Raw genomic sequence first — 56,527 nt, 5'->3', positions numbered from 1 at the left:
TTATTAATATTACGAATAAACGGAATGATTTGATCAAGGAAGTGATTTTCAAAGAATAATTATGTGTCGTCTTAATTCAGATTCAGATTCATTTAAAACTAATTTAAACATAATTTTCTGTAGTTTCCGTAACTTAATACAGATGTACTTGTAATCAGCAGTGGCGGCGCTACGAGGGGAGCAGGGGTGCATTACCCCAATATTTATCTTGCCCCCCCCCCCGTTTGTCCCCCCCTCCACTTTTGAGGCAAAAAAACCCAAAATTAAGTAAGTTTCTATTTTTTCGCCAATTTTGACCCAAAATGATCAATTTTGCCCCCCACTGAAATTCACTTTTTCCCCATGCCCCCGATAGAAATTCATGGTGCCGCCACTGGTAATCAGATTACATGATAAGCTAGCATATAGGATGGTAAATTAATTTATAAACAAAAATGTAATTTCGGACCCACAGGAACGAATTATAAAGAAAGGGGTCAACATAGCTCCCGGAGATTTGGAGAAAGTTTTAGATCAACATCCTGCAGTCAACAATGTTATGGTAATTATGCTTTGCTTTTACGAATATTGCATAGATTGGTATTATCATGTTTATTTAATATTGAGGGTTTTGGCTCTAGTTCAGAAGGTTCCGGGTTAGAACCCCGGCTTTGCCATCGTAGTGTGCACATAGACAAGGCCCTTTACCATCATTTTCTCTACCATGTCTACACCCAATTATTTAAATGATTAAATCGTCATACTAGCGTTTTGAATGTGAAACAGATTTCTTGTGTGGTAAGCGTTGCGAACCCCGGCTGAGACTGTTAATTTTTGAAATATCATTCTCAAATTATCGGCCTGGCTTGTGCATCTTGTATGTATGATCTCATTGTTTTTTTCACAGGTGAAATTTAAAGCTGTTAATGTGTGTCCTTAAGGACCAAACGTGTTAAACAAGAAAAAAACAAACAAACAAACAAACAAACAAACAAACAGACAGACAGACAGACAGACAGACAGACAGACAAACAAACATGAAATATAAAAAAAAACACCCAAATGATCTTTCGTGACGCGTCTCATGCTAAGTCTTACGATTTCCTTCTTTTTTTTGTATTATTTCATTAGGTTTAAAAATGCTATCATCAGTAGATAGGCCTAACAAAATATAATCAACCTTTCTCAATTTCTAAAATGACAATACTGAAAATCTTTCTAGAGTAGAAAGATACAATGCATCGGGATGAGATTCTAAATGCCAACTTCAGTATAGATATAGCGAAAAATCCTAAAACGCGCACGGTTACTCAGGGCGAATTAAATTTTTATTTTTTATTTATATTTATTTTTTTGCTTGCTATCTTATGAAGATACCAATTATTGTCAGTTTCGTCATTTTAACATTTCTTTATAGCTTTGCAGTCGGCCTAATGCCGATTTTTCTCTAAGCTCGCAGCCCTGGTCAATGCAGTTGTGCCATTTCGTGCCGTACTGAATCATCATCTACGACGCGTGTTAGGCAATATTATTCTTTTTTTTTTGTTTCTTTTTTTGAATATTATTATTTTTCATGTATTTTGCTTGCAATCTTCTGAAGATTTTGGTCAGCTTCGTCATTTTAACATTTCTTTATAGCTTTGCATTCAGCCTAATGCCGATTATTCTCTAAGCTCGCAGCCCCGGTCAATGCAGTTTTGCCGTTTCGCGCCGTACTGAATCATCATAGCGCAGCCTCGGTCAATTAGAGAATAAACGATAAGGAATTTTTGTTTTTACTTACCTCTATTGTCAAACTTTCTTACCTTTTTGTATTTTATTTAAAAAAAATAAAATCTTGAGTAGATAGCGGAAAAAACAAACAAACAAACAAACAAAACACATCAAAAACAAACTTTCCTAACAGATATTTTCTAAATTTGTGAAATATTTTCTGATGTTTTATTAGGCCCGCAATGCTATCTTCAGAAGATAGCCGTTTGCGGGCGAGTTCCGAGAAAATGATGCAGATCGTAAATGATGCATGCCGTAAGTGGGCTCGCGCGTGTTCACAGAAGATGATGCATGTCGCCACGGGTGATTTGCAAATCGCACCGTAAATGCTATCTTGGGTAGATAAAAAACAAACAGACAGACAGACAGACAAACAAACATGAAATATAAAAAAAAATACCAAATGATCTTTCTGACTCGTCTCATGCTAAGTCTTACGATTTCCTTCTTTTTTGTATTATTTCATTAGGTTTAAAAATGCTATCATCAGTAGATAGGCCTAACAAAATATATTCAACCTTTCTCAATTTCTAAAATGACAATACTGAAAAACTTTCTAGAGTAGAAAGATACAATGAATCGGGATGAGATTCTAAATGCCAACTATCAGTATAGATATAGCTAAAAATCCTAAAACGCGCACGGTTACTCTGGGCGAATTAAAAATCGGCATTCGCCCTATATGCCGCGCTATTTCTAAAAAACAGGGGGGAAGAGGTAAAAATAGAGAAACAGGCAGATGCGGAAAGTGATGAGTCTGTAATATCGCTTTAAACTTTCTAATCGGGACTGATGTATTAGAAAGAAAAAATTCGCCGCTACATGATGAAGTAAAAATGTAGAGAAAATAATGTAAAACATTACTTCTAGAGTAGAAAGATGCAATGACTCGGGATGAGATTCTAAATACTATCTTCAGTAGATATAGCGAAAAAAATCCTAAAACGCGCACGGTTACTCTGCGCGAATTAAATTTTTATTTTGTATTTTTATTTATTTTTTCGCTTGCTATCTTCTGAAGATAGCAATTATTGTCAGTTTCGTCATTTTAACATTTCTTTATAGCTTTGCAGTCGGCCTAATGCCGTTTTTTCTCTAAGCTCGCAGCCCTGGTCAATGCATTTTTGCCATTTCGTGCCGTACTGAATCATCATCTACAACGCGTGTTAGGCAATATTTTTTTTTCTTTTTTTTTTGAATATTATTATTTTTCATGTTTTTTGCTTGCAATCTTCTGAAGATAGCAATTTTGGTCAGCTTCGTCATTTTAACATTTCTTTATAGCTTTGCATTCGGCCTAATGCCGATTATTCTCTAAGCTCGCAGCCCCGGTCAATGCAGTTTTGCCGTTTCGCGCCGTACTGAATCATCATAGCGTAGCCTCGGTCAATTAGAGAATAAACGATAAGGAATTTTTGTTTTTACTTTCCTCTATTGTCAAACTTTATTATCTTTTTGTATTTTATTTAAAAAAATAAAATCTTGAGTATTTAGCGGAAAAAACAAACAAACAAACAAACAAAACACATCAAAACAAACTTTCCTAACAGATATTTTCTAAATTTGTGAAATATTTTCTGATGTTTTATTAGGCCCGCAATGCTATCTTCAGAAGATAGCCGTTTGCGGGCGAGTTCCGAGAAAATGATGCAGATCGTAAATGATGCATGCCGTAAGTGGGCTCGCGCGTGTTCACAGAAGATGATGCATGTCGCCACGGGTGATTTGCAAATCGCACCGTAAATGCTATCTTGGGTAGATAAAAAACAAACAAACAGACAGACAGACAAACAAACATGAAATATTAAAAAAAAATAACAAATGATCTTTCTGACTCGTCTCATGCTAAGTCTTACGATTTCCTTCTTTTTTGTATTATTTCATTAGGTTTAAAAATGCTATCATCAGTAGATAGGCCTAACAAAATATATTCAACCTTTCTCAATTTCTAAAATGACAATACTGACAAACTTTCTAGAGTAGAAAGATACAATGAATCGGGATGAGATTCTAAATGCCAACTATCAGTATAGATATAGCTAAAAATCCTAAAACGCGCACGGTTACTCTGGGCGAATTAAAAAATCGGCATTCGCCCTATATGCCGCGCTATTTCTAAAAAACAGGGGGAAAAAGAGGTAAAAATAGAGAAACAGGCAGATGCGGAAAGTGATGAGTCTGTAATATCGCTTTAAACTTTCTAATTGGGACTGATGTATTAGAAAGAAAAAAATTCGCCGCTACATGATGAAGTAAAAATTTAGAGAAAATAATGTAAAACAGTACTTCTAGAGTAGAAAGATGCAATGACTAGGGATGAGATTCTAAATACTATCTTCAGTAGATATAGCGAAAAAAATCCTAAAACGCGCACGGTTACTCTGCGCGAAATAAATTTTTATTTTTTATTTTTATTTATTTTTTTGCTTGCTATCTTCTGAAGATAGCAATTATTGTCAGTTTCGTCATTTTAACATTTCTTTATAGCTTTGCAGTCGGCCTAATGCCGATTTTTCTCTAAGCTCGCAGCCCTGGTCAATGCAGTTTTGCCATTTCGTGCCGTACTGAATCATCATCTACAACGCGTGTTAGGCAATATCTTTTTTTTTTTTTTTTTTCTATTTTGAATATTATTATTTTTCATGTTTTTTGCTTGCTATCTTCTGAAGATAGCAATTTTGGTCAGCTTCGTCATTTTAACATTTCTTTATAGCTTTGCATTCGGCCTAATACCGATTATTCTACCTTTTGTATTTTATTTAAAAATAAAATCTTGAGTAGATAGCGAAAAAAACAAACAAACAAACAAACAAAACACATCAAAAACAAACTTTCCTAACGGATGTTTTCTAAATTTGTGAAATATTTTCTGATGTTTTATTAGGCCTGCAATGCTATCTTCAGAAGATAGCCGTTTGCGGGCGAGTTCGAGAAAATGATGCAGATCGTAAATGATGCATGCCGTAAGTGCGCTCGCGTGTGTTCACAGAAGATGATGCATGTCGCCACGGGTGATTTGCAAATCGCACCGTAAATGCTATCTTGGGTAGATAAAAAACAAACAGACAGACAGACAGACAAACAAACAAAAAAAAAAAAAAAAAATACCAAATGATCTTTCTGACTCGTCTCATGCTAAGTCTTACGATTTCCTTCTTTTTTGTATTATTTCATTAGGTTTAAAAAATGCTATCATCAGTAGATAGGCCTAACAAAATATATTCAACCTTTCTCAATTTCTAAAATGACAATACTGAAAAACTTTCTAGAGTAGAAAGATACAATGAATCGGGATGAGATTCTAAATGCCAACTATCAGTATAGATATAGCTAAAAATCCTAAAACGCGCACGGTTACTCTGGGCGAATTAAAAATCGGCATTCGCCCTATATGCCGCGCTATTTCTAAAAAACAGGGGGGGGGGAAGAGGTAAAAATAGAGAAACAGGCAGATGCGGAAAGTGATGAGTCTGTAATATCGCTTTAAACTTTCTAATCGGGACTGATGTATTAGAAAGAAAAAAATTCGCCGCTACATGATGAAGTAAAAATGTAGAGAAAATAATGTAAAACGTAGAAAAATGAGTAGAAAGATGCAATGACTAGGGATGAGATTCTAAATACTATCTTCAGTAGATATAGCGAAAAAAAAATCCTAAAACGCGCACGGTTACTCTGCGCGAATTAAATTTTTATTTTTTATTTTTATTTATTTTTTCGCTTGCTATCTTCTGAAGATAGCAATTATTATCAGTTTCGTCATTTTAACATTTCTTTATAGCTTTGCAGTCGGCCTAATGCCGTTTTTTCTCTAAGCTCGCAGCCCTGGTCAATGCATTTTTGCCATTTCGTGCCGTACTGAATCATCATCTACAACGCGTGTTAGGCAATATTTTTTTTTTCTTTTTTGAATATTATTATTTGTCCTGTTTTTTGCTTGCAATCTTCTGAAGATAGCAATCTTCGTAAGCCTCGCCATCTAAACGTGTCTTTATAGCTTTGCATTCGGCCTAATGCCGATTATTCTCTAAGCTCGCAGCCCCGGTCAATGCAGTTTTGCCGTTTCGCGCCGTACTGAATCATCATAGCGCAGCCTCGGTCAATTAGAGAATAAACGATAAGGAATTTTTGTTTTTACTTTCCTCTATTGTCAAACTTTCTTACCTTTTTGTATTTTATTTAAAAAAATAAAATCTTGAGTAGATAGCGGAAAAAACAAACAAACAAACAAACAAAACCATTCAAAAAAACTTTCCTAACAGACGTATTTTCTAAATTTGTGAAATATTTTCTGATGTTTTATTAGGCCCGCAATGCTATCTTCAGAAGATAGCCGTTTGCGGGCGAGTTCGAGAAAATGATGCAGATCGTAAATGATGCATGCCGTAAGTGGGCTCGCGCGTGTTCACAGAAGATGATGCATGTCGCCACGGGTGATTTGCAAATCGCACCGTAAATGCTATCTTGGGTAGATAATAAACAAACAAACAGACAGACAGACAAACAAACATGAAATATTAAAAAAAATAACAAATGATCTTTCTGACTCGTCTCATGCTAAGTCTTACGATTTCCTTCTTTTTTTGTATTATTTCATTAGGTTTAAAAAATGCTATCATCAGTAGATAGGCCTAACAAAATATATTCAACCTTTCTCAATTTCTAAAATGACAATACTGACAAACTTTCTAGAGTAGAAAGATACAATGAATCGGGATGAGATTCTAAATGCCAACTATCAGTATAGATATAGCTAAAAATCCTAAAACGCGCACGGTTACTCTGGGCGAATTAAAAATCGGCATTCGCCCTATATGCCGCGCTATTTCTAAAAACAGGGGAAAAAGAGGTAAAAATAGAGAAACAGGCAGATGCGGAAAGTGATGAGTCTGTAATATCGCTTTAAACTTTCTAATTGGGACTGATGTATTAGAAAGAAAAAATTCGCCGCTACATGATGAAGTAAAATTTAGAAAATAATGTAAAACAGTACTTCTAGAGTAGAAAGATGCAATGACTAGGGATGAGATTCTAAATACTATCTTCAGTAGATATAGCGAAAAAAATCCTAAAACGCGCACGGTTACTCTGCGCGAAATAAATTTTATTTTTTATTTTTATTTATTTTTTTGCTTGCTATCTTCTGAAGATAGCAATTATTGTCAGTTTCGTCATTTTAACATTTCTTTATAGCTTTGCAGTCGGCCTAATGCCGATTTTTCTCTAAGCTCGCAGCCCTGGTCAATGCAGTTTTGCCATTTCGTGCCGTACTGAATCATCATCTACAACGCGTGTTAGGCAATATCTTTTTTTTTTTTTTTTTCTATTTTGAATATTATTATTTTTCATGTTTTTTGCTTGCAATCTTCTGAAGATAGCAATTTTGGTCAGCTTCGTCATTTTAACATTTCTTTATAGCTTTGCATTCGGCCTAATACCGATTATTCTACCTTTTTGTATTTTATTTAAAAATAAAATCTTGAGTAGATAGCGGAAAAAACAAACAAACAAACAAACAAAACACATCAAAAACAAACTTTCCTAACGGATGTTTTCTAAATTTGTGAAATATTTTCTGATGTTTTATTAGGCCTGCAATGCTATCTTCAGAAGATAGCCGTTTGCGGGCGAGTTCCGAGAAAATGATGCAGATCGTAAATGATGCATGCCGTAAGTGCGCTCGCGTGTGTTCACAGAAGATGATGCATGTCGCCACGGGTGATTTGCAAATCGCACCGTAAATGCTATCTTGGGTAGATAAAAACAAACAAACAGACAGACAGACAAACAAACATGAAATATAAAAAAAATTACAAATGATCTTTCTGACTCGTCTCATGCTAAATCTTACGATTTCCTTCTTTTTTTGTATTATTTCATTAGATTAAAAAAATGCTATCATCAGTAGATAGGCCTAACAAAATATATTCAACCTTTTTCAATTTCTAAAATGACAATACTGAAAAACTTTCTAGAGTAGAAAGATACAATGAATCGGGATGAGATTCTAAATGCCAACTATCAGTATAGATATAGCTAAAAATCCTAAAACTCGCACGGTTACTCTGGGCGAATTAAAAAAATCGGCATTCGCCTTATATGCCGCGCTATTTCTAAAAAACAGGGGGAAAAGAGGTAAAAATAGAGAAACAGGCAGATGCGGAAAGTGATGAGTCTGTAATATCGCTTTAAACTTTCTAATCGGGACTGATGTATTAGAAAGAAAACAATTCGCCGCTACATGATGAAGTAAAAATGTAGAGAAAATAATGTAAAACAGTACTTCTAGAGTAGAAAGATGCAATGACTAGGGATGAGATTCTAAATACTATCTTCAGTAGATATAGCGAAAAAAATCCTAAAACGCGCACGGTTACTCTGCGCGAATTAAACTTTAATTTTTTATTTTAATTTATTTTATTGCTTGCTATCTTCTGAAGATAGCCGTTTGGCGAGTTCCGAGAAAATGATGCAGATCGTAAATGATGCATGCCGTAAGTGGGCTCGCGCGTGTTCACAGAAGTTGATGCATGTCGCCACGGGTGATTTGCAAATCGCACCGTAAATGCTATCTTGGGTAGGTAAAAACAAAGAAACAGACAGACAGACAAACAAACATGAAATATAAAAAAATATACCAAATGATCTTTCTGACTCGTCTCATGCTAAGTCTTACGATTTCCTTCTTTTTGTATTATTTCATTAGGTTTAAAAATGCTATCATCAGTAGATAGGCCTAACAAAATATATTCAACCTTTCTCAATTTCTAAAATGACAATACTGAAAAACTTTCTAGAGTAGAAAGATACAATGAATCGGGATGAGATTCTAAATGCCAACTTCAGTATAGATATAGCAAAAAATCCTAAAACGCGCACGGTTACTCTGGGCGAATTAAAAATCGGCATTCGCCCTATATGCCGCGCTATTTCTAAAAAACAGGGGGAAAAAGAGGTAAAAATAGAGAAACAGGCAGATGCGGAAAGTGATGAGTCTGTAATATCGCTTTAAACTTTCTAATCGGGACTGATGTATTAGAAAGAAAAAATTCGCCACTACATGATGAAGTAAAATTTAGAGAAAATAATGTAAAACAGTATTTCTAGAGTAGAAAGATGCAATGACTAGGGATGAGATTCTAAATACTATCTTCAGAAGATATAGCGAAAAAAATCCTAAAACGCGCACGGTTACTCTGCGCGAATTAAATTTTTATTTTTTATTTTTATTAATTTTTTTGCTTGCTACCTTCTGAAGATAGCAATTATTGTCAGTTTGGTCATTTTAACATTTCTTTATAGCTTTGCAGTCGGCCTAATGCCGATTTTTCTCTAAGCTCGCAGCCCTGGTCAATGCAGTTTTGCCATTTCGTGCCGTACTGAATCATCATCTACGACGCGTGTTAGGCAATATTTTTCTTTTTTTTTTTTTTTTTTTTTGAATATTATTATTTTTCATGTTTTTTGCTTGCTATATTCTGAAGATAGCAATTTTGGTCAGCTTCGTCATTTTAACATTTCTTTATAGCTTTGCATTCGGCCTAATGCCGATTATTCTCTAAGCTCGCAGCCCCGGTCAATGCAGTTTTGCCGTTTCGCGCCGTACTGAATCATCATAGCGCAGCCTCGGTCAATTAGAGAATAAACGATAAGGAATTTTTGTTTTACTTTCCTCTATTGTCAAACTTTATTACCTTTTGTATTTTATTTAAAAAATAAAATCTTGAGTAGATAGCGGAAAAAACAAACAAACAAACAAACAAAACACATCAAAAAACAAACTTTCCTAACCGATGTTTTCTAAATTTGTGAAATATTTTCTGATGTTTTATTAGGCCTGCAATGCTATCTTCAGAAGATAGCCGTTTGCGGGCGAGTTCCGAGAAAATGATGCAGATCGTAAATGATGCATGCCGTAAGTGCGCTCGCGTGTGTTCACATAAGATGATGCATGTCGCCACGGGTGATTTGCAAATCGCACCGTAAATGCTATCTTGGGTAGATAAAAAACAAACAAACAGACAGACAGACAAACAAACATGAAATATAAAAAAAAATAACAAATGATCTTTCTGACTCGTCTCATGCTAAATCTTACGATTTCCTTCTTTTTTTGTATTATTTCATTAGATTAAAAAAATGCTATCATCAGTAGATAGGCCTAACAAAATATATTCAACCTTTTTCAATTTCTAAAATGACAATACTGAAAAACTTTCTAGAGTAGAAAGATACAATGAATCGGGATGAGATTCTAAATGCCAACTATCAGTATAGATATAGCTAAAAAGCCTAAAACTCGCACGGTTACTCTGGGCGAATTAAAAAATCGGCATTCGCCTTATATGCCGCGCTATTTCTAAAAACAGGGGAAAAGAGGTAAAAATAGAGAAACAGGCAGATGCGGAAAGTGATGAGTCTGTAATATCGCTTTAAACTTTCTAATCGGGACTGATGTATTAGAAAGAAAACAATTCGCCGCTACATGATGAAGTAAAAATTTAGAGAAAATAATGTAAAACAGTACTTCTAGAGTAGAAAGATGCAATGACTAGGGATGAGATTCTAAATACTATCTTCAGTAGATATAGCGAAAAAAATCCTAAAACGCGCACGGTTACTCTGCGCGAATTAAATTTTAATTTTTTATTTTAATTTATTTTTTTGCTTGCTATCTTCTGAAGATAGCCGTTTGCGGGCGAGTTCCGAGAAAATGATGCAGATCGTAAATGATGCATGCCGTAAGTGGGCTCGCGCGTGTTCACAGAAGTTGATGCATGTCGCCACGGGTGATTTGCAAATCGCACCGTAAATGCTATCTTGGGTAGGTAAAAAACAAAGAAACAGACAGACAGACAAACAAACATGAAATATAAAAAAAATATACCAAATGATCTTTCTGACTCGTCTCATGCTAAGTCTTACGATTTCCTTCTTTTTTGTATTATTTCATTAGGTTTAAAAAATGCTATCATCAGTAGATAGGCCTAACAAAATATATTCAACCTTTCTCAATTTCTAAAATGACAATACTGAAAAACTTTCTAGAGTAGAAAGATACAATGAATCGGGATGAGATTCTAAATGCCAACTTCAGTATAGATATAGCAAAAAATCCTAAAACGCGCACGGTTACTCTGGGCGAATTAAAAAATCGGCATTCGCCCTATATGCCGCGCTATTTCTAAAAAACAGGGGGAAAAAGAGGTAAAAATAGAGAAACAGGCAGATGCGGAAAGTGATGAGTCTGTAATATCGCTTTAAACTTTCTAATCGGGACTGATGTATTAGAAAGAAAAAATTCGCCACTACATGATGAAGTAAAAATTTAGAGAAAATAATGTAAAACAGTATTTCTAGAGTAGAAAGATGCAATGACTAGGGATGAGATTCTAAATACTATCTTCAGTAGATATAGCGAAAAAAATCCTAAAACGCGCACGGTTACTCTGCGCGAATTAAATTTTTATTTTTTATTTTTATTAATTTTTTTGCTTGCTACCTTCTGAAGATAGCAATTATTGTCAGTTTGGTCATTTTAACATTTCTTTATAGCTTTGCAGTCGGCCTAATGCCGATTTTTCTCTAAGCTCGCAGCCCTGGTCAATGCAGTTTTGCCATTTCGTGCCGTACTGAATCATCATCTACGACGCGTGTTAGGCAATATTTTTCTTTTTTTTTTGTTTCTTTTTTGAATATTATTATTTTTCATGTTTTTTGCTTGCTATCTTCTGAAGATAGCAATTTTGGTCAGCTTCGTCATTTTAACATTTCTTTATAGCTTTGCATTCGGCCTAATGCCGATTATTCTCTAAGCTCGCAGCCCCGGTCAATGCAGTTTTGCCGTTTCGCGCCGTACTGAATCATCATAGCGCAGCCTCGGTCAATTAGAGAATAAACGATAAGGAATTTTTGTTTTTACTTTCCTCTATTGTCAAACTTTCTTACCTTTTTGTATTTTATTTAAAAAAATAAAATCTTGAGTAGATAGCGGAAAAAACAAACAAACAAACAAACAAAACACATCAAAAACAAACTTTCCTAACAGATATTTTCTAAATTTGTGAAATATTTTCTGATGTTTTATTAGGCCCGCAATGCTATCTTCAGAAGATAGCCGTTTGCGGGCGAGTTCCGAGAAAATGATGCAGATCGTAAATGATGCATGCCGTAAGTGGGCTCGCGCGTGTTCACAGAAGATGATGCATGTCGCCACGGGTGATTTGCAAATCGCACCGTAAATGCTATCTTGGGTAGATAAAAAACAAACAAACAGACAGACAGACAAACAAACATGAAATATTAAAAAAAATAACAAATGATCTTTCTGACTCGTCTCATGCTAAGTCTTACGATTTCCTTCTTTTTTGTATTATTTCATTAGGTTTAAAAATGCTATCATCAGTAGATAGGCCTAACAAAATATATTCAACCTTTCTCAATTTCTAAAATGACAATACTGACAAACTTTCTAGAGTAGAAAGATACAATGAATCGGGATGAGATTCTAAATGCCAACTATCAGTATAGATATAGCTAAAAATCCTAAAACGCGCACGGTTACTCTGGGCGAATTAAAAAATCGGCATTCGCCCTATATGCCGCGCTATTTCTAAAAAACAGGTGGAAAAAGAGGTAAAAATAGAGAAACAGGCAGATGCGGAAAGTGATGAGTCTGTAATATCGCTTTAAACTTTCTAATTGGGACTGATGTATTAGAAAAAAAAAATTCGCCGCTACATGATGAAGTAAAAATTTAGAGAAAATAATGTAAAACAGTACTTCTAGAGTAGAAAGATGCAATGACTAGGGATGAGATTCTAAATACTATCTTCAGTAGATATAGCGAAAAAAATCCTAAAACGCGCACGGTTACTCTGCGCGAAATAAATTTTTATTTTTTATTTTTATTTATTTTTTTGCTTGCTATCTTCTGAAGATAGCAATTATTGTCAGTTTCGTCATTTTAACATTTCTTTATAGCTTTGCAGTCGGCCTAATGCCGATTTTTCTCTAAGCTCGCAGCCCTGGTCAATGCAGTTTTGCCATTTCGTGCCGTACTGAATCATCATCTACAACGCGTGTTAGGCAATATCTTTTTTTTTTTTTTTCTATTTTGAATATTATTATTTTTCATGTTTTTTGCTTGCAATCTTCTGAAGATAGCAATTTTGGTCAGCTTCGTCATTTTAACATTTCTTTATAGCTTTGCATTCGGCCTAATACCGATTATTCTACCTTTTTGTATTTTATTTAAAAAATAAAATCTTGAGTAGATAGCGGAAAAAACAAACAAACAAACAAACAAAACACATCAAAAACAAACTTTCCTAACGGATGTTTTCTAAATTTGTGAAATATTTTCTGATGTTTTATTAGGCCTGCAATGCTATCTTCAGAAGATAGCCGTTTGCGGGCGAGTTCCGAGAAAATGATGCAGATCGTAAATGATGCATGCCGTAAGTGCGCTCGCGTGTGTTCACAGAAGATGATGCATGTCGCCACGGGTGATTTGCAAATCGCACCGTAAATGCTATCTTGGGTAGATAAAAAACAAACAAACAGACAGACAGACAAACAAACATGAAATATAAAAAAAAATTACAAATGATCTTTCTGACTCGTCTCATGCTAAATCTTACGATTTCCTTCTTTTTTTGTATTATTTCATTAGATTAAAAAAATGCTATCATCAGTAGATAGGCCTAACAAAATATATTCAACCTTTTTCAATTTCTAAAATGACAATACTGAAAAACTTTCTAGAGTAGAAAGATACAATGAATCGGGATGAGATTCTAAATGCCAACTATCAGTATAGATATAGCTAAAAATCCTAAAACTCGCACGGTTACTCTGGGCGAATTAAAAAAATCGGCATTCGCCTTATATGCCGCGCTATTTCTAAAAACAGGGGAAAAGAGGTAAAAATAGAGAAACAGGCAGATGCGGAAAGTGATGAGTCTGTAATATCGCTTTAAACTTTCTAATCGGGACTGATGTATTAGAAAGAAAACAATTCGCCGCTACATGATGAAGTAAAAATGTAGAGAAAATAATGTAAAACAGTACTTCTAGAGTAGAAAGATGCAATGACTAGGGATGAGATTCTAAATACTATCTTCAGTAGATATAGCGAAAAAAATCCTAAAACGCGCACGGTTACTCTGCGCGAATTAAATTTTAATTTTTTATTTTAATTTATTTTTTTGCTTGCTATCTTCTGAAGATAGCCGTTTGCGGGCGAGTTCCGAGAAAATGATGCAGATCGTAAATGATGCATGCCGTAAGTGGGCTCGCGCGTGTTCACAGAAGTTGATGCATGTCGCCACGGGTGATTTGCAAATCGCACCGTAAATGCTATCTTGGGTAGGTAAAAAACAAAGAAACAGACAGACAGACAAACAAACATGAAATATAAAAAAATATACCAAATGATCTTTCTGACTCGTCTCATGCTAAGTCTTATGATTTCCTTCTTTTTTGTATTATTTCATTAGGTTTAAAAATGCTATCATCAGTAGATAGGCCTAACAAAATATATTCAACCTTTCTCAATTTCTAAAATGACAATACTGAAAAACTTTCTAGAGTAGAAAGATACAATGAATCGGGATGAGATTCTAAATGCCAACTTCAGTATAGATATAGCAAAAAAATCCTAAAACGCGCACGGTTACTCTGGGCGAATTAAAAATCGGCATTCGCCCTATATGCCGCGCTATTTCTAAAAAACAGGGGGGGGGGAAGAGGTAAAAATAGAGAAACAGGCAGATGCGGAAAGTGATGAGTCTGTAATATCGCTTTAAACTTTCTAATCGGGACTGATGTATTAGAAAAAAAAATTCGCCACTACATGATGAAGTAAAAATTTAGAGAAAATAATGTAAAACAGTATTTCTAGAGTAGAAAGATGCAATGACTAGGGATGAGATTCTAAATACTATCTTCAGTAGATATAGCGAAAAAATCCTAAAACGCGCACGGTTACTCTGCGCGAATTAAATTTTTATTTTTATTTTTATTAATTTTTTTGCTTGCTACCTTCTGAAGATAGCAATTATTGTCAGTTTGGTCATTTTAACATTTCTTTATAGCTTTGCAGTCGGCCTAATGCCGATTTTTCTCTAAGCTCGCAGCCCTGGTCAATGCAGTTTTGCCATTTCGTGCCGTACTGAATCATCATCTACGACGCGTGTTAGGCAATATTTTTCTTTTTTTTTTCTTTTCTGAATATTATTATTTTTCATGTTTTTTGCTTGCTATCTTCTGAAGATAGCAATTTTGGTCAACTTCGTCATTTTAACATTTCTTTATAGCTTTGCATTCGGCCTAATGCCGATTATTCTCTAAGCTCGCAGCCCCGGTCAATGCAGTTTTGCCGTTTCGCGCCGTACTGAATCATCATAGCGCAGCCTCGGTCAATTAGAGAATAAACGATAAGGAATTTTTGTTTTACTTTCCTCTATTGTCAAACTTTATTACCTTTTGTATTTTATTTAAAAAATAAAATCTTGAGTAGATAGCGGAAAAAAAACAAACAAACAAACAAAACACATCAAAACAAACTTTCCTAACGGATGTTTTCTAAATTTGTGAAATATTTTCTGATGTTTTATTAGGCCTGCAATGCTATCTTCAGAAGATAGCCGTTTGCGGGCGAGTTCCGAGAAAATGATGCAGATCGTAAATGATGCATGCCGTAAGTGCGCTCGCGTGTGTTCACATAAGATGATGCATGTCGCCACGGGTGATTTGCAAATCGCACCGTAAATGCTATCTTGGGTAGATAAAAAACAAACAAACAGACAGACAGACAAACAAACATGAAATATAAAAAAAAATAACAAATGATCTTTCTGACTCGTCTCATGCTAAATCTTACGATTTCCTTCTTTTTTTGTATTATTTCATTAGATTAAAAAATGCTATCATCAGTAGATAGGCCTAACAAAATATATTCAACCTTTTTCAATTTCTAAAATGACAATACTGAAAAACTTTCTAGAGTAGAAAGATACAATGAATCGGGATGAGATTCTAAATGCCAACTATCAGTATAGATATAGCTAAAAATCCTAAAACTCGCACGGTTACTCTGGGCGAATTAAAAAATCGGCATTCGCCTTATATGCCGCGCTATTTCTAAAAACAGGGGAAAAGAGGTAAAAATAGAGAAACAGGCAGATGCGGAAAGTGATGAGTCTGTAATATCGCTTTAAACTTTCTAATCGGGACTGATGTATTAGAAAGAAAACAATTCGCCGCTACATGATGAAGTAAAAATTTAGAGAAAATAATGTAAAACAGTACTTCTAGAGTAGAAAGATGCAATGACTAGGGATGAGATTCTAAATACTATCTTCAGTAGATATAGCGAAAAAAAATCCTAAAACGCGCACGGTTACTCTGCGCGAATTAAATTTTAATTTTTATTTTAATTTATTTTTTGCTTGCTATCTTCTGAAGATAGCCGTTTGCGGGCGAGTTCCGAGAAAATGATGCAGATCGTAAATGATGCATGCCGTAAGTGGGCTCGCGCGTGTTCACAGAAGTTGATGCATGTCGCCACGGGTGATTTGCAAATCGCACCGTAAATGCTATCTTGGGTAGGTAAAAAACAAAGAAACAGACAGACAGACAAACAAACATGAAATATAAAAAAATAAACCCAAATGATCTTTCTGACTCGTCTCATGCTAAGTCTTACGATTTCCTTCTTTTTTGTATTATTTCATTAGGTTTAAAAATGCTATCATCAGTAGATAGGCCTAACAAAATATATTCAACCTTTCTCAATTTCTAAAATGACAATACTGAAAAACTTTCTAGAGTAGAAAGATACAATGAATCGGGATGAGATTCTAAATGCCAACTTCAGTATAGATAGAGCAAAAAATCCTAAAACGCGCACGGTTACTCTGGGCGAATTAAAAATCGGCATTCGCCCTATATGCCGCGCTATTTCTAAAAAACAGGGGGAAAAAGAGGTAAAAATAGAGAAACAGGCAGATGCGGAAAGTGATGAGTCTGTAATATCGCTTTAAACTTTCTAATCGGGACTGATGTATTAGAAAGAAAAAATTCGCCACTACATGATGAAGTAAAAATTTAGAGAAAATAATGTAAAACAGTATTTCTAGAGTAGAAAGATGCAATGACTAGGGATGAGATTCTAAATACTATCTTCAGTAGATATAGCGAAAAAAATCCTAAAACGCGCACGGTTACTCTGCGCGAATTAAATTTTATTTTTATTTTATTAATTTTTTTTGCTTGCTACCTTCTGAAGATAGCAATTATTGTCAGTTTGGTCATTTTAACATTTCTTTATAGCTTTGCAGTCGGCCTAATGCCGATTTTTCTCTAAGCTCGCAGCCCTGGTCAATGCAGTTTTGCCATTCGTGCCGTACTGATTCATCTTTTTCGACGCGTGTTAGGCAATATTTTTCTTTTTTTTTGTTTCTTTTTTTGAATATTATTATTTTTCATGTTTTTTGCTTGCTATCTTCTGAAGATAGCAATTTTGGTCAGCTTCGTCATTTTAACATTTCTTTATAGCTTTGCATTCGGCCTAATGCCGATTATTCTCTAAGCTCGCAGCCCCGGTCAATGCAGTTTTGCCGTTTCGCGCCGTACTGAATCATCATAGCGCAGCCTCGGTCAATTAGAGAATAAACGATAAGGAATTTTTGTTTTTACTTTCCTCTATTGTCAAACTTTATTACCTTTTTGTATTTTATTTAAAAAAATAAAATCTTGAGTAGATAGCGGAAAAAACAAACAAACAAACAAACAAAACACATCAAAAACAAACTGTCCTAACGGATGTTTTCTAAATTTGTGAAATATTTTCTGATGTTTTATTAGGCCCGCAATGCTATCTTCAGAAGATAGCCGTTTGCGGGCGAGTTCCGAGAAAACGATGCAGATCGTAAATGATGCATGCCGTAAGTGGGCTCGCGCGTGTTCACAGAAGATGATGCATGTCGCCACGGGTGATTTGCAAATCGCACCGTAAATGCTATCTTGGGTAGGTAAAAAGCAAACAAATAGATAGACAGACAAACAAACATGAAATAAAAAAAAAAACCAAATGATCTTTCTGACTCGTCTCATGCTAAGTCTTACGATTTCCTTCTTTTTTTGTATTATTTCATTAGGTTTAAAAAATGCTATCATCAGTAGATAGGCCTAACAAAATATATTCAACCTTTCTCAATTTCTAAAATGACAATACTGAAAAACTTTCTAGAGTAGAAAGATACAATGAATCGGGATGAGATTCTAAATCCCAACTATCAGTATAGATATAGCGAAAAAAATCCTAAAACGCGCACGGTTACTCTGGGCGAATTAAAAAAATCGGCATTCGCCCTATATGCCGCGCTATTTCTAAAAAACAGGGGGAAAACGAGGTAAAAATAGAGAAACAGGCAGATGCGGAAAGTGATGAGTCTGTAATATCGCTTTAAACTTTCTAATCGGGACTGATGTATTTGAAAGAAAAAATTCGCCGCTACATGATGAAGTAAAAATTTAGAGAAAATAATGTAAAACAGTACTTCTAGAGTAGAAAGATGCAATGACTAGGGATGAGATTCTAAATACTATCTTCAGTAGATATAGCGAAAAAAATCCTAAAACGCGCACCGTTACTCTGCGCGAATTAAATTTTATTTTTATTTTTATTTATTTTTTTTGCTTGCTATCTTCTGAAGATAGCAATTATTGTCAGTTTCGTCATTTTAACATTTCTTTATAGCTTTGCAGTCGGCCTAATGCCGACTTTTCTCTAAGCTCGCAGCCCTGGTCAATGCAGTTTTGCCATTTCGCGCCGTACTGAATCATCATCTACAACGCGTGTTAGGCAATATTTTTTTTTTCTTTTTTTTTTCTCCTTTTTTGAATATTATTATTTTTCATGTTTTTTGCTTGCAATCTTCTGAAGATAGCAATTTTGGTCAGCTTCGTCATTTTAACATTTCTTTATAGCTTTGCATTCGGCCTAATGCCGATTATTAGAGAATAAACGATAAGGAATTTTTGTTTTTACTTTCCTCTATTGTCAAACTTTCTTACCTTTTTGTATTTTATTTAAAAAAATAAAATCTTGAGTAGATAGCGGAAAAAACAAACAAACAAACAAACAAAACACATCAAAACAAACTGTCCTAACGGATGTTTTCTAAATTTGTGAAATATTTTCTGATGTTTTATTAGGCCCGCAATGCTATCTTCAGAAGATAGCCGTTTGCGGGCGAGTTCCGAGAAAACGATGCAGATCGTAAATGATGCATGCCGTAAGTGGGCTCGCGCGTGTTCACAGAAGATGATGCATGTCGCCACGGGTGATTTGCAAATCGCACCGTAAATGCTATCTTGGGTAGGTAAAAAGCAAACAAATAGACAGACAGACAAACAAACATGAAATAAAAAAAAAATACCAAATGATCTTTCTGACTCGTCTCATGCTAAGTCTTACGATTTCCTTCTTTTTTTTTGTATTACCGTAGAAACCCGTCTATAAGGAATAGAAGCGACTGTGATGATAGCATATTTCACGCTAGCGCCCTCCACAATATAAAATCATTATGGAATTTGAGCAAATCATTTACCGACACAAGCAGGTATACAATGTATTATTTTGTCTTTATTTCGCATCTCACGAGCATAGCTCACTTGGCAAAGCATTAGACTTTGGTTCTTTAGATCGGAAGATGGTGAGTTCGAGCCTCATCACGGTCACACAAACTTTTATAAACAAAATATTGTTCAAACTTTTCATTTATATTTTCTTGCATTTTCTAAAGACTCCTTTCGTGATCATTTTTTTTTTCATATTTAGTTCAATTTATTCTATTGTTTTTCTTTTATTGTTTCTTTTCTTTGTCTTTTTTTTCTTGTTTAATTTTATTTTTCTTTATTTTTCTTTGATTCATATAATATTGGCAGGATAAGGAGAGGAGGAACTAAAGACCCATTCAGTGATTTGCTCATCCGGACGATCGTAAAAATCATCAAAATTCACCTTTGTCATTGTCATAGATGTGGTAACATAGCCTGCTAGTGGTTCAGCAGAAAACCATGTGACACATAATATACATTTGGCTACATTTTATTATACGATAAATACGAATTTATTAAACATGGTAACAAATATTCTCTAGCAGATCGGTTATACGATGGTACTGGTAGGCATAGGCCTATTATAAATTCGGGATATTAAATATCTTCCTGACGAGACAGATCTGCGCATGTGGTCAAAGACGATTCCTTACTAGCCACAGACCGTCCGCTGGAATTAGTTGAACATGAACCATTCGCTATGGCTGTTGGTCGGACCTCTCATCTCTCCACATCGATTGTGACCTATAATCCCCGACATTGCCCTTATGAACTCACATCCTCCTGTTTTATTCAATACGCTGGCGAAGTTACGTAATAATCGGATTAACTACCATAGCAATAGGTGAAAACAATTTTTGAATATACCGCGTTATACACTGATACGTTCAGGCGGTACCTCTTCATTGAACCATATCATGCTGCACCTGTAAGATCTTTGAAAAGACCAGTATTGTATTCAATCTATGATTGCAGACATACACAGTAGGGCCTACAGGTGATGAGTGTAACCTGCTTGTAGCGCAGCGCGATATGTTCAAAATTGTTTTCACCTATTGCTATGGTAATTAATCCGATTAATTACGCAACTTCACCAGCGTATAATGGCCGAATAAATTCTGACCATCACTTGGCTTGTTGGATTCGTCTATACTACAATTCGCTGTCGAAGTGACGTAATAATCGCAATAACTACCATCAAGCAGATTGCACTAATCACCCACGTATGTCACCAAACATAGATTGAATACCACTCTTTTCATAAATACTAATCTTACATGGCGAGTGATTAGCATTTCTTTGACAACTATGGTTTAATGCATAGGTGCCACGTGAACGATGAAGTGCAGGGCTATATATTCGAAATTGTATTCATCAATTGCTATGGTAGTTAATCCGATTAATTACGTCACATCGACAGCGAATAGCCTATAGTATGGGTTCAAGTGGAACAAAAAATAGTGTATGTCCATTGCTAGCTATGGTAATTAATCATGTTAGTGTTTACATCACTACTTCGGTGAAGACAAGAGAAGTGTGCCAACGCCTGTGATATAACAGGTGCAAGCGAAACAAAATTGAATGACCAGAATAGTTTCCTTTGTCAGATGAATTGATTGAAGTTTTTGAAGACACTCTATTCTTGATGGGACAATAGATTCAAATATGGAATAATTATTATTCCTCATCTATTTTTTTTTATTGAAAAAACTGCAACAGAACAATATTTATTTTGATTTCATTTCAAGTAGAAACAAAATCGTGCTTAAAGCAAAAACGCACCCTACCTACCATTCCTCAAGAATTGGGATGGCACAAAGGTGCAACATAGGTTTTTATTGCAAAGACGAGGACAGACAAGTAGTTACAACACATCTATCTAACCGTGGGTTTCGCTATTATTTAGAATAAATGCTTTTACTAGTTTCTATAAAACAACAAAATTACTAAAAAAAAAACTATAAAAAAAACAAAAAAAAAAACAAACAAACACACCTAAAATTAAAAGTAGAAAGGTAGATTTGAAGAAAGATAAAAAGAACATGTCAAAAAGTAAAAATTAAACGAGAATGAAAAAACGGAACCGGTGCCCGGACCATGCTCTCTTCAGCATGTCTTCAGTTCCAAAGTCTGACGCTCTATCAATTGAGCTATACGATCCTGATATACGAAACAGTCGTTATTATGTCAATACAATTGATTGGTGTTACAACATACTTAGATGGAATGCATAGCCACCCAGTGCCAGTATATATTTGTTCAAACTCCAAATACAACAAGCAACCAATTTTATTGAGGGCGTTTCTTAGGTATATCCTTGTAGACGGGGTTTTACGGTATTTCATTAGGTTTAAAAAATGCTATCATCAGTAGATAGGCCTAACAAAATATATTCAACCTTTCTCAATTTCTAAAATGACAATACTGAAAAACTTTCTAGAGTAGAAAGATACAATGAATCGGGATGAGATTCTAAATCCCAACTATCAGTATAGATATAGCGAAAAAATCCTAAAACGCGCACGGTTACTCTGGGCGAATTAAAAAAATCGGCATTCGCTCTATATGCCGCGCTATTTCTAAAAAAAAGGGGGAAAACGAAGAAAAAATAGAGAAACAGGCAGATGCGGAAAGTGATGAGTCTGTAATATCGCTTTAAACTTTCTAATCGGGACTGATGTATTTGAAAGAAAAAATTCGCCGCTACATGATGAAGTAAAAATTTAGAGAAAATAATGTAAAACAGTACTTCTCGAGTAGAAAGATGCAATGACTAGGGATGAGATTATAAATACTATCTTCAGTAGATATAGCGAAAAAAATACTAAAACGCGCACCGTTACTCTGCGCGAATTAAATTTTTATTTTTTATTTTTATTTATTTTTTTGCTTGCTATCTTCTGAAGATAGCAATTATTGTCAGTTTCGTCATTTTAACATTTCTTTATAGCTTTGCAGTCGGCCTAATGCCGATTTTTCTCTAAGCTCGCAGCCCTGGTCAATGCAGTTTTGCCATTTCGTGCCGTACTGAATCATCATCTACGACGCGTGTTAGGCAATATATATTTTTTTGTTTTGTTTCTTTTTTGAATATTATTATTTTTCATGTTTTTTTGCTTGCTATCTTCTGAAGATAGCAATTTTGGTCAGCTTCGTCATTTTAACATTTCTTTATAGCTTTGCATTCGGCCTAATGCCGATTATTCTCTAAGCTCGCAGCCCCGGTCAATGCAGTTTTGCCGTTTCGCGCCGTACTGAATCATCATAGCGCAGCCTCGGTCAATTAGAGAATAAACGATAAGGAATTTTTGTTTTTACTTTCCTCTATTGTCGATGTCAAACTTTATTACCTTTTTGTATTTTATTTAAAAAAATAAAATCTTGAGTAGATAGCGGAAAAAACAAACAAACAAACAAAACACATCAAAAACAAACTTTCCTAACGGATGTTTTCTAAATTTGTGCAATATTTTCTGATGTTTTATTAGGCCCGCAATGCTATCTTCAGAAGATAGCCGTTTGCGGGCGAGTTCGAGAAAATATGCAGATCGTAAATGATGCATGCCGTAAGTGGGCTCGCGCGTGTTCACAGAAGTTGATGCATGTCGCCACGGGTGATTTGCAAATCGCACCGTAAATGCTATCTTGGGTAGGTAAAAAACAAAGAAACAGACAGACAGACAAACAAACATGAAATATAAAAAAAATATACCAAATGATCTTTCTGACTCGTTTCATGCTAAGTCTTACGATTTCCTTCTTTTTTGTATTATTTCATTAGGTTTAAAAAATGCTATCATCAGTAGATAGGCCTAACAAAATATATTCAACCTTTCTCAATTTCTAAAATGACAATACTGAAAAACTTTCTAGAGTAGAAAGATACAATGAATCGGGATGAGATTCTAAATGCCAACTTTAGTATAGATATAGCAAAAAATCCTAAAACGCGCACGGTTACTCTGGGCGAATTAAAAAATCGGCATTCGCCCTATATGCCGCGCTATTTCTAAAAAACAGGGGGAAAAAGAGGTAAAAATAGAGAAACAGGCAGATGCGGAAAGTGATGAGTCTGTAATATCGCTTTAAACTTTCTAATCGGGACTAATTTATTAGAAAGATAAAATTCGCCGCTACATGATGAAGTAAAAATTTAGAGAAAATAATGTAAAACAGTACTTCTAGAGTAGAAAGATGCAATGACTAGGGATGAGATTCTAAATACTATCTTCAGTAGATATAGCGAAAAAAATCCTAAAACCCGCACGGTTACTCTGCGCGAATTAAATTTTTATTTTTTATTTTTATTTATTTTTTTGCTTGCTATCTTCTGAAGATAGCAATTATTGTCAGTTTCGTCATTTTAACATTTCTTTATAGCTTTGCAGTCGGCCTAATGCCGATTTTTCTCTAAGCTCGCAGCCCTGGTCAATGCAGTTTTGCCATTTCGTGCCGTACTGAATCATCATCTACGACGCGTGTTAGGCAATATATATTTTTTGTTTTGTTGCTTTTTTGAATATTATTATTTTTCATGTTTTTTGCTTGCTATCTTCTGAAGATAGCAATTTTGGTCAGCTTCGTCATTTTAACATTTCTTTATAGCTTTGCATTCGGCCTAATGCCGATTATTCTCTAAGCTCGCAGCCCCGGTCAATGCAGTTTTGCCGTTTCGCGCCGTACTGAATCATCATAGCGCAGCCTCGGTCAATTAGAGAATAAACGATAAGGAATTTTTGTTTTTCCTTTCTTTCTATTGTCAAACTTTATTACCTTTTTGTATTTTATTTAAAAAAATAAAATCTTGAGTAGATAGCGGAAAAAACAAACAAACAAACAAAACACATCAAAAACAAACTTTCCTAACGGATGTTTTCTAAATTTGTGCAATATTTTCTGATGTTTTATTAGGCCCGCAATGCTATCTTCAGAAGATAGCCGTTTGCGGGCGAGTTCCGAGAAAATATGCAGATCGTAAATGATGCATGCCGTAAGTGGGCTCGCGCGTGTTCACAGAAGTTGATGCATGTCGCCACGGGTGATTTGCAAATCGCACCGTAAATGCTATCTTGGGTAGGTAAAAAACAAAGAAACAGACAGACAGACAAACAAACATGAAATATAAAAAATATACCAAATGATCTTTCTGACTCGTCTCATGCCGATTTTTCTCTTAGCTCGCAGCCCTGGTCAATGCAGTTTTGCCATTTCGCGCCGTACTGAATCATCATATACGACGCGTGTTAGGCAATATTTTTCTCTTTTTTCTTTTTTGAATATTATTATTTTTCATGTTTTTTGCTTGCTATCTTTTGAAGATAGCAATTTTGGTCAGCTTCGTCATTTTAACATTTCTTAATAGCTTTGCATTCGGCCTAATGCCGATTATTCTCTAAGCTCGCAGCCCGGTCAATGCAGTTTTGCCGTTTCGCGCCGTACTGAATCATCATAGCGCAGCCTCGGTCAATTAGAGAATAAACGATAAGGAATTTTTGTTTTTACTTTCCTCTATTGTCAAACTTTCTTACCTTTTTGTATTTTTTTAAAAAAAATAAAATCTTGAGTAGATAGCGGAAAAAACAAACAAACAAACAAACAAACAAACAAAACACATCAAAACAAACTTTCCTAACGGATGTTTTCTAAATTTGTGAAATATTTTCTGATGTTTTATTAGGCCCGCAATGCTATCTTCAGAAGATAGCCGTTTGCGGGCGAGTTCCGAGAAAATGATGCAGATCGTAAATGATGCATGCCGTAAGTGGGCTCGCGCGTGTTCACAGAAGATGATGCATGTCGCCACGGGTGATTTGCAAATCGCACCGTAAATGCTATCTTGGGTAGGTAAAAAGCAAACAAATAGACAGACAGACAAACAAACATAAAATAAAAAAAAAACCCAAATGATCTTTCTGACTCGTCTCATGCTAAGTCTTACGATTTCCTTCTTTTTTTTGTATTATTTCATTAGGTTTAAAAATGCTATCATCAGTAGATAGGCCTAACAAAATATATTCAACCTTTCTCAATTTCTAAAATGACAATACTGAAAAACTTTCTAGAGTAGAAAGATACAATGAATCGGGATGAGATTCTAAATCCCAACTATCAGTATAGATATAGCGAAAAAATCCTAAAACGCGCACGGTTACTCTGGGCGAATTAAAAAATCGGCATTCGCCCTATATGCCGCGCTATTTCTAAAAACAGGGGAAAACGAGGTAAAAATAGAGAAACAGGCAGATGCGGAAAGTGATGAGTCTGTAATATCGCTTTAAACTTTCTAATCGGGACTGATGTATTTGAAAGAAAAAATTCGCCGCTACATGATGAAGTAAAATTTAGAGAAAATAATGTAAAACAGTACTTCTCGAGTAGAAAGATGAAGAGACTAGGGATGAGATTATAAATACTATCTTCAGTAGATATAGCGAAAAAAATCCTAAAACGCGCACCGTTACTCTGCGCGAATTAAATTTTATTTTTATTTATATTTATTTTTTTGCTTGCTATCTTCTGAAGATAGCAATTATTGTCAGTTTCGTCATTTTAACATTTCTTTATAGCTTTGCAGTCGGCCTAATGCCGACTTTTCTCTAAGCTCGCAGCCCTGGTCAATGCAGTTTTGCCATTTCGCGCCGTACTGAATCATCATATACGACGCGTGTTAGGCAATATTTTTCTTTTCTTTTTTTCTTTTTTGAATATTATTATTTTTCATGTTTTTTGCTTGCTATCTTCTGAAGATAGCAATTTTGGTCAGCTTCGTCATTTTAACATTTCTTAATAGCTTTGCATTCGGCCTAATGCCGATTTTTCTCTAAGCTCGCAGCCCTGGTCAATGCAGTTTTGCCATTTCGCGCCGTACTGAATCATCATATACAACGCGTGTTAGGCAATATTTTTTTTTTTTTCTTTTCTGAATATTATTATTTTTCATGTTTTTTGCTTGCTATCTTCTGAAGATAGCAATTTTGGTCAGCTTCGTCATTTTAACATTTCTTAATAGCTTTGCATTCGGCCTAATGCCGATTATTCTCTAAGCTCGCAGCCCCGGTCAATGCAGTTTTGCCGTTTCGCGCCGTACTGAATCATCATAGCGCAGCCTCGGTCAATTAGAGAATAAACGATAAGGAATTTTTGTTTTTACTTTCCTCTATAGTCAAACTTTCTTACCTTTTTGTATTTTATTAAAAAAAATAAAATCTTGAGTAGATAGCGTAAAAAACAAACAAACAAACAAACAAACAAACAAACAAAACACATCAAAAACAAACTTTCCTAACGGATGTTTTCTAAATTTGTGAAATATTTTCTGATGTTTTATTAGGCCCGCAATGCTATCTTCAGAAGATAGCCGTTTGCGGGCGAGTTCGAGAAAATGATGCAGATCGTAAATGATGCATGCCGTAAGTGGGCTCGCGCGTGTTCACAGAAGATGATGCATGTCGCCACGGGTGATTTGCAAATCGCACCGTAAATGCTATCTTGGGTAGATAAAAAACAAACAAACAGACAGACAGACAAACAAACATGAAATATAAAAAAAATATACCAAATGATCTTTCTGACTCGTCATATGCTAAGTCTTACGATTTCCTTCTTTTTTTGTATTATTTCATTAGGTTTAAAAAATGCTATCATCAGTAGATAGGCCTAACAAAATATATTCAACCTTTCTCAATTTCTAAAATGACAATACTGAAAAACTTTCTCTAGAGTATAAAGATACAATGAATCGGGATGAGATTCTAAATGCCAACTATCAGAATAGATATAGCGAAAAATCCTAAAACGCGCACGGTTACTCTAGGCGAATTAAAAAATCGGCATTCGCCCTATATGCCGCGCTATTTCTAAAAAACAGGGGGAAAAAGAGGTAAAAATAGAGAAACAGGCAGATGCGGAAAGTGATGAGTCTGTAATATCGCTTTAAACTTTCTAATCGGGACTAATGTATTAGAAAGAAAAAATTCGCCGCTACATGATGAAGTAAAAATTTAGAGAAAATAATGTAAAACAGTACTTCTAGAGTAGAAAGATGCAATGACTAGGGATGAGATTCTAAATACTATCTTCAGTAGATATAGCGAACAAAATCATAAAACGCGCACGGTTACTCTGCGCGAATTAAATTTTTATTTTTAAGTTTTATTTATTTTTTTGCTTGCTATCTTCTGAAGATAGCCGTTTGCGGGCGAGTTCCGAGAAAATGATGCAGATCGTAAATGATGCATGCCGTAAGTGGGCTCGCGCGTGTTCACAGAAGTTGATGCATGTCGCCACGGGTGATTTGCAAATCGCACCGTAAATGCTATCTTGGGTAGGTAAATAACAAAGAAACAGACAGACAGACAAACAAACATGAAATATAAAAAACATATACCAAATGATCTTTCTGACTCGTCTCATGCTAAGTCTTACGATTTCCTTCTTTTTTGTATTATTTCATTAGGTTTAAAAAATGCTATCATCAGTAGATAGGCCTAACAAAATATATTCAACCTTTCTCAATTTCTAAAATGACAATACTGAAAAACTTTCTAGAGTAGAAAGATACAATGAATCGGGATGAGATTCTAAATGCCAACTTCAGTATAGATATAGCAAAAAATCCTAAAACGCGCACGGTTACTCTGGGCGAATTAAAAAATCGGCATTCGCCCTATATGCCGCGCTATTTCTAAAAAACAGGGGGAAAAAGAGGTAAAAATAGAGAAACAGGCAGATGCGGAAAGTGATGAGTCTGTAATATCGCTTTAAACTTTCTAATCGGGACTGATTTATTAGAAAGAAAAAATTCGCCGCTACATGATGAAGTAAAATTTAGAGAAAATAATGTAAAACAGTACTTCTAGAGTAGAAAGATGCAATGACTAGGGATGAGATTCTAAATACTATCTTCAGTAGATATAGCGAAAAAAATCCTAAAACCCGCACGGTTACTCTGCGCGAATTAAATTTTTATTTTTTATTTTTATTTATTTTTTTGCTTGCTATCTTCTGAAGATAGCAATTATTGTCAGTTTCGTCATTTTAACATTTCTTTATAGCTTTGCAGTCGGCCTAATGCCGATTTTTCTCTAAGCTCGCAGCCCTGGTCAATGCAGTTTTGCCATTTCGTGCCGTACTGAATCATCATCTACGACGCGTGTTAGGCAATATATATATTTTTTGTTTGTTTCTTTTTTGAATATTATTATTTTTCATGTTTTTTGCTTGCTATCTTCTGAAGATAGCAATTTTGGTCAGCTTCGTCATTTTAACATTTCTTTATAGCTTTGCATTCGGCCTAATGCCGATTATTCTCTAAGCTCGCAGCCCCGGTCAATGCAGTTTTGCCGTTTCGCGCCGTACTGAATCATCATAGCGCAGCCTCGGTCAATTAGAGAATAAACGATAAGGAATTTTTGTTTTTACTTTCCTCTATTGTCGATGTCAAACTTTATTACCTTTTTGTATTTTATTTAAAAAAATAAAATCTTGAGTAGATAGCGGAAAAAACAAACAAACAAACAAAACACATCAAAAACAAACTTTCCTAACGGATGTTTTCTAAATTTGTGCAATATTTTCTGATGTTTTATTAGGCCCGCAATGCTATCTTCAGAAGATAGCCGTTTGCGGGCGAGTTCCGAGAAAATATGCAGATCGTAAATGATGCATGCCGTAAGTGGGCTCGCGCGTGTTCACAGAAGTTGATGCATGTCGCCACGGGTGATTTGCAAATCGCACCGTAAATGCTATCTTGGGTAGGTAAAAAACAAAGAAACAGACAGACAGACAAACAAACATGAAATATAAAAAAAATATACCAAATGATCTTTCTGACTCGTCTCATGCCGATTTTTCTCTAAGCTCGCAGCCCTGGTCAATGCAGTTTTGCCATTTCGCGCCGTACTGAATCATCATATACGACGCGTGTTAGGCAATATTTTTTTTTTTTCTTTTTGAATATTATTATTTTTCAAGTTTTTTGCTTGCTATCTTCTGAAGATAGCAATTTTGGTCAGCTTCGTCATTTTAACATTTCTTAATAGCTTTGCATTCGGCCTAATGCCGATTATTCTCTAAGCTCGCAGCCCCGGTCAATGCAGTTTTGCCGTTTCGCGCCGTACTGAATCATCATAGCGCAGCCTCGGTCAATGAGAGAATAAACGATAAGGAATTTTTGTTTTTACTTTCCTCTATTGTCAAACTTTCTTACCTTTTTGTATTTTATTTAAAAAAATAAAATCTTGAGTAGATAGCGGAAAAAACAAACAAACAAACAAACAAACAAACAAAACACATCAAAAACAAACTTTCCTAACGGATGTTTTCTAAATTTGTGAAATATTTTCTGATGTTTTATTAGGCCCGCAATGCTATCTTCAGAAGATAGCCGTTTGCGGGTGAGTTCCGAGAAAATGATGCAGATCGTAAATGATGCATGCCGTAAGTGGGCTCGCGCGTGTTCACAGAAGATGATGCATGTCGCCACGGGTGATTTGCAAATCGCACCGTAAATGCTATCTTGGGTAGGTAAAAAGCAAACAAATAGACAGACAGACAAACAAACATGAAAAAAAAAAAAAAAAAAATGATCTTTCTGACTCGTCTCATGCTAAGTCTTACGATTTCCTTCTTTTTTTGTATTATTTCATTAGGTTTAAAAATGCTATCATCAGTAGATAGGCCTAACAAAATATATTCAACCTTTCTCAATTTCTAAAATGACAATACTGAAAAACTTTCTAGAGTAGAAAGATACAATGAATCGGGATGAGATTCTAAATCCCAACTATCAGTATAGATATAGCGAAAAAATCCTAAAACGCGCACGGTTACTCTGGGCGAATTAAAAAATCGGCATTCGCCCTATATGCCGCGCTATTTCTAAAAAACAGGGGGAAAACGAGGTAAAAATAGAGAAACAGGCAGATGCGGAAAGTGATGAGTCTGTAATATCGCTTTAAACTTTTTAATCGGGACTGATGTATTTGAAAGAAAAAATTCGCCGCTACATGATGAAGTAAAAATATAGAGAAAATAATGTAAAACAGTACTTCTCGAGTAGAAAGATGCAATGACTAGGGATGAGATTCTAAATACTATCTTCAGTAGATATAGCGAAAAAAATCCTAAAACGCGCACCGTTACTCTGCGCGAATTAAATTTTTATTTTTTATTTATATTTATTTTTTTGCTTGCTATCTTCTGAAGATAGCAATTATTGTCAGTTTCGTCATTTTAACATTTCTTTATAGCTTTGCAGTCGGCCTAATGCCGACTTTTCTCTAAGCTCGCAGCCCTGGTCAATGCAGTTTTGCCATTTCGCGCCGTACTGAATCATCATATACGACGCGTGTTAGGCAATATTTTTCTTCTTTTTTTTCGTTTTTGAATATTATTATTTTTCATGTTTTTTGCTTGCTATCTTCTGAAGATAGCAATTTTGGTCAGCTTCGTCATTTTAACATTTCTTAATAGCTTTGCATTCGGCCTAATGCCGATTATTCTCTAAGCTCGCAGCCCCGGTCAATGCAGTTTTGCCGTTTCGCGCCGTACTGAATCATCATAGCGCAGCCTCGGTCAATGAGAGAATAAACGATAAGGAATTTTTGTTTTTTTTTTTTTTCTATTGTCAAACTTTCTTACCTTTTTGTATTTTATTTAAAAAAATAAAATCTTGAGTAGATAGCGGAAAAAACAAACAAACAAACAAACAAACAAACAAAACACATCAAAAACAAACTTTCCTAACGGATGTTTTCTAAATTTGTGAAATATTTTCTGATGTTTTATTAGGCCCGCAATGCTATCTTCAGAAGATAGCCGTTTGCGGGTGAGTTCCGAGAAAATGATGCAGATCGTAAATGATGCATGCCGTAAGTGGGCTCGCGCGTGTTCACAGAAGATGATGCATGTCGCCACGGGTGATTTGCAAATCGCACCGTAAATGCTATCTTGGGTAGATAAAAACAAACAAACAGACAGACAGACAAACAAACATGAAATATATAAAAAAATATACCAAATGATCTTTCTGACTCGTCATATGCTAAGTCTTACGATTTCCTTCTTTTTTGTATTATTTCATTAGGTTTAAAAATGCTATCATCAGTAGATAGGCCTAACAAAATATATTCAACCTTTCTCAATTTCTAAAATGACAATACTGAAAAACTTTCTCTAGAGTATAAAGATACAATGAATCGGGATGAGATTCTAAATGCCAACTATCAGAATAGATATAGCGAAAAATCCTAAAACGCGCACGGTTACTCTAGGCGAATTAAAAAATCGGCATTCGCCCTATATGCCGCGCTATTTCTAAAAACAGGGGAAAAAGAGGTAAAAATAGAGAAACAGGCAGATGCGGAAAGTGATGAGTCTGTAATATCGCTTTAAACTTTCTAATCGGGACTAATGTATTAGAAAGAAAAAATTCGCCGCTACATGATGAAGTAAAAATTTAGAGAAAATAATGTAAAACAGTACTTCTAGAGTAGAAAGATGCAATGACTAGGGATGAGATTCTAAATACTATCTTCAGTAGATATAGCGAAAAAAATCATAAAACGCGCACGGTTACTCTGCGCGAATTAAATTTTTATTTTTAAGTTTTATTTATTTTTTGCTTGCTATCTTCTGAAGATAGCCGTTTGCGGGCGAGTTCCGAGAAAATGATGCAGATCGTAAATGATGCATGCCGTAAGTGGGCTCGCGCGTGTTCACAGAAGTTGATGCATGTCGCCACGGGTGATTTGCAAATCGCACCGTAAATGCTATCTTGGGTAGGTAAATAACAAAGAAACAGACAGACAGACAAACAAACATGAAATATAAAAAACATATACCAAATGATCTTTCTGACTCGTCTCATGCTAAGTCTTACGATTTCCTTCTTTTTGTATTATTTCATTAGGTTTAAAAAATGCTATCATCAGTAGATAGGCCTAACAAAATATATTCAACCTTTCTCAATTTCTAAAATGACAATACTGAAAAACTTTCTAGAGTAGAAAGATACAATGAATCGGGATGAGATTCTAAATGCCAACTTCAGTATAGATATAGCAAAAAATCCTAAAACGCGCACGGTTACTCTGGGCGAATTAAAAAATCGGCATTCGCCCTATATGCCGCGCTATTTCTAAAAACAGGGGAAAAAGAGGTAAAAATAGAGAAACAGGCAGATGCGGAAAGTGATGAGTCTGTAATATCGCTTTAAACTTTCTAATCGGGACTGATTTATTAGAAAGAAAAAATTCGCCGCTACATGATGAAGTAAAAATTTAGAGAAAATAATGTAAAACAGTACTTCTAGAGTAGAAAGATGCAATGACTAGGGATGAGATTCTAAATACTATCTTCAGTAGATATAGCGAAAAAAATCCTAAAACCCGCACGGTTACTCTGCGCGAATTAAATTTTTATTTTTTATTTATATTTATTTTTTTGCTTGCTATCTTCTGAAGATAGCAATTATTGTCAGTTTCGTCATTTTAACATTTCTTTATAGCTTTGCAGTCGGCCTAATGCCGATTTTTCTCTAAGCTCGCAGCCCTGGTCAATGCAGTTTTGCCATTTCGTGCCGTACTGAATCATCATCTACGTCGCGTGTTAGGCAATATATATATATATTTTTTTTTTTTTTTTTGAATATTATTATTTTTCATGTTTTTTGCTTGCTATCTTCTGAAGATAGCAATTTTGGTCAGCTTCGTCATTTTAACATTTCTTTATAGCTTTGCATTCGGCCTAATGCCGATTATTCTCTAAGCTCGCAGCCCCGGTCAATGCAGTTTTGCCGTTTCGCGCCGTACTGAATCATCATAGCGCAGCCTCGGTCAATTAGAGAATAAACGATAAGGAATTTTTTTTTTTTTTTTCCTCTATTGTCAAACTTTATTACCTTTTTGTATTTTATTTAAAAAAATAAAATCTTGAGTAGATAGCGGAAAAAACAAACAAACAAACAAAACACATCAAAAACAAACTTTCCTAACGGATGTTTTCTAAATTTGTGCAATATTTTCTGATGTTTTATTAGGCCCGCAATGCTATCTTCAGAAGATAGCCGTTTGCGGGCGAGTTCCGAGAAAATATGCAGATCGTAAATGATGCATGCCGTAAGTGGGCTCGCGCGTGTTCACAGAAGTTGATGCATGTCGCCACGGGTGATTTGCAAATCGCACCGTAAATGCTATCTTGGGTAGGTAAAAAAACAAAGAAACAGACAGACAGACAAACAAACATGAAATATAAAAAAAATATACCAAATGATCTTTCTGACTCGTCTCATGCCGATTTTCTCTAAGCTCGCAGCCCTGGTCAATGCAGTTTTGCCATTTCGCGCCGTACTGAATCATCATATACGACGCGTGTTAGGCAATATTTTTTTTTTTTTCTTTTTGAATATTATTATTTTTCAAGTTTTTTGCTTGCTATCTTCTGAAGATAGCAATTTTGGTCAGCTTCGTCATTTTAACATTTCTTAATAGCTTTGCATTCGGCCTAATGCCGATTATTCTCTAAGCTCGCGCAGCCCCGGTCAATGCAGTTTTGCCGTTTCGCGCCGTACTGAATCATCATAGCGCAGCCTCGGTCAATTAGAGAATAAACGATAAGGAATTTTTGTTTTTACTTTCCTCTATTGTCAAACTTTCTTACCTTTTTGTATTTTATTAAAAAATAAAATCTTGAGTAGATAGCGGAAAAACAAACAAACAAACAAACAAACAAACAAAACACATCAAAACAAACTTTCCTAACGGATGTTTTCTAAATTTGTGAAATATTTTCTGATGTTTTATTAGGCCCGCAATGCTATCTTCAGAAGATAGCCGTTTGCGGGCGAGTTCGAGAAAATGATGCAGATCGTAAATGATGCATGCCGTAAGTGGGCTCGCGCGTGTTCACAGAAGATGATGCATGTCGCCACGGGTGATTTGCAAATCGCACCGTAAATGCTATCTTGGGTAGGTAAAAAGCAAACAAATAGACAGACAGACAAACAAACATGAAATAAAAAAAAATACCAAATGATCTTTCTGACTCGTCTCATGCTAAGTCTTACGATTTCCTTCTTTTTTTTTGTATTATTTCATTAGGTTTAAAAATGCTATCATCAGTAGATAGGCCTAACAAAATATATTCAACCTTTCTCAATTTCTAAAATGACAATACTGAAAAACTTTCTAGAGTAGAAAGATACAATGAATCGGGATGAGATTCTAAATCCCAACTATCAGTATAGATATAGCGAAAAAATCCTAAAACGCGCACGGTTACTCTGGGCGAATTAAAAAATCGGCATTCGCCCTATATGCCGCGCTATTTCTAAAAAACAGGGTGAAAACGAGGTAAAAATAGAGAAACAGGCAGATGCGGAAAGTGATGAGTCTGTAATATCGCTTTAAACTTTTTAATCGGGACTGATGTATTAGAAAGAAAAAATTCGCCGCTACATGATGAAGTAAAAATTTAGAGAAAATAATGTAAAACAGTACTTCTAGAGTAGAAAGATGCAATGACTAGGGATGAGATTCTAAATACTATCTTCAGTAGATATAGCGAAAAAAATCATAAAACGCGCACGGTTACTCTGCGCGAATTAAATTTTTATTTTTAAGTTTTATTTATTTTTTTGCTTGCTATCTTCTGAAGATAGCCGTTTGCGGGCGAGTTCCGAGAAAATGATGCAGATCGTAAATGATGCATGCCGTAAGTGGGCTCGCGCGTGTTCACAGAAGTTGATGCATGTCGCCACGGGTGATTTGCAAATCGCACCGTAAATGCTATCTTGGGTAGGTAAAAAACAAAGAAACAGACAGACAGACAAACAAACATGAAATATAAAAAACATATACCAAATGATCTTTCTGACTCGTCTCATGCTAAGTCTTACGATTTCCTTCTTTTTTTGTATTATTTCATTAGGTTTAAAAAATGCTATCATCAGTAGATAGGCCTAACAAAATATATTCAACCTTTCTCAATTTCTAAAATGACAATACTGAAAAACTTTCTAGAGTAGAAAGATACAATGAATATTGCCAGTGTAGCGCCTGGTGGCTGCTCTCACTGGCTCTCTGCAAAAACACTGTTTTTCCACCTGATTGAGAATGAGTTGAAGGCTAATTTTCTACAGAGTGATGTTTTGCAGCCTCTAGACAACAATGTTGCTGAAAGACTTAAATTGTGTGGTTCTGGTTTTGTGTATTTTATGCCACTTTTTGGAACCAAAACACACTCGATTTTCAAGCTTAGCCACACAGCATAAGCCATTGGATATTAACAGTGTTGAGTTTCATCAATGTATTGATTCAGTATCTTATCATCTTACTGACTTGGAACTCAATCACCTTGTTGATTGGAAATTTCATCACCTAATTGATTGGGATCTCATCAACTTATTGAATGTTTCTAATCATTGTATTGGATTTGATCTGCTTGTTTGGAATTCTACTATGGAGTGTGAAAACTATACAAATCTAACTCAGTCATCATTGAATTTAGCTCTGCAGTGTATTCAATATTCTGCTATCTTTCTACATAGTTTGTCAGTTAACCACACCATTTGCCCACTCTCTAATGAAACATGTACTACCTTGGACTTGTTGAATCTACTAAAGAAACCATGCCTCACTCATAGTCTGGACAAGACAACCACACGCCATGCTCCGAAAAATAAACGTTGGAGACGTAGGGGGAAGCGAGGGGGTAGAAACCTCCATAATATGACCACCCCTCCTCCTCCTCCAACCAATATCGATCCTGTGCCTATTCCACTGACTATTCCCTGTTACCTTTCCATTCGATTATGGAACGCGTATTCGCTGAGATACAAGACTACAACTGTTTCGGATTACCTACTGGATGATGATGTTGATGCTATATTTGTGACTGAGACCTGGCTCAACGTAAATGATTCAGTTGTAATCGGTGAATGCACGCCCCCGGGGTACAATTTCTATAACTTTCCTCGAGGTACCTCTAACCATGGTGGAATTGCTGTAATATACAAAGCATCTCTGAACTTTAAGGGCGTACTACACCCATATACTGGTTTGATTGGTCTAAATAAATATTTTTTCATTTATAGCTAGGCGATATATGCACGGATCATGTGAAATAAAAAAAATATGAAAAAAAGAAGAAAAAAAGTGCTTTTAAACAATTGTAGTAAGTCATTTTAACCCTATATATATTTTGTTTACTGTATCCTAGTTACTCAGATGCGTGTTTCATAACAAACCATTATTTATTCTATTCAGCATGTTCAAGTAGGGTACATGAATAGAATACATTAAATCCTTTGTTATACTCTCTATAGAAAATCTAGTGGTGCATGCAAAATATATAAACACTTACACAATGGATGTATAGTCATTAGTCAATAATATTATAATATGTTGTTAGGAGAAGAAAAGGCTATTAGGTCACCGTATGTCAGGTTATAGGTCAATTGGTTCAGGTCAAATTTAAGCATCAATTTTGAATACACATGTGAGAGTTTGTGATATCATAATGAGGAATAATTTTGATATTCTGTCTTTAACTGGATATATATCGAGAAGTGCAAGGTGGATATACTAATATACCTTGGGATGTAAATGGTGAGTACAATTTAGAATGCCTAGTTGAGACGGATTTCACAAATAAATATAAAATAGTTACCAAAATCACAAACGTTAAGCTTACGGAAAACTACCCAATATGGTGGTATAGGTGACAAGAAATACAATTTTTTTCAACATTGCTGTAGTATGGTTGTGGTAACCTGTTACCTGTGGCTTATGTAAGTTTCAGTGAAATAATGTCGCAAGTTAAAAATACAAAATATAGCTCAACATTGAAAATAGAAGCATTTTAACCAGTTCCTTTTTTGATAGTTGTGGAGCACCAAGTTCATGAAGTCATAAAAGAAATCAGGAACCACTTATTCCCATTTTACATATCAACTTTATTTCCCTAACGTGTTAGCAACACATATCCAAAATTTTAACGAAATCCGTTGATAGTAAGCTTTCCAAAATGAAGTGAATTTAAATCATCAGTGATGTACCACCTTTTGGCTTCTACTTTTAAAAGCATGTAAGCTACGTTGATACCGTTGCCACCAATAAAACGAGAAGATTTGCCCCTCCATTTTGCATACCACTTTGTCCATTTTTTTTTGTAATTTCTTCACAAAATGCAAAAAATGCAAAAAAAATCAATGGGTGTAGTACCCCTTAAGATCACAAAATTGAACTATGACTTTGTTACATTTAAATATGCTAGTGTTACTGATCCTATTAATGGTATTCAGTATATCATTGTGTATAGGCCACCACCCTCTGCCAAAAATCGTTTGCTGCTTTCTGATTATTTGAATGAGTTTGAGGATTTCTTAGGCGAAATTTCTCTTTTCCCACAGAAGGTGGTTATGTTGGGGGATTTTAACATACATGTCAATTTGCCTTCTAAACCTGAGGTCAAACGTTTCCTTGCCTGTGTTGAAGCCAATGGTTTTCAACAACATGTTATGAAACCCACCCATATTCATGGAAACACCCTGGATCTTATTTTATCCAGACCCAGTGATAACCTTATTCAATCTACTGATGTGCATAACAATGGCATGTCTCCTGACCATTTTATGGTCATTTGTGATGTCAATTGTAGTAAACCCTCTCTCACCAAGAAAATGGTTAAATGTCGTAACTTTAAGGCTATTGATAGGGATAAATTTGTTTCTGATCTATGTAACTCTCTCAATGACATGACTCCGGATGCAGTTTGTGATGTGTACATTCATGATTATGACACCAAGATTAGCACCATTCTAAATGTCCATGCGCCTGAGACGACAAAAGCTCGCACTATTAGACCACGGTACCCGTGGTATAATGATAACATCAAAGATCAAAGAAAGGTGCGTCGTCGCTTAGAACGAAAATGGCGTAAACATGGTTCCCTTGTTGACAAACAAGCTTATCTTGAGCAAAAGTCTTATGTCAATGGGCTCATTGAAACTGCTAAGAAGGAGTTCTATCATGAGAAATTGGCTACTGCGGATGCCAAGGGTATTTTTCAAACTGTTAATACTCTCCTTAACAAGTCTCAAAACCATTGCCATCTTGTGACTCTACCCAAACTTTATGTAACCAATTTGCTGAATTTTTTGAAAGCAAAGTTGCCAAAATTCGTGATGGATTGGATCAAGAAAGTCTTGACCACCATGACTTGGAATCCAATATGTGTTCTTCATCCCTCACTGACTTTGAATGTGTGTCTGAAGATGAGGTTCTTAAACTTGTTAAACAGTGTCCAACAAAGACCTGCAAGCTTGATATCATCCCCACCTGGCTGCTCAAAGAGCATTCTGAGGTTTTTGCTCGCTGTCTCACTGTTATTATAAATAAGTCTCTGTCTGAAGGTGCATTTCCAAAGTCATTGGGCCAAGCTATCATCACTCCTGTGTTAAAAAAACCATCTCTTGACCAGAATGAGTTGGCCAATTACAGACCTGTGTCAAACATATCATTTGTTTCTAAACTAATTGAGAAAATTGTGTGTAGACAGATTACTGAGTATATTCATGTAAATAATCTGGGTGAAAGATTTCAATCTGCGTACACTTCTAACAGGAGCACAGAGACTGCGCTCATCAGGGTCAAGGGTGAAATGTTAGATGCTGTAGACAGAGGGGAAGTAGTTTTATTAGTCCTTCTTGATCTGTCTGCAGCATTTGACACCATTGACCATGATGTGCTAATGTCCCGCCTAGAACATAGATTAGGGATTTCAGGTACTGCATTACAGTTGATACGTTCATACCTCACTTGTAGGACCACGCAAGTTCACATCGACGGTTTCTTCTCAGAAAAGCGTTCACTTGACTACGGTATCCCTCAAGGCTCGGTTATCGGTCCACTTATGTTCATCATCTATACACTGCCCATCGGTGAGATTATACATAAACACAGACTCAGTTACCATGAATTCGCAGATGATACGCAACTATACATATCGTTCAATCCTAGGGATCCTAACGCTCACAAGATGGCTCTTCACAAACTTGAATCCTGTATCTCAGAACTCAAAGACTGGATGTGCGTGAACAAATTGAAACTTAACAACAATAAAACTGAATTCTTCATAGCCGGTACTTCTCAAGGTCTTAGTAAACTTCCGCCATTGCAACTTAATGTGGGAGACAGCGTCATTAAACCATCTGATAATGTTCGGAACTTGGGCACAGTGTTTGACTCTCGCCTAACGATGACTCCTCACATTAATAGCATGATTTCTTCAATCAATTTCCAGCTCCGTAATATTCGCCGTATTCGTCGCTTTTTGGACCACAAAACACTTCACACAGTTGTGCAAGCTCTCGTGATATCACGCCTTGACACCGGGAATGCTCTCCTCTATGGAGCAAAATCAAAAGACCTTGATCGTTTGCAGTCCCTCCAACACAAAGCAGCCAAACTCATATTCTATGCCGCCAGACTTGATAGCCCCACACCATTAATGCATGACCTTCACTGGTTGCCAGTAAGAGATCGAATCAAATTCAAACTCTGTCTGTACATCTTCAAATGTTTGCATGAATCTGCTCCTTCATACCTCACAGAATTACTCTCATACAGAACGCGCTCATCTGGACCCGTCACAAGATCCTCTATGGATACCAGTCTTCTGAACACTCACATCGGTAAAAATCGCAGTGGTGACATGTCTTTTCGTTCTGCTGGTCCAGCGTTGTGGAACTGCCTCCCGCGCAACATCAGGGAGGCAACCTCAGTGGCAACATTTAAAAAATCTCTTAAGGCTCATTATTATCCTTTTTGACTCTTTGCTTTTGTTCATTCTCTTGTTTTTGCAGTGTATCACTTAGCGCTTTGATCTTTTTGTAATAGCGCTTTATAAGCTCTAATATGTATGTATGTATGTAATCGGGATGAGATTCTAAATACCAACTTCAGTATAGATATAGCAAAAAATCCTAAAACGCGCACGGTTACTCTGGGCGAATTAAAAAATCGGCATTCGCCCTATATGCCGCGCTATTTCTAAAAAACAGGGGGAAAAAGAGGTAAAAATAGAGAAACAGGCAGATGCGGAAAGTGATGAGTCTGTAATATCGCTTTAAACTTTCTAATCGGGACTGATGTATTAGAAAGAAAAAATTCGCCGCTACATGATGAAGTAAAAATTTAGAGAAAATAATGTAAAACAGTACTTCTAGAGTAGAAAGATGCAATGACTAGGGATGAGATTCTAAATACTACTTCAGTAGATATAGCGAAAAAAAATCTAAAACGCGCACGGTTACTCTGCGCGAATTAAATTTTTATTTTTTATTTTTATTTATTTTTTTGCTTGCTATCTTCTGAAGATAGCAATTATTGTCAGTTTCGTCACTTTAACATTTCTTTATAGCTTTGCAGTCGGCCTAATGCCGATTTTTCGCTAAGCTCGCAGCCCTGGTCAATGCAGTTTTGCCATTTCGCGCCGTACTGAATCATCATCTACGACGCGTGTTAGGCAATATTTTTCTTTTTTTTTTGTTTCTTTTTTGAATATTATTATTTTTCATGTTTTTTGCTTGCTATCTTCTGAAGATAGCAATTTTGGTCAGCTTCGTCATTTTAACATTTCTTAATAGCTTTGCATTCGGCCTAATGCCGATTATTCTCTAAGCTCGCAGCCCCGGTCAATGCAGTTTTGCCGTTTCGCGCCGTACTGAATCATCATAGCGCAGCCTCGGTCAATTAGAGAATAAACGATAAGGAATTTTGTTTTACTTTCCTCTATTGTCAAACTTTCTTACCTTTTTGTATTTTATTAAAAAAAATAAAATCTTGAGTAGATAGCGGAAAAAACAAACAAACAAACAAACAAACAAACAAACAAAACACATCAAAAACAAACTTTCCTAACGGATGTTTTCTAAATTTGTGAAATATTTTCTGATGTTTTATTAGGCCCGCAATGCTATCTTCAGAAGATAGCCGTTTGCGGGCGAGTTCGAGAAAATGATGCAGATCGTAAATGATGCATGCCGTAAGTGGGCTCGCGCGTGTTCACAGAAGATGATGCATGTCGCCACGGGTGATTTGCAAATCGCACCGTAAATGCTATCTTGGGTAGATAAAAAACAATCATATACGACGCGTGTTAGGCAATATTTTTCTTTTTTCTTTCTTTTTGAATATTATTATTTTCATGTTTTTTTGCTTGCTATCTTCTGAAGATAGCAATTTTGAATCAGCTTCGTCATTTTAACATTTCTTAATAGCTTTGCATTCGGCCTAATGCCGATTTTTCTCTAAGCTCGCAGCCCTGGTCAATGCAGTTTTGCCATTTCGCGCCGTACTGAATCATCATCTACGACGCGTGTTAGGCAATATTTTTCTTTTTCTTTCTTTTTTGAATATTATTATTTTTCATGTTTTTTGCTTGCTATCTTCTGAAGATAGCAATTTTGGTCAGCTTCGTCATTTTAACATTTCTTAATAGCTTTGCATTCGGCCTAATGCCGATTATTCTCTAAGCTCGCAGCCCCGGTCAATGCAGTTTTGCCGTTTCGCGCCGTACTGAATCATCATAGCGCAGCCTCGGTCAATTAGAGAATAAACGATAAGGAATTTTTGTTTTTACTTTCCTCTATTGTCAAACTTTCTTACCTTTTTGTATTTTATTTAAAAAAATAAAATCTTGAGTAGATAGCGGAAAAAACAAACAAACAAACAAACAAACAAACAAACAAACAAACAAAACACATCAAAAACAAACTTTCCTAACGGATGTTTTCTAAATTTGTGAAATATTTTCTGATGTTTTATTAGGCCCGCAATGCTATCTTCAGAAGATAGCCGTTTGCGGGCGAGTTCGAGAAAATGATGCAGATCGTAAATGATGCATGCCGTAAGTGGGCTCGCGCGTGTACACAGAAGATGATGCATGTCGCCACGGGTGATTTGCAAATCGCACCGTAAATGCTATCTTGGGTAGATAAAAAACAAACAAACAGACAGACAGACAAACAAACATGAAATTTAAAAAAAATATACCAAATGATCTTTCGGACTCGTCATATGCTAAGTCTTACGATTTCCTTCTTTTTTTGTATTATTTCATTAGGTTTAAAAATGCTATCATCAGTAGATAGGCCTAACAAAATATATTCAACCTTTCTCAATTTCTAAAATGACAATACTGAAAAACTTTCTCTAGAGTATAAAGATACAATGAATCGGGATGAGATTCTAAATGCCAACTATCAGAATAGATATAGCAAAAATCCTAAAACGCGCACGGTTACTCTGGGCGAATTAAAAATCGGCATTCGCCCTATATGCCGCGCTATTTCTAAAAACAGGGGAAAAAGAGGTAAAAATAGAGAAACAGGCAGATGCGGAAAGTGATGAGTCTGTAATATCGCTTTAAACTTTCTAATCGGGACTAATGTATTAGAAAGAAAAAATTCGCCGCTACATGATGAAGTAAAATTTAGAGAAAATAATGTAAAACAGTACTTCTAGAGTAGAAAGATGCAATGACTAGGGATGAGATTCTAAATACTATCTTCAGTAGATATAGCGAAAAAAATCATAAAACGCGCACGGTTACTCTGCGCGAATTAAATTTTTATTTTTTATTTTTATTTATTTTTTTGCTTGCTATCTTCTGAAGAAAGCAATTATTGTCAGTTTCGTCATTTTAACATTTCTTTATAGCTTTGCAGTCGGCCTAATTTTTTCTCTAAGCTCGCAGCCCTGGTCAATGCAGTTTTGCCATTTCGTGCCGTACTGAATCATCATCTACAACGCGTGTTAGGCAATATTTTTGTTTCTTTTTTTTGTTTCTTTTTTGAATATTATTATTTTTCATTTTTTTTTGTTTTCTATCTTCTGAAGATAGCAATTTTGGTCAGCTTCGTCATTTTAACATTTCTTTATAGCTTTGCATTCGGCCTAATGCCGATTATTCTCTAAGCTCGCAGCCCCGGTCAATGCAGTTTTGCCGTTTCGCGCCGTACTGAATCATCATAGCGCAGCCTCGGTCAATTAGAGAATAAACTAGTGGCAAATGGTGGTCATAGACCACAAACCTAGCTGGGGCGTGTTGGTGTTGTGGAGGTATCTGACCTCTGCAAAATGTTTCAAAAATGTTCCCCTGGTCATGAGGTATGTTGTCACCAAGTTTGAGTCCCTTACTCCTTACATATGTCCAGAAAATGCAATTTTAAGATTTGACCCCAGATGACATTTAACCTTACCCCTGCAAAATGTTTCAAAAATGTTCCCCTGGTCATCAAGTTTGTTGTCACCGAGTTTGAGTCCCGTACCCCTTACAGATATCCAGAAAATTCATTTCTAAGATTTGACCTCTGCATGACCTTTGCCCTGACCCCTGCAAAATGTTCCCCTGGTCATGAGATTTGTTGTCACTGAGTTTGAGCCCCATACCCCTTACAGATATCCAAGAAATGAAATTATAAGATTTGACCCCAGATAACCTTTGACCTGACCCCTGCAATATGTTCCAAAACGTTCCTCTAATCATTAAATTTGTTGTACCAAGTTTGAGTCCCGTACCCCTTACAGATATCCATAAAATTCATTTCTAAGATTTGACCTCTGCATGACCTTTGCCCTGACCCCTGCAAAATGTTCCCCTGGTCATGAGATTTGTTGTCACTGAGTTTGAGCCCCATACCCCTTACATATATCCAAGAAATGAAATTATAAGATTTGACCCCAGATAACCTTTGACCTGACCCCTGCAATGTGTTCCAAAACGTTCCTCTGATCATTAAATTTGTTGTACCAAGTTTGAGCCCCATACCCCTTGCAGATATTCAGGAAATTCATTTCTAAAATTTGACCTCTGCATGACCTTTGACCTGACCCCTGCAAAATGTTCCCCTGGTCATGAGATTTGTTGTCACCAAGTTTGAGCCCCATACCCCTTACAGATGTCCAGATAATGCAATTGTAAGATATTACCCCCTTAATGACCTTTGACCCCAATTCTGTATGCAAGTTTAAGGCGTGTGGTATAGCCGATGCTTATATGCAAATGACATCATTGTACTATATAATATGTGGCAGAAGAAGCATTTTGAAGGTATTTGGTTATATACCGGAAATGCCTCCTTAGTGACCGTTGACCCCAATTCTGTTTAGACACTAGGGGCGCTGGATATAGCCGATACATATGTGCAAGTTACGTAATTGTAGGGTGTAACATGTAGGAGGAGAAGCATTTTAAAGTTTGTTGACAGAAGAAAGAAAGAAGAACTAGTGGCAAATGGTGGTCATAGACCACAAACCTAGCTGGGGCATGTTGGTGTTGTGGAGGTATCTGACCCCTACAAAATGTTCCAAAAATGCTCCCCTGGTCATGGGGTTTGTTTTCACCGAGTTTGAGTCCCCTACTCCTAACAGATGTCCAAAAAATTCAATTCTAAGATTTGACCCCAGATGACCTTTGACCTGACCTATGCATGATGTTCCATGATGTTCCCCTGGTCTTGAGGTTTGTTGTCACCATGTTTGAGCCCCGTACCTCTTACAGATATCCAGAAAATGAAATTCTACGATTTTACCCCAGATGACCTTTGACATGACCCTTGCACAGTGTTCCAAAATGTTCCCCAGGTCAGTAAGTTTGTTGTTGTGGAGTTTGAGCCCTGTACCCCTAACAGATGTCCAGAAAATGCATTTAGAAAATTTGATCTCTACATGACCTTTGACCTGACCCCTGCAAAATGTTCCCCTGGTCATGAGATTTGTTGTCACTGAGTTTGAGCCCCATATCCCTTGCAGATATCCAGAAAATGAAGTTATAAAGATTTGACCCCAGATAACCTTTGACCTGACCCCTGCAAAGTGTTCCAACATGTTCCCTGATCATTAAGTTTGTTGTCACCAAGTTTGAGCCCCGTACCCTTACAGATGTCCAGGAAATGCGTTTCTAAAATTTGACCTCTGCATGACCTTTGACCTGACCCCTGCAAAATGTTCCCTGGTCATGAGATTTATTGTATCGAGTTTGAGCCCCATACTCCTTACAGATGTCCAGATAATGCAATTGTAAGATTTTACCCCTTAATGACCTTTGACCCCAATTCTGTGTGCAAGGTATGGGCACTGGGTAAAGCCGATGCACATGTGTAAGTGACGTCATTGTGCTATGTAATATGTGGCAGAAGAAGCATTTTGAAGATATTTGGTTATATACCGAAAATGCCCCTTTAATGACCTTTGATCCCAATTCTGTTTGCACCATATGGGCACTGGATATAGGCGGTACATATGTGCAAGTTACGTAATTGTAGGGTGTAACATGTAGGAGGAGAAGCATTTCGAAGTTTGTTGCCAGAAGAAGAAGAAAGAAAGAAAGAAAGAAAGAAAGAAGAATCGGAGAGCATTACAGTACCTAGCTGGGGGTGTAAACCCCAGCTAGGTAAAAGAAAGAAGAATCGGATAGAAAAACAGGACCTAGCTTGGCCCCAGCTAGGTAACGATAAGGAATTTTTGCTTTTACTTTCCTCTGTTGTCAAACTTTCTTACCTTTTTGTATTTTATTTAAAAAAAATAAAATCTTGAGTAGATAGCGGAAAAAACAAACAAACAAACAAACAATACACATCAAAAACAAACTTTCCTAACGGATGTTTTCTAAATTTGTGAAATATTTTCTGATGTTTTATTAGGCCCGCAATGCTATTTTCAGAAGATAGCCGTTTGCGGGCGAGTTCCGAGAAAATGATGCAGATCGTAAATGATGCAGATCGTAAATGATGCATGCCGTAAGTGGGCTCGCGCGTGTTCACAGAAGATGATGCATGTCGCCACGGGTGATTTGCAAATCGCACCGTAAATTGCTATCTTGGGTAGATAAAAACAAACAAACAGACAGACAGACAAACAAACATGAAATATAAAAAAATATACCAAATGATCTTTCTGACTCGTCTCATGCTAAGTCTTACGATTTCCTTCTTTTTTGTATTATTTCATTAGGTTTAAAAATGCTATCATCAGTAGATAGGCCTAACAAAATATATTCAACCTTTCTCAATTTCTAAAATGACAATACTGAAAAACTTTCTCTAGAGTAGAAAGATACAATGAATCGGGATGAGATTCTAAATGCCAACTATCAGTATAGATATAGCGAAAAATCCTAAAACGCGCACGGTTACTCTGGGCGAATTAAAAATCGGCATTCGCCCTATATGCCGCGCTATTTCTAAAAAACAGGGGGGGAAGAGGTAAAAATAGAGAAACAGGCAGATGCGGAAAGTGATGAGTCTGTAATATCGCTTTAAACTTTCTAATCGGGACTGATGTATTAGAAAGAAAAAAATCGCCGCTACATGATGAAATAATAATTTAGAGAAAATAATGTAAAACAGTACTTCTAGAGTAGAAAGATGCAATGACTAGGGATGAGATTCTAAATACTATCTTCAGTAGATATAGCGAAAAAAAAATCCTAAAACGCGCACGGTTACTCTGCGCGAATTAAATTTTATTTTTATTTTTATTTATTTTTTTGCTTGCTATCTTCTGAAGATAGCAATTATTGTCAGTTTCGTCATCTTAACATTTCTTTATAGCTTTGCAGTCGGCCTAATGCCGATTTTTCTCTAAGCTCGCAGCCCTGGTCAATGCAGTTTTGCCATTTCGTGCCGTACTGAATCATCATCTACAACGCGTGTTAGGCAATATTTTTCTTTCTTTTTTTTTTGTTTCTTTTTTGAATATTATTATTTTTCATGTTTCTTGCTTGCAATCTTCTGAAGATAGCAATTTTGGTCAGCTTCGTCATTTTAACATTTCTTTATAGCTTTGCATTCGGCCTAATGCCGATTATTCTCTAAGCTCGCAGCCCCGGTCAATGCAGTTTTGCCGTTTCGCGCCGTACTGAATCATGATAGCGCAGCCTCGGTCAATTAGAGAATAAACGATAAGGAATTTTTGTTTTTACTTTCCTCTATTGTCAAACTTTCTTACCTTTTTGTATTTTATTTAAAAAAATAAAATCTTGAGTAGATAGTGGAAAAAAACAAACAAAAACAAACAAAACACATCAAAACAAACTTTCCTAACGGATGTTTTCTAAATTTGTGAAATATTTTCTGATGTTTTATTAGGCCCGCAATGCTATCTTCAGAAGATAGCCGTTTGCGGGCGAGTTCCGAGAAAATGATGCAGATCGTAAATGATGCATGCCGTAAGTGGGCTCGCGCGTGTTCACAGAAGATGATGCATGTCGCCACGGGTGATTTGCAAATCGCACCGTAAATGCTATCTTGGGTAGGTAAAAAAGAAACAAACAGACAGACAGACAAACAAACATGAAATATAAAAAAATATACCAAATGATTTTTCTGACTCGTCTCATGCTAAGTCTTACGATTTCCTTCTTTTTTGTATTGTTTCATTAGGTTTAAAAAATGCTATCATCAGTAGATAGGCCTAACAAAATATATTCAACCTTTCTCAATTTCTAAAATGACAATACTGAAAAACTTTCTAGAGTAGAAAGATACAATGAATCGGGATGAGATTCTGAATGCGAACTTCAGTATAGATATAGCGAAAAATCCTAAAACGCGCACGGTTACTCTGGGCGAATTAAAAAATCGGCATTTGCCCTATATGCCGCGCTATTTCTAAAAAACAGGGGGAAAAGAGGTAAAAATAGAGAAACAGGCAGATGCGGAAAGTGATGAGTCTGTAATATCGCTTTAAACTTTCTAATCGGGACTGATGTATATTAGAAAGAAAAAATTCGCCGCTACATGATGAAGTAGAAATTTAGAGAAAATAATGTAAAACAGTACTTCTAGAGTAGAAAGATGCAATGACTAGGGATGAGATTCTAAATACTATCTTCAGTAGATATAGCGAAAAAAATTCTAAAACTCGCACGGTTACTCTGCGCGAATTAAATTTTTATTTTTTATTTTATTTATTTTTTTGCTTGCTATCTTCCGAAGATAGCAATTATTGTCAGTTTCGTCATTTTAACATTTCTTTATAGCTTTGCATTCGGCCTAATGCCGATTGTTCTCTAAGCTTGCAGCCCCGGTCAATGCAGTTTTGCCGTTTCGCGCCGTACTGAATCATCATAGCGCAGCCTCGGTCAATTAGAGAATAAACGATAAGGAATTTTTGTTTTTACTTTCCTCTATTGTCAAACTTTCTTACCTTTTTGTATTTTATTTAAAAAAATAAAATCTTGAGTAGATAGCGGAAAAAACAAACAAACAAACAAACAAACAAACAAACAAACAAACAAGGGAAGTCTGGCCCAAACAAAAAGAAAAACGAGCTGGCCACATGAGCCTGCGATAATTGCTCCGGATCGCCTGCACAACATTTAGTCATTCCTATGTGACTTGGCTGATTGCTTTTAATATAATATACTCCAAGGTGTTTCTTTTTGCCACAAATATGGCATCCAATCTCTACCTAAAGAACATAACCATGCTCGTGTATACCATGTTCAAGAGTAAGGCTTTTAGGGCCGGTTTCTCGAAGCACGGGCATCAACGTGGATCCACATTGGTCGAGCAAGCCTACCTGCTAAGGAAGCCTGACCACTAGCCAAGCTTCGAGAAATCGGACCTTACAGATTACTTACAAAGACTCTTTAGGCGCACAATACACCATTGAATTCTAACGATTTAAATTGCGGCATTTTCCAGGTTGTTGGTGTTCCCGATGATCGCACATCTGAAGAGGTTTGCGCATGTATAAGGTAATTATCATAAATAAATCATTTGGTTGGTTTCCATTTTTGTTCATGACATAAATTAAAAAATTGTAACATCTAGATCTATAGTTCCGTAATTATGATATGGAATATCCATTAAATTTCAAATTACTTCTTTCTGATACCTTACAAACCCGATTATTACCGGCCAAATATTACATACATTACGTCAAACTTACTGCGTGTTTCTACTGAGGGCCAAATTCCGAGCCATGCCGTGCCGTGCCGGGTCATGGCGGGTAACAAGCCCAGTAGAAACGATCTGGGTAATCGGTTGCCGTGTCATGCCGGGTCATGTGCTCGCCTTTCGTGATCCACCTCTTGAGGTGGATCATGGCGGGTCAAAGCGTGTAATCCGCTCAGTAGAAACGACCCAGCAAACACAAAACGTTTTCGACATCATTCGCAAAAGGTTATAAAAGGTTGTCAGAAAACGTTTAAATGTCGGGTTATATAAAGGGTATATTAAGAGTATAAAACGTTTTCATAACCTTAAAAAACATTTTTGATAATCTACTGCTCAGCAAACAAAAATGTTTTACAGAAAACGTTTAAATGTCGGGTTATATAAATGGTATAAAAACGTTTTAAAAACATTCCAAAAACATTCTTGAAAACTTAGTACAAAACATTCTAAACAGAATGTTATTTTGGGGTTGAAAAAATATTTTGCGAAAAATGTTTGCCCAAAATATTTTCAATAACGTTTTAAAAACGTTTTCATGACCTTTATATAACCCGACATTTAAATGTCGGGTTAAAAAAACATTTTAAGAACATTTCTGTGTTTGCTGGGTTAAAATATTTTAACATAATGTTATTTAAGTATTGACATAACATTTGGCAAAAATGTTTGCAAAAATAGCTTACAATAACATTTTTTGAAAACATTTAAAAATATTGTTGTAGTGTGTTTTCATACAAAACGTTTTAAAACATTATCATGACTTTTATATAACCCGACATTTTAATGTTATTAAAACGTTTTTACCTAAACCAAAAGCCAAAATATAACTTATTTAAAACGTTTTTCAAACGTTTTTGTGTTTGCTGGGGAGCCGTGTGATCGGTTGCCGGGTCGAGGTCATGTGTGTTGCAAAAATAACGCGATTTATATTCTATTTGTATTATAGTAGGGGCATTATAGGCCTATAATGTAGTAGGTTCCTTCTTTCTGATATTATATACACTGGCCACATGTGTGACTAGCATGAACTTGATGTCTAGGCCTAGTTCTTTATAGTTAATGAGTTGGTTATATTTTGGCTGTAAATTAATTATCATAATAGCCAATTACTAGATCCACTGGTAAATTAATGCAATTTGGATTAACGAAAACACTAAATTGTGATTAGGTCCTATGCCATGAGCTACCATACGTAGACATTTAAATTTAGGATACAACCGTCATGCCTTGCGCTCGTTGAAATCTGTTTTCCGTACTTCCGGTTTACAGGAAAAAAATGCCGTGCATCGTGCGAGACCCGGCTTTCTGGTGTCAGTAGAAACAAGCTGGTTAACGGTGGCCGGATTATGATCGGTATTTTGTGCCCGGAAAATAGCGGGTCAAAAAGCCGTACGCTCAGTATAAACACGCTGTTACATAACAATTGTTTGCTTTTGCAAAGCTTGTATATATTCAAAAGACGCAGGCAAAATTCATCTGGAAAATATGTACTTCCCAACCCACCGACCTCACAGTTTGGACCAACACAAAGATTAATATATACAAGCGTATTATTATCACCATTAATGTCATTGTGGTGTCATTTTAGAAATATCATTTCCATCCTGACAGTTCTCTTAGATTCCCATTTCCTATTGTTTCTTCAGACTTCATACTTCTGCCAAGGTCACTGTAGATGAATTGAAGGAGTTTTGCAGAGGAAAGGTTTGTCTAAGATTAAATACATTCCAGAAAAATATTTATTCCAGAATATAATATAAGTATTAGTTTTGAAGTTTAAAAAAGTACAAATAGTCAGAACTGATACGTAATTTGTGATATTACTAGAATCTCTAACTTGCTCATAGGACATACAGTGCAACAAGCCATAAAGTAGCTGAATGGCAACATTGGATAAACTTGAAGAATGTAATTTAAAATTCATATTAGAATGGGTAATACCATTTACCACATTCTTTGGTGGAATCTTGATCTTTAACAAAAATGCAAAACCTTACACTTTTACTTGAATCTTCATTAAATTAGCATAAGTTCAAGAAATGCATGAAAAAAAAATCAATTTTAATTTTTCATGCAAAAAACTAAGCGTGGTATAAACATCAAACCTGCAACAAAAGTTGTATCTTATCAAAACCTACAATTTATTTAGAGAAAATATTCACATTTGTAATATCGTTTTTAATTTATGCGCATAAATAATGAAATTAATTGGTGATCATAAACAATTTTTTAATGACTTACCATAATTCAGCACATTTTGCAAAATGCATTTAGTATTTTATTTACACTATTCCAAACATTAAATTACAATTTTGTGCTATAATAATAGACCAGGATCTAAACTGGGATGATTTTGTCATGTCTGATGCTCAACAAAGCCTATCATGAAGGTCAGCCAGGAGCCACTTGCTGAATGGCTGGTCATTATGTAGTAAGTTTATATCAAAGAGAAGCCTCATGCAGCTGTCAATCACAGTATAGGTTTCATAGCATTTTGTTCAAAGCTGCAAAGTGATACAAGGGCAAAACTGGGAATGTTAGTACTAGATTTGTTTGAATCCCCATGTTAAAACTCCCTTGTAGTGCTATTATCTTATGTGCAATTCATATCGTACACATGCATTTCATCATTTAAATTTAGGGCATTTATGTCTTGTTGCACTGTAGTTTTTAAGTTCAATATTTGTGTACATTCAAATGCATTCATTGGATGATTTGACTTTTTAGGTAAATAATCTAATGAGACCACTTTGGCTCACAGTAGAAGTTAACGTGGAATTTGATGCTCGTGGTACAGCCGTTATAGAAGCGTAGTGATGGGAAATACTAGTATTGAGTTACTTTTTTTTTTTTTTCTCACAAATAATACTTTCAGGTGTCTGATTTTCTTGTTCCAAAGTACATTCTCTTCATGGAAGCGGCATTTCCAACAACAGAGACGGGCAAAGTAAGTCCACATGTTAATGCCCGTATCATAGTTACCAGTGCCGCCGAGAGCCATTACGGGCCCGGTGGTAAAATGAACGCCATAGCCCCTTTTTTAACGGGTCCCATGAGGTTTCGTTTCTTTGCCTATATTAAGGTATATTTTCTTTATTTTTTACGGGCCCTTTGGCCCGGGGGTAACGCAACCCCTTAACCTCCCTTGTCGGCGGTACTGATACTTACTAAGTAACAGCAATGAGCGTAGTCTGATCATACTGCAGCTATACTGCACAGCATCTATCCTCCACATTGAATGGTGGATTGCACTTGTGCCCAAATATGGCAGTTGCCAATCAATAATCACCCACTTGAAATCCCATGGCTCGTTGCACTGACCAAAGTTATGGACAGATATGGGAGCTGTTTTTGCTCTTATCTGTCATTTACATATCAGGGAGGTACGAACATTTACAAATGCCCCACATACTCACTTTTTAGCCCACATGTAATGTATACATTATTCTTGATTGACATCAAGTACAAAAAATATCCGTCAAGTGGTTTAACTTTAATGCTCTTCGGAAGAGAGCGGTCTACAAGTGAGTGATAGCAGGGACCTTGTGATAGTCACTAAAAGGTGCATTCGATTTACACAGGGAATTTTGCAGGCCATGCCGTGCCCTACTTGCTAAAACACCACAGTGCGGATATTTCCGAAATATCTAAATATATTTCCTGCTTAAAGATCTGATCTTCGATTATATCTTTTTTATTCTGTCGAACCTGACTTTTCATTTATACCAGGCACGGGATAAGTATTAATAGACAGATTGTGTTTTATTTTACGCCAACGGTAACTTCTACGCTAAGGCTACGTTTAAAAATGTCAGAATCACTCTACGCGACTTGTTTCAATTCATTAATACCATAAACTGTAGAAGTAGGTATTGGTGTTAAAAAGTGGAACCTCTCAATAACTTCGCTACTTCCGTACTACTCGTTCTGCAATCACCAGAACTTTAACGCAATAGCTTTAAACTATGTGCAAAGGTACCATACAAGTACGTGCTGGGGCGTGTATGCAATATTTTGTAAGATGTAACCATATTGATGATTACTTTCTGTCTTTTTTCTTTCAGTTTTCTAGAAACCAAATAGCTGCACAGGCGAAGTCACTACTTGGACTGTAGAAAACATAATTGACGAAATATGAAATTGAGCATTGCGGTATAAATTCCAAAAACCTTTTGCAAAAGAAACACAAAGTACGTAATCACGTCGTCAATGCACTCTCTCAATAGTCAAGTCAAAGCTTGTTTTTTGTATTTTACACTACATGTATTTTGGCTCATGATCGGGGTGAAAAGGGCTTTTATTGGGACAATATGCTCTCGTTTCAATTTTTGTCAGATGGGAGGGGGACTTTTCTCTTTATTTTTGTAACTCCCCACTGGCTGCACATTATGATGTTCGTGATGAAGATGGCATAGTTTTCTCTGCAAATGATTTTTGGTAATTATCAAAATGGTCAATATACAATGCTTGAAACAATTCGTCGAGATCATCATGCAAAAGTTAGATTTCTCTTGAAATACAGAGAAGTAATAAATAATTTTGGTACTCACTACATTATAGCATATCCTTTCAGGAATGAGGATACCTCTGGACTAGTGTTTCTAGATGTTATTATCTGCAACATTATCTGCTTTTTTGTGACGTCACCAAACCTGTTGACGTTTTATGTTGATATAAATAATCGTATTATTTATTATCAGCCACATAATGTGACCTGCTCCAACGAAATTAGTTTAATTTGGGAGTTTCGAGACATCAATGAGTTGAGTTGATGTTCTTTGCTTGATGAAACCCACATTGGCAGCGGTATGTCTTTTGTGAATATGGACAGATTGAATTTAGAGTACAGTATACAAATATTAACTGCCTATGAGTGTAATGGTCGAAATATAATCACGAGGTGAAAGATGGATTGTTCCATTCCACGAGCCGGAACGGCGAGTGGAATGGAACAATACATCTTTCACCGAGTGATTATATTTCGACCATTATACGAATTTAAGACAGTTAATATTTGTTTTATATCACTCATGCATAAATTCTATTACTAAAATACTATTTAAGGTTATTAATTATTTTAAACTGTTGTGATTTGGTAGTTCACAGCATCTTACGAATGGTAGTGAGCTTTGGCAAAAACTGCACTGCTCAATTCATAGCGAGTGTGTAGAAGAATTAAAATATCACAGATATACTTTTATAGGTGTTGCGGTTCTTGAGTTATGTTGTAAAGAGGGCTGAAACAACAACACTTTTGTAAAACGTACATAACTCATTAACAACAATAACAATAAATTAAGCAAGTTTGCAAAGAATACGATTTGTAGAATGAACTTTTGCAAAACACCAAGGTGTTAATTTTCAATAATATATGGATCTAGATAATGAAAATCGATTTTTAGGTTGCTTCGACCAACAATACCTCGTCTACCCTTAAGGTAGGAAATACATTTATTCATCAACATAACACCATGTTTTGCGGTGATATACTTCACATTTTGGGGTCCACCCCATAACTAAATCGGCGAGTCCAAGAGTCAGCGCGCGGCTTGGCGCAGGCGCACTACGGCAAAGCACATGATGGTAAAGACTATCACACGGAGTGGGTGATGGTAAAAATGGCAAATGGTAATCAACCAATGAACTGTCTAGAATTTATGTATGAGTGATATAATAACACCACCGGATTATAAAATAGACAATGAAGACTCAAATTAATGAGATACACACATTTTAGGAAAGGGTGAGCGAGTATGAAAAAAGCGCCCGTTGATCAAACTTGAACTGCATTGATGCGCACATTATGTAATCATTAATTTCTTCGTAACCGGTCAACTAAATTAAATACAATTTGCATATATTAGCACAGGGCGCTCTGCGGAGATATTTGGGTTAGCATTTTGTATTGCTACATTAGTGGAACCAATGATTTTTGGCATCCTTACACCTCAAATGATAAAACTAGAATTGGTTCCATTTTTTACTATACCCCCTATGATTCCCACGAAGGGTCGAAGGTCATAATGGGGGCCAAAATGTACAATTGTTCTATCATGTTGAAATATACTTTGAAATTGAAAAATTCCTCACAATGTGAATAAAAAAGTCAATTGTCATATTGCACTAGGGTGCTCAGTTCAGGAGTTATAGAATAAATTGGGTCAAATGTTCAAAATGCACCGATTCAATCGTGTTTTGTCTCAAATTACTCCTCTCGACAAACAAAATAGAAAAAAAATTTGTTTGAGAACTTTATAACCTCAGAATCGGATGCAATCGTGAGTAAGGTTATGCATGTACATTATTTCTATTGGACTTTGGCTGCATTAACTCTGAAATGGGACATGGCAATACAACTTGCACCAAAATGGTAAATTACGTATATGTTTGACATTTCTTACGTTAAGGAGAGTAATTTAAAATTTTGACCTATGTGTATAAAAGTTTTGCCATTTGACCTATTCGACCTTATAACTCCTGAACTAAGGACCGTAGAAAAATATTTTTTATTCCCTTTGATGAGAGGAAAAATTTGAGATACACTACAACATGATAAGTCTATTTTTAGGTTTTTGCCCCACTGTGACCTTCGACCCCTCGAGGTAACCACAGGGGGCATAGAAAAAAAATGGAACCAATCATCTGTATCCTTTCAGGTTTAAGGATGCAGAAAAACATTGGGTTCCACCGATGTAGCAAAAGAAAATCTCAAACCCATAGCGCCCTATACTATATAATTCATGATAAAATTTTAATATTTTTGATTCCGATGTCTATTTCTCGACTTATGTACAAATTCATTCACCCGGTATTTTTTTCTGGGACACCCTGTACAGGACAATACGAACGCACATCGGACAACTACCGAACACGTGTATTCGACACGCCCCGTTTCAAGTTCTGTGCATGCAAAAAACGGACTTGTGATTGGCAGGTGTGAAATACATCTGACTGGGAGTATCAATTACGTAACGCATAAAGGCATTGACACCATCGAATGGCTGCCTAGTGCTGTTATGTGTTTAGTCTCTACACTCACTGCAAAAACAGTGTTTATAAAGTGAAGGCAAGAATGTGCTTAAAAACGTTATATTTGGAATATGAATGTCAGATGTTTAGAAATTGAACACCATCACTGACCAATGTTCAGAAATTTGACAAATGATGTTTACCTGCTAAACG

General features: G+C 35.8%; 1 protein-coding gene across 1 annotated transcript; it reads left to right on the top strand.

Annotated features, from left to right (window-relative positions):
- Window positions 1-465: 465 nt before the first annotated feature.
- Window positions 466-53,808, top strand: LOC140149750 (medium-chain acyl-CoA ligase ACSF2, mitochondrial-like). The gene is made up of 5 exons (XM_072171803.1): window positions 466-541; window positions 49,091-49,143; window positions 50,992-51,049; window positions 52,221-52,292; window positions 53,410-53,808. The coding sequence occupies exons 1-5, from the start codon at window positions 539-541 to the stop codon at window positions 53,458-53,460; spliced, it is 237 nt and encodes a 78-aa protein (XP_072027904.1). The 5' UTR covers window positions 466-538; the 3' UTR covers window positions 53,461-53,808.
- The last annotated feature ends 2,719 nt before the right edge of the window (window positions 53,809-56,527 follow it).

Source organism: Amphiura filiformis, chromosome 4 (assembly GCF_039555335.1).
Source record: "Amphiura filiformis chromosome 4, Afil_fr2py, whole genome shotgun sequence".
Classification (NCBI taxonomy): Eukaryota; Metazoa; Echinodermata; class Ophiuroidea; order Amphilepidida; family Amphiuridae; genus Amphiura; species Amphiura filiformis.
This window is presented reverse-complemented; position numbering and strand designations above follow the sequence as displayed.

Excerpts from the sequence above, each read along its gene's own strand:
- LOC140149750 (XM_072171803.1), top strand. Across the intron at positions 49,144-50,991 it reads GAGGTTTGCGCATGTATAAG|ACTTCATACTTCTGCCAAGG; the intron begins GTAATTATCATA and ends TTGTTTCTTCAG. Across the intron at positions 52,293-53,409 it reads CAACAACAGAGACGGGCAAA|TTTTCTAGAAACCAAATAGC; the intron begins GTAAGTCCACAT and ends TTTTTCTTTCAG.